This window comes from Melopsittacus undulatus, chromosome 4 (assembly GCF_012275295.1).
Source record: "Melopsittacus undulatus isolate bMelUnd1 chromosome 4, bMelUnd1.mat.Z, whole genome shotgun sequence".
NCBI classification, from domain to species: domain Eukaryota; kingdom Metazoa; phylum Chordata; class Aves; order Psittaciformes; family Psittaculidae; genus Melopsittacus; species Melopsittacus undulatus.
The window spans coordinates 94412313-94473260 of record NC_047530.1 but is presented as its reverse complement, the minus strand read 5'-3'; the positions used below and the strand labels follow the sequence as shown (position 1 = coordinate 94473260).

The following is a 60948-nucleotide window of genomic DNA, read 5'->3' as shown; positions in this document are numbered from 1 at the left end:
GCACAAACCCCAGAATTTCAGCTATCTGCATGTCAAAGGTGCTGATAGTATATTAACATGTAAATAATCTTACAAAACTTTTCAGTAGTCATACTCATTTGCCAACTTGGGATGGAAGGCAGAAAGTTGATGAAAAACACTTCACAACTTTGCCTTGCAGCTTCTCAAGCACAAAGTGAAGGACCTGACAAGTGTCTGCATTCAGAAGGTCCTCCAGCATAACTGGACATGAAGCATTAGACACCTCTAACATTAAAGCCAGTTAAATGCATGATATCCTTTACGGACTGAACTTCTCAGGTACCCAGCAGAGATGAATGGGACTGTTGGGCACCTTCCCAGTGGAAGGGAATATTTTATTCTGCTTCATGACCAGATTGAGAAATCTGTCCCTGAATGGTTCTTCAGCCACCAGTTTTTGTCTTTTATCCCATGCAGAGCTTGGCTTGCCCTGAACAAGAACAGGTAATTGAGGTCAGTCTATCTCCCTGTAGATGATGCTTGTTACCACGTTAAATATGGTTTTATGTGTAACAAGTAATCAGAAAACTGATAACACAAACAAGCAAGTTAAACACAGATACACTCATGCTGTATGTTTAGAACAACTTAGGTCTGCAAATCATCAATGTTATTTACACTACCCATGTATCTGAAAGGAACTTAATGACAGGTGGAAGACTGGCTACTTTCCTCTTGTAAAGCAAAACTATTCTTGCAGTAATTAACAACTGTTACTGCAATTTTGGGAGCTGGAATAAAATAAATATGTATTGTTCTTTACAGTGACTGGAACTTGCACAAAAACAAATTGTTAACTAAATTTTCAATATTTAAAACCATGAAGTCAAAGCCCTTACCCAGTTTCCCAAACAATACCTTCCATGGGGACAAAGTGGCCTATAAACAGAATTAAGGTTTTCTAGTTCAAATTTAACAGGTTAGTTTCATCATTGGCCAATGAAAACTGTGGTTAAAGCTATGGTATGAACTTCTGAAATGGAAAAACGCACAATAATGAAAATTGTTTCATATTCAGCTTGTGATTCACTGTAGACTTGCATGAACTTCTGCAGACATGTTACTTAGCATCCATCATCTTGCATTTGTACAGGTGTTTCAGACTATAATTTTCACTTCTTTTCACTGAACCTAATCTCGTGGTTTAGACTGTTCCTGCAAGTGTTCACATTGACTCTGAATTTGGTCTAAAACCTGTTTTGGAGTCCAAATTGCAATTTAACACAGTACATCTGTAACTCCTTCCAGTTTAGCCTTCTTGCAGGAGCCACATAGCAAGCACGCACTTTATCTGCTTAGACGGACAGGCCTGTTAACTCCTCAGAGATTTGTTTCAGGTTCTCTGCAGATAATCAGGCAGGTATCTTTGTCACAGTGCACGCTGATCATATTTTCAGAGGTATCTCCATAATCTGCTGACTTCTAGAACTATAAAGATTATATTCTAAGGCAAGTGGGACAGCACGGAAAAAGAAGTCAAAACCCAGCTACAGCAGCAACACAGACTAACTACGTTATTTTAACCACAAACACAGAACAGGATAGAGTGATTTTAGTATGTCTGTCCCCTCACATACCCATCAAAACCAAGAGCTAAAATTATAGCATGTGCAGGAAAATTAAAATAGAATAAATAAGTATCAAAGACTAACATCTGCTTTACTGCAAAAAATGAGTCACAGTCATGAAGGAAAGCGTGTGTGTAAATATAGGTACCAGGAGAACATGGCAAAGAAGTCTCAGGAGAATAAAATTACTCTATGGAGAGGCTGGGCAAGATTTCATTCTGTTTAATTTTCCTTCCCTAGCTCCTGAACAGGAATAACTTGTATGAGATTGAAAGTAAAAGGTAAAAAAAATACAACACCAAAACATTTGTTAAAACACATAGTAGTATTTCCCCCCAAACCTGATATACTTGAGATAACCTGCAATAAAAGTGATCTCAAACATACTGGGCAAGTCCATTTCACATTGCATAAATGATAGCAAGAATGTGAAAAATGGACAAGGATCTCAGTGTAATAATATATAGAAATTACAGGTGGTCAGAACCTAATCTGAAAGCAGCTCCAAGGTTTGCTGGCCTACTAAGCTAAGGCACATGATAAGCCTTATGCTCACTGGAGCCATAAAGGGTTATAAAAGTCACAATGCAGTTCTTTATGATGCCTCATAGTACCCATAGCCTTGAATTAGATGCCAAGATTTCTCCTATAGCCCACAGGAAGTCCTCATGGAAGGGATTTACGCAGTCCAACATGCCAGTCAATGAGCCATTCACAGCTTACAGTCAGTTAAACCTTGCCCTTCAGAGTCAGTTTATGTATGTAACTGCAGGACAGGAGGAGGTATCAGCTTCCACTTCAGATTCTTAGTTGTGAACCCTCTCCTATGGTTTGCTGTCTAAGCTATTTCATTTCCTTCATGTAACCCTCTCTCCCCTGCTGTTCCTCACTCTCCGCAAACAACCAACTGGGGAGAGCTAGGGAGAGCTCCAAGTATGAAATGCTGCTGGAAGTGGGACTTCCATCTAAAAATGTTTCTCCCACACCCATACTGGAGAAAGGACTCTACCTCCCACCTCATCTCAAGCAATCATTCTCTCAGTCTAAGCAGAAGTCTCTTCTTTTTAGGACTCATTGCACAGAAAGACAAATGAGTCATTACCAGCCTCTCTCTCCCCCGTTGAGTCCCACTGAATATCATGGAATGGTTTGGGCTGGAAGGGACCTTTAAATCTCATCTACTCCAACCCTCTACTGTAGGCAGGGACAAATTTGATTAGATCGGGCTGTTCAGAGCTCCATCCAATCTGGCCTTGAGCACTGCCAGGGATGGGGCATCAGCAGCTTCTCTGGACAACCTGTTCCAATGTCTCACCATCCTCATTGTAAAAAATTTCTTCGCTGTATCTAATGTAAATCTACCTCTTTTAATTTAAAACTATTACCCTTTGTCCTATCACAACAGGCCCTGATAAAAAGTCTGCCTCCACCTTTCTTACAAGGCCCCTTTAGGTACTGAAAGGCTGCAATAAGGTTTCCCTGGAGCCTTCTCTTCAGGCTGAACAAGCCCAATTCTCTCAGCCTGTCCTCATAGAAAAAGTGCTTTATGCCTTTGATCATTTCTGTGGCCCTCCTCTAGACTTGCTCCAACAGGTCCATGTCTTTCCTGTACTGAGAATTCCAGAGCTGAACACAGTACAGTATGTCATGCCCAGTATATAAACTTGAGGGAGTTGTCTGGGAGCTGTCAGTTGCTGCTTGGGGACAGGCTGGGTATAGGTCAGCAGCTGATGAGCAATAGTACTGTGCATCACTGTGGTTTTGGGTTTGGTTGTTTGGGTTGTTTTTTTGGTTGTTTGTTTTGTGTTTTTTTTTAAGTTTTATCTCACTTTGTTATTTCCCTTTTTGCTATTATTATCACCAGTACTATTATATTGCACTTTATTTCAGTTATTAAACTGTTCTTATCTCAACCCACAGGTTCTACTCTAGTTTCAAATTCTCCTCCCCATCCTACCGCGGGGAAGCGAGCGAGTGGCTGGCTGGGGTTAACCGCGACAGCAGCCTGGAGCAGACACCACTGTCCCTGCAGGTCACACCGTTACAGACATACGCACCTCGGAGGGCATGTGTCAGCTCTGCCGTGCCCGCAGCTCCCTGCCGACACCGCTTGTCCCCCGCGCCACCGGAGGGCGCTGTCCACTGCGTTACAACTGTGCTCCCGCAGGGTGTGAGCGGGCAGGGGGGCTGCAGTACCTGTGTGCACGCTCGGTGCTGTACAATCACCCGCACCACAGCAGGGTACGAGCGGGCAGGAGAGTGGCGGTACCTGTGTGCACGCTCGGTGCTGTACGGCCACTTGCGCTACAGCAACCGCTGCTCCCGGCTGCGCGGTCGCGGAGCGGCTGTACTAGCTGCTCCAACGCGGATGCTGGCTGAGGGAGAGGGGGGCGATAGAAACGCGGGGCTTGTCCTCGGGGTTGGCTTGAGGGGCAGAGCGGGAAGTAGTCTGAACAGATGTGCGAAGCAATCACCACCCACGAAACTGAAGAGAATGCGGATTTTGAGAGCTCAATTCCCACTGGAACTGGTGTCTGATCTCCCACCCCAGAGCGTGCGGGAACGCAAAGATCACGTCTGCATTCTCCTGAAATTCTGGCTTTTTTTCCTTTCCCTATATAGACACCTGTCTCCCCCTTGACACAAAATAACCGTCCTAGAATAATCCACACCAGCATCCTACTACCGAAATGAGAAACTCTCTTCGTGATGTGGTCTAACTCCAACTGCAAAAATAAAACAGGTGTATTCTCTTTCACCAGAACTTCCTTCGGAAGGCGGGAGGGTCCCGCACAGCCGCCGCTGCCTGACTCAGCACCCACACCCCTCCCAAAGGCTCCACAGCCCCGGGGTGGTTTTGAGGTACTGCCGTGGGGTTTCCTCGGACAAAAAGAGGATGTGCGTGTTCGGGGAACTTCCCGCGAGTCGGTGCCGTCGGGCCCCAGAGCCCCCGCGTGTCCCCTCGCTGTCCCCCCCGCCAGCGGCTGGCCGGGGAGGGGCGTCGCCGGGGGCAGCCCCCCGCCATTGATAACCCCCGTCCCCAGCCCCGTCGCCGCAGCCGGAGAGAGCCGACCGCCGCGCAGGGGTGTCCGCGGGCACCTGCACCCACACCGCAGAGCGCTGTGAGTGCCTCAGGGACAGAGCGGAGAACACCGGGTGCGTTGGGGGGGAGCACGGCTCAGGTGGGACACTGCGGGGCGTTAGGAGACCTGTCTGCTAGGAGCCGGGTCCGGCTGCCGAGCGGCCGCCTCTCGCTGCTTTGATGCCGCAGCCGGAGGGTGCGGGCTCTCGGCTCACGCTGTCCCGGGATTACGGCTTTCCGGCTGGGGTGGTCCCGGAGACCCGTCGCCACCGGTGGCCCGTCAGCGGAACTGGGGGGAACAGGTGTGGAACAAGCTAAATACCCCTGGGATAACGACCCTGGAGGGACAAGCCCATTCAGCGCCCCTCTGCCGAAACAACCTCCCTCGGGGGCTGCGCTCCGACGGGGCGCGAAGAGGGTTGGGAGCAGCGGGGACGCCGCCCGCCAGCGTCTGTCTCTCCGCAGGGTGTGGAAGATGCGGAGGGCCGGCTGGCTCCGCGCAGGAGAGCTCCGTCTCTGAGGCACCGGAGGAGGTTCCCTCGGCGCCGAGGAGATGAGGCTGCCTCTGGCCCTGCTGGCCCTAGTAGCGCTCGGGGCCGCCGCCGTCGGGGCGGTCGGTGAGGCGAAGGACGTGGCGCAGTCGGGGCGGTTCTCCACGCCGGAGAAGCACCGGTGCAACTGGGAGCTGCTGTCCGCGGCGGGGGCCAGCGAGCTGCGGCTGAGCTGCCGGCCTGCGGACGGCGGGGCTGAGCGGAGCTGCGCCTACCGCGGGGAGCCGAGGCGCTGCCCCTCATACGGCGCCCACAGCCGGCAGTACTGGCGGCAGATCCTGGGCAGGCTGCGGCGGCGGCGGCACCCCTGCGCCAGGGGAAGCCCGCTCAGCGCCCGCCTCTGCGGCCCGGGCCGGGCGCCGCCCGAGGCGCAGCTCCGCCTCATGCCGGGCCACGGCCACGGCCCCGCCACTACCCCGCCGGCCGCCACCGCGGAGCCCAGCCGGGACCCGGCGGAGACCTACTGCGCCGAGCGGTGGCACTCGCTGTGCAGCTTCTTCGTCGGCTTCTGGGAGGGCTGAGCCACGCCAGACCGATCCCCGCGGAGGCATCCCCGCCCTGCCTGCCCTCCCCGTACTTTGTCACCGTTCCGCTTTCCCTCTCCAATAAAGTGGTAACTACTTTCTGCCAAGAAGCTCACGTACTTTTTCCTCTTCAAAGCCCTGCAACACCGTGACACTGTTGAACAACACGCACGACATCTGTCAGCTGAGATGAGGGCGTCTAGGGACAGTTCATGTAATCTGAGTATATTAAAGTTTTTCAAAGGGACAAACACTGGGAGATGGTTATTTCTCCCCTAATCAATTTCTGTAAGCCTAAAGGTTTCACAGAAATTGCCCAGCTAGAAAGCCAGACATTTGTACCAAAATAAAGAACAGAGAGTTCACCAAGCTCTAAATCCTAGAAGAAACTCTCTTGCTTACAAAGACTTCACAGATTAAATGAGCCACTCCAGTCCTGCTTCCACAGGGCAGATGGTCACTGACTGTCTTCAAACAGGAACAGAAAGTTGGGTGAGAAACCAGCTATGAGAAGCCTGAGAAACTCTGAAGTAGGTAGATACACCTACTAGGTTTGGGAGATTAATGGTGTTTCAGCTAGCTAATGAGCTAAGGCCAATACCAGTCACATTTAGGGGGACATAGAGTTGAAGTAGGCAACTTGTTTTACCCAGGAGGAAGGGTTACAGAGGTTTAACACTACCCTCTCACTGAATCACACCTCTGTGATACGTTTTGGTAAGGGGAGCACAGGTTCTCAGTCTTGATTTCTCTCCTTTAGACATATCCCACTCAACTTCTCAAAAAAGGACTGATTTCTACAGCCTGTACTTGACTGCATGTCAGCAGCTTCTCTGCCCCCTGCCCAGCACAGCTATCACTCACTGCCTAACCAGCCCTCTGCCTCAGGAAAATACCCCTCTGTCAAAGCTCTAGCATTACAGGTGAGTGTTTAGCTGTGTCATATATATTCTTATGGCAGCATTATTTACTTGGCTGGATTACAGAATTTCACCATTTCATACAAGGAAAATGGGAACAATGTGTTACAAAAGTTTGAATTTCACAGCTAAACTGTTGACAAGCTTAGGACAAGGACTAAGCCTCACAGGTCCACACAGCAGCCTGCAGACATGATGTGACTGAGCTAAACTAGAATTTAAACTATTTTAAAATTATCTTAACCTGGATAAGAGAGAAATCATTTCTGACTTGCAGTCCTTTCAGTCTGAATGCTCAAAATCCGGTAAGATAACAAGTAGTGCTCACTTCCCTTAAGTTCATTACCTAGTTGTTCAATTAGAGCTGTTTGAGACTGAAGAAATACTTCCCAAGGACAAATTCAGTGTCAGTTCTGAAATAGTTTTATAAACCCTGAACTACAGGGTGTTTAGAAAGGTTATGCAATGAGAGCTTCTTATTGCTAGTCCTTATGTGGCCCCTTCAGAAATCCTCTAAATGCACCTAACCTACAACATAATGTGCTTGAAGAAAGCCACATGAAAATGGGAATGGCCAAAAGCACTGAGCCAGAACTGTTGCTTATGTAGCTCTGTAAATGTGTGTGTAGCTTTGCAACTGCCCTTGCAGTTACAATTAACACCATTAATCCCCACATTTAATAGAGAAGAAGTACAGGACATGAATGCCTAGCCAGCAGTCCCTGGACCTGGTTCATATATCACGTGCCATGGACAGACGTGGGTATGGTCCCAGGGGAGGGGTGGTGGGAGGGAAGCCACAAGCATGCCCAACTCCACAAACCAGCTCCTCTCTGCGGCCCTATGCACCTTCAGGTGCCTCTGACTGGGAGCACTTGCAGACTCTATATGGTTTTAAGGGTGGCTGTGAGGAGGCTACCAAGAGGCAGCAAGGATCTGCCCAGTGGCTCTGAAGAGGATCTGGACTGTTGCATACAGATGTTAGCACTAAGGCATTTTCCTTTACCACACGTAGTGGGGATAACCCTCAGCAGCACTATATAGATCTTGATTGTCAATGTATGTGACTTGTACAGTAGGTTTCTTTTAATGACAGCTCATTTTTCCTTCATGTGTGTGTCACACCAGTAGTCATACAGCAAGCTGCTGACCATAGCATTGCACAGTATCTTGCAATAAAGCCCAGCTTTGTTTTAATTCCATGGCACTGGCACAGCAGCTTTGTGCAGCACCATTAGAGCTTGCATTTCACACCACTGGATGCAAAGGTGGAACACCATGGCAGCTGAGCTGCTTACCCACATTGCCTACATTTGAAAACCCAACTAGGAATTCTGAACAAATTCATTGTTTTACCCAAGAGGGAGAAGAAAGAAAAGGATCCCTGGATCTGTTTTTCATGACATTACTCCCCTGACTCTCCAAAAGAGCTCAGCCTTTCTCATAGCACCACCAAGTAGGAAAACACAACAACCTGAGATATTGCATTCATTGCGTTTTACAGTGGTTGATAACATCATTGCCTGGTGGTGCACAGCATATTCAGATTTTTCACTGGGTATTGCAGATCACAAAGGCTGGAAAACCACTGTCAGATCCTCAAGTTCAGTTTTAAGGGGAAAGACCACAGCTTTTTGCTTCCTAACTCAACATTTTCATCCTCTCTGATGATTAGATGACATCTTACACCACCAGCTAAGCCAACCAAATACAGGAAAGTTTTGTAACCATGACCATCATCTCCAACAGAATCTGTTCCTTCCCAGCTCCACCATAACACAGACTTGTATGTCCCGTCCCGTCCCATCCCCTCCATTTAGTTCAGCCACCCAAATCTACCCACACACCCCTGTGTAGCCAGCCTTACCTCTGCTTTCCCACTGCAGCTATGATGGTCCTTCACCTCTTCTCTGATAACCCAACATCCTCAGAAAAAAGAGTTAGCATAGTCAGTCTGTTAGAAACAAACTCTACCTGCCTACCCCACAGGCCAGATAAACCCTCTCATCTCAGGCAGAAGCAGGGGGTCCTGAGCATAATTAGGTTGCCCCACAGGCAGGTGTAGGTTGGTTTATCATTATCAGGATGTTGCCAACTGAATGTATCAAGATGCTAGGGCTGCCTTGCAAGGAAAAGCATGAGCTACCTTGAAAAGAATAAAATAAAATTAACTGAATTTTTAGCTTCTAGGTTGTGATTTCTGGGAGCAATAACTCTCTGGAAGTTTTTAGGGGTAAAAATAAAATCAGCTTTATGCCATATTGCACACACAGTATTGTTTTCCGTCATTTAGCTGCTGAGTGGAGATGGTAGCCAGTTTGAATTCACAGTTCATCATGTATTCATGAGACCAGACAAACAGATATCTGTGTCTGGAAGTTCCAACAGAATCTCAAGAGATGGCAATCCCATGCTTTAATTTTTCGCTGGAGAGAAATCAGTGATGTTGAATCCGGGTATGTTGTTAGTGCAGCTGGCTTTAATTATTCTTTTTGTACATAGAAACCCCTTTATCTTATTACATAGCAAACTAATAATTTTTCACCACTTACTGAATCTGAAGGCACAATTACAGGATGCTCCTCTAATTTTAAAAAGCAGGCAGTAAGCTGTCTTGCTGTTTGCAACAATCTCTTCCTATGAAGTGACATCACACAATTAATAAACATACACCTTCACTAGCTGAGCAGAGCTGAACTAAGAACAAGAATCTCCAAAGGTTCATCAGAAGAGTGGTACTCACAGTGATGACAGCTTTAGGCAGACATGGCTGTGTCCGACACTGAACTGAGGCGGGATAAAAGCTCATATCCACACAAGGCCACTATGCTCAGCCCTGTCTGGACACAGGGACTTGCTTCTGTCCTCTGAAGGACCACCCATCCATTTATTCTTGGTCTGTATTATTACAGATATTTGTGACAAATTGTTTTTTTGGAAAAGGGGATGTGGCTACTGTTTTGGGCTACCAGAATTTATGCTTAGCCTGGGTCCCCATCCTCCCTGAGGCTGTATGTCCCACAGGCTGAATGAGAAATTTCAATGTTCTATGAAATAACAGGAGCTAAAGAGAGTCCAGCACACACTGGGCTTAACTGTCAGGTGTTTGACATAAACTGGGATCTAACCCACTTTCCTGTACTGCAGTAGGAACAGGAGAGCTCTATTTCCATCTTATTCATGCCTTCACAACTCCTCTGAACACCATTTCAACAGCCAAACTGAACAAGAAGTGAAAACTGGTCAGGCAGCCTCAGTTCAACTCTCAGCTCTATTGACTCTACACACCTATGTTTGTATATTTAATATTTCCACTTTTGATTGTTTGAAACTCAGTTTTCTACCTGAGTTTATGACTAACCTTTTCCTAGGGGAGCCCACAAAGGGATGCTATTGTTTTGGAGATTTGTGGTGCAACTTAAAAGCCACAAGACTACTAACAAATAAGAATAAGGCGGAGGCACAACAAACCCCCCATCAAAATAACCATTCAGGTGGGAGCTGGTTCAGTAATGGGACCCAAAATCTTTGGGAATTTCTCTTTAAATGCCCCTGACATGCTGTAGGCTCTCCCTTGCATTGTGAGCCCTGTCTGAGACTCACTGTAAAGCCAAGCAACACAAGAGGTGACTGAATGGCAGGCTTTGTCATTTTGCCAAGCACCAAACTCCTTCCTTTGTAATGATCTGGATTTTTAAGAATTCCAAGCTCAGTTCATGAACGCAGTTATATGAAAGAGGCCTTTAACGCACAGTATTATAGAGTTTAGATTAACTCTCCCAGCCCTCACACTCCTTCCTTACATGGAAGGGATCTGTTAAGCACAAGCAGGTATAAAATATCTACGGCTTTAGAAACAATTCAGCATTTTAGGGCTTAACCTTATTTGGTATGTGCCATGCTTTGTGCAGGGTGTACAGTCTGCGCTGGCCTTTCAGAAGGGAAATATTTTGCCAAGTTTGCTTCAAGCTCTCAGAAGGTTAATGATGCATCTTTCTCAGAGGGAATGTGAGGTACAGCCTGAGCTGAGCCCACAGTCCCACTGAACAGTGGCATGGCCTCATCACCGGCCTCTGATTTTATTGCTGGCTTCAGCCTTCCCATGGGAGAGCCCTGAGCTGCCCCTGCCTCCCCTGGGCTCCCACATTGACCTGGCTGGCAAGGACAAAGGCTGAAGGTCACCTGTGGGGTCTCAGCGCACCAGGGAAACACATAGAGGCTACAAATTGTATATGCTATAAATACATAGTATTATATCTCTCTATAGATGTATAGTATATCCATATATTATATATATATATAGGTAGATATTATATATATATATATAGGTATATATAGATATGTAACTCAGAGTTCCGTCCTTGCTGGTGGCCTTTGCAACCTGGATGGGTACATGCGTTTAATAACAGCTCACTGCTGGTGTGTGCCCTAGGCAGAGGGCTCTGCTGCCTGCTTGGGTAGTGCCTGACATACACAACATCATTGCCATGCTAGCATCTCACTCACCATTTTACACCCAATGTGGATCAGCTGGAGAAGTTTTATGTTCATCCCCCAGAGGAAATCTAGGAATAATTGCTCCTTATAAAATAAGGCATTTTAGGATAAAGTTTCAGACTAATTTCAGACTCTGACATGATTTGCTATTTAAACTGTCATAAATTGAGAAAATGTTTGATGAAAGTGTTAAGGTGAACACAGAATTAAATAATTTCTGATTACCCATTCACAAAGTACTGAAGTTAAAATATCTATTTAACAAAGGAAACAGAGGACAAAATCTGACCCTGTAAAAAAGATCGAAATCCTAAAATGCAAAATTGTGTGCATTGCCTACTTTAGAACACATTCTTAATGTAATAAAAAAGATCTTAAAGCATTTATTTCTGCTAATTATATCCAGAGCCTCTATTTTGTCAGACTGCTGGATTCAGTAGATTTTCTTGCATGATTAATTGAAGGCCTTAGGTCCCAAAGTGTCCGAAGGGTTTGAATTTTCATTTGAAAAAGAGCAAAAAATCCTACAGCGAGTTCTTTTTTTTTTTCTTTTCCAGACTGCACTTGTAACCAGAAAATACCCAAGATGGGTCATCCTCAGAGTTAGTTCAGTGAAAAGCTGAAGAAAATCCAGCAGCTGACTTTTTAAAGTTGTGCTTGTTTTCAATTAAGAAACCACTGTGCGCTTCCCAAAGTTAGCATCCTTAGCAGCAGCATGATTTGCACTAGGAGGAATAAAGATAGCTTCAACCCCATGTGTTTGCTGCTTCTTTTTTAATTTTAAGAGTAAACCCTTTCAAAATTATGAATAAATTTATCACCAGTATTCTTTTGATGGGGAAAGAGTAACAAGACAGCCACACAAGAGAGTATTCTTTCCAGTTAGTCGAGACAAGATGTTGAGGATTTAGGGCTGATCTTTTGTCTCTGCTCAAAGACAAATGGTATAAAATTTATATGCATGCTTCTGTCCTGACAGCAAAGGGCTTCGGCAGGGCTCTCGCTGAGAGCTAATGGCTCTCGGGGATGCTGCTCTCTGAAGTTCCTCGGCATGAAATGGTCTCTTGCAATTCATCTCCCGCTAACAGCAGCTCCAAGACGACAGTCTCTCTCCTTTTGTTTTTTGGGTTTTTTCAGTTCTTTTATCCCAGGCTGAAGCTGCCTGTGTTCTCATTGGAGCCGAGAGGGCGCACTGTGAAGGTTTTCTCCCCTCAGCTCTATTCTTTCAGCCCTCAGCAGACTTCGGGGCAAGCTGGAGGCCCTATGGAAAGCAGGGCCTGATGTCATCCCACCCAGTGCGGGGCCAATGAACGCCCTCCAGCACCCGGCTCCGCCACACACGTACACATCAATGGCATCTTAATAGCTTCTGGGGCTTTTTAAAGCTTTATTAGTCCATGGTAAATAGCAGCGGTAATGTGACAGTTTGTTTCAATGGGTGTCTCTGAGCCAGGAACTTTACGGTGCCAGAGCCATGTAGGAAAATGACCAGGAAACAAAAAATAGCTTGGTTTAAGAAGTTATTATAGCTCTAAGGGAGATAAAAGCTCCTGTTTTCATTTCTAGGGGTGAAGGCAGCCCTGGGTCGAGGGCCAGCCATGTGCAGGGGCCCCTCTGAGGACAACACTGGGCCACCAAGAGTCTCTGGACAAGTGACTTGTTCTGCCAGTAGCAGGATGGTGAGAAGAGCCCAAATTGCCTGGTGCCAGCTGCTTTTTCCCTTTCAATGGGCCCACATGGCAAATGTGGTTTAAGAACAAGGCATCACAGATTTAGGAATACACACCCAGTGCCATCAGCATAGGATCTGTCACAGTTTGCTCAGCCTTTTATGTGACTCCTCACCTGCCGTAGCTGTGCAGGTGTCTCATTGCTTTCTTTGTGCTCTTTACTGCCCCAGGACATTAGACTCAGATAGTCATGTACATTTCTGCCTCTGTAGCTCCTCTGCCCACAATTTGATGGCATGGTGGGACTCTCAGAGATGCTAAATTCTGTTAATCAGAAAATAAGGCTGGAAAATTTATCATTTCCTGAAGAAGAATAGTTTTGGTTGGGTTATTTTCCTTACGTAGTCTAGGTAAGCACTAAGTACTTATAAGTACTCTTTGTAAATCTGAAATAGTGATTTATTGGATACCTTCTCTTTTCTATGCATCTTGGAAATCCTGTTCACCACATGCTTTCGCAGTTAACCTGGTTAGCTGGCACAGCATCCCAAGGTTGTGGAACATTGCTTATGCCATCAACTTCAGTCAGCAGAAGGTGGCCTTGCAGCTGGAAGAAGTGGCCTTGTCCTTTTTTTTGCTGTTGCCCATGTTTTTATGTCAGTGCAAGTGTTTATGCAGCCACATCGCAAATGAGATCGGGGAGCCAGGCTGATATTCTGAGGCAGGAGAAGTTTTGGCTGGATCAGATTTCCCAGGTGGTTGTATCAGCAGCAGGGAAGGAACAGCATGGGAGCTGAAGTGAGTGTTCAAAGTCAGGCGAGCCTGGCTCTTTCAGTGACGGGACTGCTGAAATCTCACTGGAAATGGCTGTAAATCTACAGCGTAGGCTTTTTATTTCTTGAATGCAATTAGGGGTCCACAAAGATCCATTTATTTATGATTTACTATATCTGCTCTGAAGAAAGGGTGATTTCAAACTAACTACTGGCAGTGTTTCTCTTAACATAATGTACAATCAATGACACAGTGGAGTTGACCCAGTATAACTACCGAACTCCCCACATGCATTTGCTAGTTCATCTGGAGGGAGTCAGGCTGGCCTAGCAGCAGCATGAAAAGGCTGTGAATCTTTGGCTATAAATATCACCAATACCTTGAGATCTGTGTGGTTACACAGAATTAGCAGTAGTTCTGTTTGCCCTCAATCTGTAAGTGCTCTGAGTTGTATATTCTGGCCTTGGGTCAGCTCCTTGCTCTTGTTTCCAAGCCTGGCAGGCAGTGAGTGCCTGTGCAGCTGAATCCATCTCTGCAGTGCCCTGCCACAGCATGTCTCACTTAGACAGCTTATTTCTATCTGGAAAACAAAGCTGGAGGGCAAAAAAATGGCTGTTCAAAGGGGTAGATCACTCAGCGAAGCTCAACCACTGAGGAGAATGTGATAGTTTTTGCTGTGATGACAAATATCATGGCCTCACTGACAAGAGCTAAAAGCTTCCCTGCTACTATCTTGATCAGAAGCTGTATTAAACACAGTCCTTGGCATTGCATTTAATGGGGCTATAATGCTGCGCTTTACACCCTACATTATCACTCCTATTCACAACTGAAGGCTGACAGCCACACTAGGGCTTGAAGGGATGATGGTCACTCTTGGTGGCCTGTGCTCTTGCACAAATTTTGTTGACTCATAGAGAAGTGCATTAGTCATTCAAGTTCATGTGTGTGCGAGCTGATCCCCAGTGAAGAGCATCCCTCCCCAAGTGAAGGAGCTTCTTACAACTGCTGCTGCTATTGGTTTGCATCAAAATTGCAACTGGAAGAAGTCAGAGAAAGTATGATTTCTTCTAGCTCTGTTAAACCAACACAGCTATGGAAAAATGGTAGGATGTAAAGGGAGAAAGCCCCCCCTCAGTCTATTAAAATGAGCCATGAGCACAATACCAATGTGGTAAGTCAGGGCAATATGCAAATGGCTGCATGTCCCAGAAACCCTAATCCTATCAAGAATGCAGAAAATGTTAATTTGACCATCTTTCACAGCTCATAAATCTATCTGTAGCAAAGCCAAGCTGCCAGATGTCATCGAGTAGCACTTCTTTGAGGCTGGCAGCCTCAGCATAGATGCCTGATCATGCCTCAGTAAAGACCAATAAAGAGCATTGTTTGTGTGGCCTGAGAGCAGCTTCTCACATTTTGCTACAATAGAGGAAAACAGTGGGAAATGTGAATGACTGATTGGCAGAACTGGTGGTCCCACTTGTCCTGCTTTCCACATACAGAGCTATACATTTCACATGCATTTTACATCACTAGTATGCAGATTAATCTATGTTGTTCTTAACAATTAGTGGTGTATGTTCCTCAACTTAATTTCTTGAATCCTAAACTACAAATACAAGCTAGACATAGTTCTTTTTGCCTAAGGTAGATATTCTTTGTTTACTTAAAACTACTTAAAATGGCAAACAGCTTTTATTATGCTGCAATCTTACGAATTAAGATTGAGAATAGAAATGCTATTTCAAAGCAAACAAAGTTCTCTATATCAAAGACCTCTAGAAATACGTACTCAATTTTATCCTTCTTAAAGACAAGGTTTGAAATTACCAGTTGCAATTTAGGTTCTCTATTATCAACCAGAATTAATCTAATTTTTACAATAGGGGTGATGAAACCCTGGCACAGATTGCCAGGGAAGTTGTGGATGCCCCATCCCTGGATGTGTTCAAGGCCAGGTTGAATGGGGCTCTGAACAACCTGATCTAGCTGAAGTTCCCCTGCTCACCAAAAGGGGGTTAGACTAGATGACCTTAAAGGTCCCTTCCAACCCAAACCATTCTATGATTCTGATAAATTGCTTTTACAGTGTGTATATTAAAGCGCCACAGCAGCTGTTATTGTGTGAAGTTACCTGTGAGCAAGCTGGATAAACCTCACTTTTATCTAAACTGAAAGGCCTTTCAGCTTCTACGCGACTATCACAAACTCTGGGTTGAAGCATCTTAATACAGAGTTGGGCTGAAAAAAGAAATTGGGTAAAATTATAGCAGATGCTGCAGAGAAACATCTGTACAGAAACAGGATTTTCCAGCAATAAAAATTATACAGGCTGTCTGCTACCTATAGTACAGAGATCCCCATGGAAACTGCTTTTCATCTAGGATGTGTATTCCTGTCACATGGCATCCACATCAATCAAATATTTTAGATCATTAAGCTCCAGCCACACAGAACAGACTTCTAGCACTTCTTCAGATCAGATGCAGCCTATAGCAAGGCAGATTCTGAACCAAGAAGCTGAAGTCCTCAATGTCAGCAAGTCCCTGCTGTCTGTCAGGGTAGAGGGTGCACAAATGAGGGATGAGAGCCTGGGTCTTTCAGGTGAATGCAGGCTGTGATGCTGTTTGTTCAGTGTCATCTCTGACAGCGGGGTTTCTGGAGTCACCTACAGCAGTGATGGTGGAGAACGCAACAGGAACTCTTGGTATCACTCAGGGAAGAGGATCAGATCGTCTGGCCACTCCAACCTCCCTGAACTACCAGTGAGCACCTCCTCATGTGAACAAGTAAAAGCTTACTTCAGGGAGTAAATTTTAGAGACAAAATATGTGTACAGCCTCTTCCCATTAGTATTACAAGCCAAAACCCATTGCGATTGCAGTGTAAGGGAGAACTAGTGCTCGTGAAGTCAGGTTTCTTTTAGGTAGCTGCAGTTAGAATTCCATTTGGTCGAACAGACAAAATGCTGTCAAAAAGAAGAAACCAGAATAAAGAAAGTTTAAAATTAAAGGACATATTTAATGAATTTGCTTAGGAATTTGGTTATGTTTTACCTCCAGAATCAAATATAACAGAGGAGAATGAATTGTGTCTGAGTTTGAGAAGCCAGCTCTTCTGGTTAATAATCTTAAAATACCTGTATTGCTAAATTAGGGTATGTATAAATATAGTTCTATTTTTTTCTGAGAACAACAGAATCCTGAGGCAAATACATGAGATTCCATCATTGCTTACAGATAGGAGAAAATTCATTATGCTATAACTAGTAGGTCAGCAAGTCCAAACCCACTATTTTAACAGTATTTCAAGTAGATTAAAGATGCTGAACCACAGACTCCCCAAAATCTGTACTGCAAAATCGGTCCAGTAAAGGAGACATATTAAGCACTATTTTTAAAAGCTGGTTGTTTGGTTTTTCAAAGGAAAATATGTTATTTATTGATATTGTAAGAAAACTGCAATACACAACAACGCACCCTATTACACAATATTTAAGCCATTAACTGTACATTGCATCATTACTTTCTCTTCTTAAAAAAAAAAAACATAACCAAAACTTGATATATGAAATATTTAACTCATACATTTTGTTAAAACTCCTTTACTGAAAAGCTGGCATTTTCTGGGAATGGGGAGGGAAGTCTCAGGAGTCAGGAGGGAGGCATACCTAAATCTGTAACTATTTATTTATGGACCATTTTGTATGAATCCTCATCTATTAAAAGTTGCCACATGTACACGATTCTCCTATCTCTTGCAAATTATTTTCATTTCAGTATTTCTGCTGGACTGTCTCCCTACAGCAGACTTGTGGCACAAGTATACATATAAATCAATACAAAGCTGGTTATACAGTGATTACAGTAAGCGTGGAATATTCTTTCTAATTGTTCCAGGTCTGAAATTACTATTATTTCTTTAATGTATTTTACAAATCTGTGTTCTTTCATTAGGTGTTTCTAAAATTACAATTGATTAAGCTCACCTTTAATAGCAGGTGACATTTCACAAGTGCCTCAGAATATGGTTTTATGCACAATTACATAAAAGAACAGGCTTCTATATTTTTTGTCCAACCCTATCCATAACTCTCATAACTAATAATATCCATAATTCTAATGTGTTATTCCCATTAGAATTCCCCCCTGTGACTAGTGTGCTCTGTGCTATTGAAGATTCCTTGAAATGTGCTACCGCCAGCTCATTATTCTGCCACTCCATCTTATGTTGCCTTATTACACAAATGCAATATTATAAATGCTCAGAGGCTTTTAGATATATTTAAGGTGCTTATGTGACATACGTGAATAGAATGTTGGATAGAAACTTTACTTTGAAAGTCTGCTGAACTTCTGAAACGAAACTATCTGACCTCTTCACAGTGAAGAGCAGCACATTTCTTTATTTCTGTCTCCTTATCAGGACACTTAGTGCCCTTCATTCTAATTTTGCATAGGTCATTTCAGACTTTCTTGTATACCACTGGCCAGATTTTCCCTGTTAACGTCTCTGCCACCATTCTTGAGATGGTAAAATCTTCCCATCATTTTTAACCCCATTTTTTTTCTTCAAGGTCTGTTCTACACCTTTAGAAATACATCTTACTAGTGATGTAGTAACCTGCTCTCCATTCTTAGAGCTTTAGTTCTAATAGCAGAACATTTCCTTAAAACCTATGTTTTTGCAGTTTCTGGTGCGTTTTCACATTTCTAACATTTTAAATAAATGTATTCTGAAGTCAGTTTTACATCTTTGTGTCATTACTGATTTCAGAACCTTTGCATATAATAACCTTCTATGCTTGTGCTTCAGGGACTATACTGTCTGTGCAACTGCCCTTAGTTATATAGTTTTCTGATTGTTTATAAATCTTTAGGTTTTAATAACCTACCGGTAAGCTGGCTCTTTCCCTAAAGTGGTTCTTACCCTAAATCCTGAATTAAGAGTTTATGAATACAGGTGCTCTACTGAATATTTATTATTAAAAAATGAAGCTCTGTAATACCAACCCAAATCTAATTCATTCTACTGCATGTTTGCAATGTTTCAGTAGAATACTTCCATATAGGGAACCACTGTGTAGCAGGTACTGATCATCACACACAGATCTATGCATATTTTGGACTACTTGGTAGTTTGCCCTATCATTAATTAAAACAATACTTAATGTAACCACTGTCAGTTTCCACTGACTATTTCAATAATTAAAGACTACTAGAATATCCTCCTAAATTGTCATAAATCTTATATACAGTAATTGATTTTCTATTACTAATTTCTGCAACAATTTTTGCAACATGTAATTTCAGTTCTTTTTACATGTCAATCCTATTAATTTATTTACCTGCTTAATTTATTTAACCACTTCTGCATCAAGCTTGGAACAAGTTCTACATCTAGACATGTCTTTTGATCTATGATGCCCCATCTTGCAAAACTGAATATATTTCTTGTTGTGAAACACACTTCCAAATATATTACTAGAACATGTTACCTTTTTGAAGAGCAGCTGAACGAAATGAAATCACACACTAGTCCCAGAATAAGTGGCTACTTTCAAGTCTGTTTCTCAGGCTGTTTCTAGTATCTTCATCATTCAATATTAACCCTTTCCCACACATACCAACCTAGAGCTGTAAACAGTGTATCAGCTGGGATGAAGCTGCTTTCCAAACTGTAAAAAGTCTCAATCATATGTTCTTAGGCACTAGTGCATTTTATTTTGCTTCTTTACCAATCTACATGTAAAGTTGGAACTATTACTATTATGATCTTTTTTAAAACTTTTAATGGTCCCAACTGAAAAGGTTTGCAAGTAAGCTTTCCCTTAGCTATATCCCTGAACGTGCACCGTGCAAAGGCATTCTGTACACTGCAACCATGTAAGAAACCACCCCTTTGTTGCTGCCCATTAGGATCCAAGTTGAAACATAGTTGAGTTACAGCTGGATAAATTTAGAAGTTTTCTCAGATTATGTAAGAAGAGATGGCTCTGACCTCCACTTCCTTCTTTGAAGTTTCCTGTTGCATCAAATTCTGCCTCCTCCTCACCTGCCCTTCTCCCCAGGACAGAATCCAGATAGATCATCTAATGTGACATACTTTAATTTACTGGTATGCTACCTACTGTGTTTTTTCAGCTTGTGTCTGATAATCAATGCCTCAAAAGCAGTGTTTTGAAGAACTATTATTTAGGACATTTGCCTTCAGTTTTTAAAATCCTACCATCCTATTTCTTTTTCTTCCAGACATCATTTCCCAGGTTTGATGTTCATGTTTTGAACTGGCTATAACTTTCTTCACCTGAAGAAAGTTCTTCTTAAGAGAAGCTATTCTGAAATCCCTGTAATGTCTGTGCATCACCCATTTGTTGTTCTACCTCAAACACAAATTGGGAAGTTGATGTACCACTATTATCTCAGCCATTCCTAATAAGTACATTAGTTATTCCTAACAATTCTTTTTTGTGCTTGTAGAACTTGCCTGCCTTTCTTTACAGGTTATTATTATTTTTTTAAACTCTCTCCCTCCCCCCCCCCCCCCCCATCTTCTGTCAGTTACCAACCTTACTCCCTTTTAGGGTAGAACATGTTAGCTTCAAACCAGTCATCTACATGCTTCTTCTTTTCATGTTGCATTCTGTTCTGTCTGCCTGCAGCTGTTCCTCATCTAGTGAGCCACAAGCAGAGGGAAGAAACCCTTTGATACTCTTAGAGTACTGCTGCTTATAGTTGAGCAAAGGAAGGCACACACCTCCCTCTACACCTTCAACTATAGCACTTCTCTCACTGACACCACCTCCTACTGCAATCTCAGTGCGTTCAGGAAAAGCAGAGCTCCAAGAATCAGAGAGGGGCAGATCTCAGTCAGTCTGATTTTTCAGTTCACTGAAGGCAAGAAAGCAGTCTGCTGTACTGCTGCATCAGCTGTGTACAAATCAAGCCATTATCATTATTCAACTGGAAGGCAGAAAGCAAGCCAACCATGGGATTCTGTTGCTTCCAGCAAAAGAGAAAAACTGTTTTACTACATCATATTCAGGAGATGAGAAGGGAAATGGCTCCTGGGCTGCAGCTCCCTCACTGACAATGGTTGGCTGCTGGAAAATTCACTCTCTCAACTTTTTCTCCGCTTCTCGGTGAATGGAGTGAGAGTAAACAAGTATGTTCTTGTGTACTCATATATACATACACATATAGACACACAGCATAGTGTTTTACGAGCAAGTTCAGGGTAGAAAAGACACACCGTACTTTCCATTCTGTATTAGTGCCAACAATCTCTTGCATGTACATTGTACGGATATTATCTTTTTCAGTGTGACAGAAATGTTTCGCTTAATTATTTTTTAACTTCTAAGAACTGAGGTCTAAGTTCGGAGTAGTTTTTAGGAAAAACCCCTAACATTTTCAATTTACTTAGCGGCACCACTCGATTTCATACAAACTGCTTAGATTTTTTTGAAAAACTCTAACGCAGAACAGAAAGCTAATTTTAATTTTCTTACAACCTTGAGAGGTGGAATTTTCAGAAGAAATTTTATCAGAACTTGTATTCCCAAGATACTGTAAAGATTTTAATTACCCTTGATCTTACTAAACTTTTGCTCTCCTGCCCTCTAGTGCTCACATCTACTTAAATCATCTATGCAAGTCTGGTTTGGAAACCTCCTACCATGTAAGTGGTTCTACCAACATAAAGTACTCACTGCACTAAATGTGATCTAAGCAGCACTTTTGTTGTTGCTCATGTATGTATCATACTGCTACCTATGTAGTTATCTGTAAGCTAAGACTTTGCAGGCTACTTTTCATTTTACAAAACCAGAGTAAGGCAGCTTTCTTTTTAAGTTTTGGACCATACAATGGAGTTTTAAATGCATAAATTAAAGCTTATTTCTGGGTTTATTATGAAAACATTTTCACTGATAGCCAAAGGTGTTAGTTAGCCATATAACAAATGACAGTACAGTATGGTTTTTATCCACATTTAAAGCTTTTCTAGTTAATGCAATTCATTTCGCCTCTAATGATGCAGCTTGTTATTGTATTGTGCATGCTTCCATTTAAAACAATGGGTTGACATACTAACCCGTAATTACTCCCATACTACCAGAAAACCAGTGAATTAAATTTATTTAGTGTTAAATGGATATGGAATGTCATACAGTATATGTGAAGACACTTCAATATGAGTAAAGCAGAACTAATTGCACAAGAGATTAAAGGTTCACCTCAATAGTCAGTATTATCAAATCGTTACAGCTTCCATCTTCAGAGTGCAAGGTATGTCATGCAAAAAAAACAGCTCAAAAAATCCCCAGACAAAACCAACATTGTGGTACCACTTAAAATGCTATCATACCACAATATTTTACAAGACATTAAGCGATCATTCAGAGAGAATGAAGCATTTTAGCAATAACAAAAAAGTTTTAAACATACTTAACAGATTTTGCATGAACACCAATTCCAGCATTACTATACCTAAGGAACAGGCAACATGCTGGGAGAAAGTACCTAAAATCAAAGCCTTTTTTATTCATAGCCAATATTACTTTCTGCAAGTTATTCTTATTATTCAGATTCCCCACATAACTGGGTAAGGTTCAGTACATTTTTACATAGAGCATAATCACATAACCACCACATCAGCAAGACGATTTCATTATCTTGACCAGTTACTACATTTAAAACCATGGTATGATAACATGCCCTGCAAACAAATTGTCTTCTGGGATAGTGTCTTGTACATAAATATAAAACAGCTAAAATATACTCTTAACCACTTTAACCCCAAATGTACTATAATTTGTATTTACATATTTTTGAAATATGTAGGTAAACACTGCAGATGGAAGAGAAGCAGAATACACAAGAGAGCTACGACAGGGCTGACCAAACCAATCGGCACATTCAGTAACCCCGAATGAGTCTTGAGAAGGGGCCTGTACCTTTTGCACTCTTCCTCCATCCAAGCAGTCTTACCAGGGCTAACAAAGGCTCTGGTAACCAACCAAACACTGCTGCAAGAGCTGCTCATCCCACTTACACACACCTCGTCCAGCCGGCCGAGCACATGGAGCAGAACCTTGCACCCCAACCAGTTCCACTCAGCCAAAAGCACTGCAGATAAACACACTTCTACACACCTGCTTCAACTACAGCTTGAATGTTAACATGGAAGAAACACAGGAGATGACAAGATGGTTTTTAACATTTCCACCTCACAATACTCATATCCTGAGGGCACCAACAGGTAGATTAATTTACTAAAATAAGCATACAAAAAAGGCCAAGTTGTCTGCCCTCATGTTAGGAATAAACTATTTAACTTCCTGGCTTAAATGTAAGCAAGAAGAACTCAAGAAAGACCTCCTTGAGGTTAATTTTCCAACTACATTCAAAGAAAATAATTTACTAAAACTGTAACTTGCAAGGTTTACTTGCCTTGAAGTAAGGATACAGGTTGACTATACCTATAGTTAAATAAAAAACTTCAGAAGACATTTTACAGAAATAAAATATGCAACTCTAGGAAGTAGCTGGAAAAACACTTTCATATTCAGCTGGAACATTCTGTTTTCATAGACCATCATTCTCAGGAATGTGTTTTTCATAAATTAAAATACAGCACAAAAATTTGTGTATTTAATCTAAAGTTGCATATTTCTAAACCTCTTCAGATAAAATTTGCTTTCTCCCTCAGAAATAAGTGATAAATCCTGAAAAAAATTTGCTTTTCAAATTAAATGTGCATGAGGAAACACAGAGGAACAAACCAATATCTGGAAAAAACATTTTGTACAAGGTTGCAGTTCTAAAACACTTATATTACAAAGCAATGTAAATAAATACCAGGCTAGTACAAAAGCTCTTATTTACAGTTTTACAAATGAAAACGTTTTCAGTGTAAATGCAGTGTTTTAAAGAACACAATATTAGTAAAATGCATTCCTGTATTGAGCATTACAAGTTTTACTAAATTTCAATGCAGTTTTGTATAAAACCATTGCTTCAAGTTACCTTTTGTTTATAATTTAGTACAGCCAAACCCCAGTTTATGCCTGGAATGGTATCTGTTAAAGTGCTGAAAAAGAGGACATTTCTGAAATTTTAGAAAACATACTGTACATTATTAAAGCTTTATCAAGTCAAAAATGGTATATTTTGTTCACATTTGCTATCACACCACCTGTGGATGAAAGTTTTTCAACAACTTATAATTAATAGGATGGCAGCCATTGGCATCTTCATATCCAAAGTCTGATGGTTTTCCACAAGTAATTTGTCTTAAGCTTCAGTGGTGGTTTCAGGTTTCATAATCTGGTAAGTGATCAAGTATTCTGGATAAGCCTGAAAGAGCGACACACACATTCTTTATTACACTTCATTTCATTTACTGGATAAATTCAGAGTGTTTGCTAGAGAGAGGAAAAAAGTTATTCACGCCACAGAAAATAAGGCAAAATGTCACAGGTAAAATGCCTGGAGCATTCAGGAAACTAACCCTTTTACCTGCAACCACAGCTAGAGTTTGTTTTAAGACAAAAGCAAGTCCTAGCACCTCAAAAGAAAGAAAACCCCCGAACCTACCAAAACCCAAAAAACCTAAACCCCAACATGTTACACGCCTTAAAAAACAATATTTGAGAAATCAAATTCTATTTACCTGCTCCCCTCTGTAAATGACATATTCTGCCAATGCCAATCCATTTACACTGGGTCTTCCAGTAACCGAGTGATGTCCTGGAGGAGAATGAGCCATTTTCATAGCACTGAACTGCAGGAAAGACTTGCCCAGTGTTACACGACAAAACAGCAATTGCCTGTGTTAAAAGGGAAAAAGGACCATGGACATACAATGTTTGTGAAGCTCCAGAAAGACTTTCTTCAGAATTCGAAACATTTACTTGAGGAGAGGAACAGAAATTTAAAACCACTTCAGTCACTCTTTGTAATTCACAAAGTTCTGTTTTGAAGGACAGAAGTTATGCTCCCTAGTTTCCTGAGGGCGTCCCCTTTCTCTTCTTAGTTCACTTGTTGTTCTAACACTAGATTTGTATCCAACAGTTGTCTAACAGTCAAATTAACATCAAGGCCAAGTACGTCTGTATTTTAGTGTATGAAGCAGCAGTGAAGTGGAGGCTGGCTGTTACAAAGTACACCCTCATAGAAATACAACATCTGAATATCATGGAATTTCTCCTTTTTCTGTAACAGGGAATGGACTAAACCCTCATATTGCTGTATCTTTCACACAAGCATCTAGCAGATCTCTTCACTCTCTGGCTACCAAATTCTGATTTTAACAGTAAGTTATGGGCAAAAGTTAGGTTAAATGCATTGAAGATGGTTAGAGTTTCTTTAAGGCTTAAATATCAACATTTTCTGAAAGTATTACACCTGGCATATAGGGAGTGCCAAGAAGGTTTGATTTCCAAGCAAATCTTTCTTCACAGAAACTTGCAGACTTGATGGACTATAGCACAATACACAAAAGCAAAATCAGATTATTTTCGAGGACTTACCTGTGGCAAACATAACAAGATCTATCTTTGTGAATTGGACATCCTGTGCCACCTCCAATTCCATACACATATTGATTGCTTTTGGAAGAATTTTCAGCAAAATAAATCCCAGCTCCAAACATTCCACCTATGTAGGCGTGCCTCTCATCAAAGCCTTTGTGAATGATGGCATTCACAAATGGGGAGCCTAAAAGAAAGGAAGTAAAATATTGAAAATACAGTATAGAGATTTATATTTTTTTTGTACATTTTTTCTATACATACAAGGAAATCAATCTCCAGAAGTTCTGACCTCAGATTTACTCATCCAGTTTGCTAAATACAAAGGACTGTAGCTGATAAGTGGACATTTTTAACAATGATTTACATAGGATAATATCCAAGACAACTCTTGCTGCAAGAAGGCTCCATGAATCTGTACTCGCTTTGACAGTTTCATTCTAACCGAGATTCACTGAACACACTGCTACACAAATCCCTCCTTCCTTACATCAAGATTGCATCTAAAAACTATAAATGTAAATCACTATGTATTTGCTTGCAGTGGTGATAAAATTTAGCCTTAATGAATAATCTGTTCAAAATGGTAGTCTCTGAATCTCAGGACACCTGATAATCAATTTTCACAAAAAGTGCATTTTTTTTAAGTAAGTATTTTTATCGCAGGATATATAAATATGCAAGCACATTTAGAGAAAGGCTGTTCTAAAAGAGCACGGAATTTCAGAGCTATGTTGGGAATTACAGTGAAAATAATCCAAAATCTTATTCTCCACCCTAAAGATGATAAAACTGTATATGAAGCTCTTGAAGAACCTTCCAGATGAGAATGAGAGAAACTTATGACAACCGCTTTTTATTTTCTGCAACTGACATATGTGGTTAAAGACATGTGCTAATGAAAAAAAAAAACCAACAAAAAAACCCCAACAACAACCAAACAAAAAACCCTGAAGTCTTAAAAAAGTAGAACACTCAAAAGACATTAACTGCTTTATTCCAGGGATAATATTGTTATCTAACTAATTGCAGACGTTCCTTGAAAAACCAGTTCATTCCATTAGCAGATGGTTTCCTTTCACAGGGGTACAGACCACAGTCAAAAAACACGATTTAAATGTCTACAAGTTCAGGCAAGTAGTTAATTATTGTGTTACTGCGCTTCTAGTGCTGATGTATTACAACAGAATCTATGTAGCTTTCATTTGTAATGATGTACTGTGAGCTTGCTATATATTTGTGCATAGCTGAGCTTTCAGTTGGCTTTAACTTGCTAATTAATTTGCTAATTACCTTTCTGGAATGATGACCAAGAACTTATCGAGTTATAAAAACAAGAAAACAAAAAAATCCTATTCCAAAACAACCCGTAGCATAATAAAGTTTGACCCTTAATCACTTTGGTCATCCTAATAAAGCACTATCAGTAACTCAACCAAGGAAGAAGCACACTCCTGATTCTCCATTCATTATTTACTATGTTTTCATTTAGATCTTTGAAGTCTCCTTCAGGAAGAGACAAGTTGATGCAAATTTCAGCAGAATGATGCATTTTATTTTCCCACTGGGGCACACACACTTGACCATATAAAACTCATGCAGACCTAGAACCTATTTCAACTGAGAAAATTTGAGACAGGAGAAACCCTCCAATAAAGTGTTGATGGTGAAATGGGTTCATAATGTGCATTTCAGTGTCTCACCATGAAACAGCATCCTTTCATTAGCATGGTTATGATTCTCTTCAGAGACCTCTTTCCTTCTGTGAGTGTATCTTTCCCATAGTTTTTTGTTGCACACTTTCTGAATCTGAAACATTCAAAATGTAAGTTCCATCCTGAAACTGAAAACTTCCATTTACTTGACAGATGGTTAGCCTACAGCAGCTATATCACAGTAAAGTTACAATGTCACTGAAACAAGAATATCTTCCTTAGAACTCAATGAAACAAATTCTCTAATTTATACTGCAGAAGCTGATTGTTGTGGCATAACTTAAGGAAATCCTAATTATATGCTTAATTAAGAATTAATTTAAACCATCTGTTGAGCAATACTTCTTAAATTAAATTTAGCAGGCTTAGTCACAGTTGTACTTGAGTATTGCTCCAAACATAGCTTGGCACCCAACCATTAGTGAAAAGATCATCTAGTAAATAAAGAAGTGTCTTCTATGGAGACTTCTAGAATACTTCAAAAAGAAAGTAAATTATGCAGCAGAGGTATGCTGGATACTGGCAAAACCTTATGTTTGTAGATGCAGCATATCAGTTTTACCAGGGAAACTGTAACATCAGTTCAGGTTAAAACTTCATAGTACTTAAAAATGATAGATTTTGATTTGCAAGAAAATTACCATTTATTTAGGGAAAAAAAGAATATAAACCAAAATTCCACTAAATTATTTAATACAAGGTTGCCTGCTACCCGGTGTTTTAAGCTTCTCTGGTGCTAAATCAATCCAAAATAGGTACCCTTACTTTCATACTTCAAGAGCTTTGCTTTCACTTTTTGCTGTTTTTTCCCCACTGATATTCCCTCAACAGAAACCTTCTGGTTCCTATAAAACCTTCTGTCTTTTTTTTTTTTTTTCCCCAAACATTCTGCGGTTTTCTCTGAGGTCGTTCTATGTTAATTTCTGATAATATTTCTTAATGCCTATCAATTCATAAGCAGTTTTTCTATATAATCTTACTCTTTGAGTTTGCCTGGAAGATACTTTTCCTGTGCATGTCTCAGAACAGCACATGTTACTACATTATGGAACTCAACAAAAAAAATTAAGAACATTTTATGGGCATTTTATTTTCAGCCAAAACTCTAAGGGTGTAACCATTGACCATAAAGATGTATCAGCTACCTTTAAGATGTTGTATCTGTTGAAGACCCCGCCAGCATGTCCTCCATCCCTATGCTCTCGGACAGTACTCTGCATCTGAAGATTGAGAATTATAAGGAGAATCAATCTGCTTCAGAGCGCATTCAAAACATACACCCTTCACCCAATCAAATAACAGAACAGATTTTTTTTTTTTTAAATAATCATACAAAAAGTTTTTAGGCAATGCCTCTATATTAAGTAATTCCAGATTTTGTGGATGCACAGGAACACGTTTAAAAAAACATACCTTGAAGAGTCTATGGTCTAGTTTGCAAACTGAGAAAGACTGCCACTATTCTATTTAAAATATTGTTTCTTCAGAATTTTGTCCTTTGTGATGATGACACTTTGGAAGGAAATGACTTAAAACTGTACAAGAGATAGGCGATTTATACTTTATATCAAAGAATTTATACTTCATATCAAAGAGCTTTTCTATATAGTACAGGTTTTAAAAATACTGCAAGCAGTACTAAAAAAAAGTTACAGACATCATGAGCACAGATTATAAGTGGTGCAGTCAAAGCTGGAAATTTGAAGTATCCTTACACAAGTTTTTCTCAGTCTTAGCAATGTTCATTGCATTGCTAAGTTGTCTAGCGATACTTCTTTATCTACTTGAATAGAAATAACAAAAAACAGTGAAAGGCTACAAAGAAGGGCATACCTCCTCTTCTACTGATTGAAATTCCTTGTCTTCAGTGGAAAGATCTATGAGAATAGTTCCGCTACCAGAAGTATTTAGAGTCAGGTATGGGTTTAGCCCTGTGAATGTAACAAAACATTACAACAGTTTCAGAAACTGCTTGAACCCTGTTGATTTTGAATGATACCAGTAAGAAATCTTTCTTTTTAAACAGACCATTTTCTCAAAACTCAGTTTACAAAATGAAGAGGTTAGCTGCTAAGGAAGGTAGAGATTATCAATGACTTCAAATGCTTTCCATCAGCCATGTACATTTTTGTGGATGTCAAAAGGTGATCACTCAATTTCATTAGTTTCAAGCAAATGTTTTCAGCATCTCTGTTTATAACAATAATGATGCATACACTACAAACGTAATGAGAAGCACAGCAGCTGGGTCTGGATGCAGATCAACTGCAATCATTTTCATTGATCTGTGGATACAGATAATTGTTTCAGTAAGAAACACCCATTTATCTATGCTTACATGACAGGGAAACTGTATAAGCAGCTGCTTACTTAAGAGTTCATTTAAGCTCTAGGCAGTGAAACAGTGAGCAACCTGTACCTGTATCCATATCTACTGACGGCAGTTGCATCATGAACAAGAGAACTGACTTGAAGTGCTAATTCAGTAGGAATATTTTTTCCAATGTATTGTGCAGAAAGAGCTAACAAAAGAACTAGGATGGTCTGTGAACATAAAAAGCCTAAGCCTGATATTAAATGCTTAAACGAAATTTCTGTCATTCCAAATACACCCAAACAAACACAAAAGACATTTTATGTGGAATCAATTGTCAATTTGCATACAGACTTCAATCACAGCTGGCAAGTAATGGAAATGTAATTTCTGCATGTAAGAATACAAAGACAGTGTGTATCATGTCCTTTTGCCCATGGGCTTCCCAGACAACCAGCAGGTAACCAGAGTTAGATAATCTCTCTAGAAAGCAGTAATGTGTGGAAAAGGGAAATGACAGATTCATAGAGTCAGAAGCCTCATGTTAGCAGCATGGAACTGGAATAATGTGTTCAGGAACAAAAAACTGGCAAGAACGAACAAAAAAAAAAACCCCGCTCTTTCAGAAAAGCCCTACTAACCTTGAAATAATAGCAGTAACTGTGCTCAGGAAGAGATGCCAAAATATTAATGAAAACATACCTGAGTGCAAGAGCCCAAGGGCAACATACAGAAAACTGACAGAACAACCTAATGGCAACAATCCTTCCCACCCCAGAAACACACCCTAGAGAAAAACTCAAGGGCTGTTGAAATATTCAGTTTAAGTATTTACGCCTGTGGTTAAAGTTACAAATGAAAATGCCAGGCCTCTTACAGTCAGACAGCAAGGGTCTAGAAAGAATGGGGGTGGAAGCAGCAAAAAATGTTGAAGTTTGACGCTGTCTATATTCAAACATACTAAAATATGCACAAACACACACATGCTCAAAAATGTATCATGTCTACTTGGAAGGCAAAACCGGCACATGATTACCAGTTGGGTAAACTAAAAACTCAAGACAATGAAATGACACCTTGAAAGTAACTTTAATCCAAAATACCACTGAATCTGTCAAAAAATCATTTGACAATTAAGACAAAATTATGAAGATTTGTTTAAATACTTCATTACTAGGAAAAGGATTCTCTCAAGGCTTGGTTAATATTGTTTTAAGGAGGAAAAAGTAATTTCGAGCTTGGGACAGTGACTCATTACTATGGTGTGCAGATTTTAGAACGAGAATTCACAAATGGTGTCTCAAGAGGGGAAAAATATCTTCTGATTTCTAACTAATTTATTCAATTTCTATGCAACACAACAGAACAATAGTAAGTGATGCTTCAGTGAGACAAGTGAGAAAAAAGGTTTGTCTTGTATGCAGCCAGACTGCTCTCATAAAGATAAATTATCACAAAGCTGCAGTGAGTAGGTAAGAGAGAACTAAAAGGCAAGATTTACAGCACAAGTAAAAGTGCTCATATTTCAAGTCAGGAGACATCATCTGAAGTGCCATTTAAACTACAGCATTTACAGAAATGGATTCTTTAAAGGCTTTAAGGTGTTACACAGCAATTTAAAACAGCTACATACCTTGTTGTCCAGAAATGAGTCTTTCAACTCCTTTAATGATTTTATGCCTATGGCCATAAGCATTAATTCCAATTTCCTTCAATTCTTTGTGTCCCATTTCAACCAATACATCCAGTGTTATCTATAATGAAAGCAACACAGTTTTTCTTGTGCAACACAATAAACGGATTAGGACAGCTGTGAATGACAGTGAAAATACTTCACTGTAGTTGAGACAAAAAGCAAGTGTGAAAAGAACACAAACATTGGAAACTTTACTTTTACTTTTTTCTCCAAACTTTTCTTTAACTAAATATACTACATGCTACATTTATGTAATTCATACTGTTTGCAAGGATCACATTTCTGATTGAGAAATACAATTTAGCCAATAGAAACAAACCCAGAAACGACTAAGCAACACTGACTACTTATTTACCATTTATACCACTGAAAGGAAACTTGCCTACACTCTAAAACTGATACAGAGATTATTGCTCCCAGGTTTTTTTACATATACAAGTATTTTAATCTCTATTCATATTGGGTATCAATTTAAGAACTCCACGTACACTTCTTTCCTTCATTCCACTCATTTTGACACTCATTCATTTTAAATGTCTCATGATTTTATTTTTAATCAGTCAGTATTTATTCCACTGCTTTCTAACTGAGTATTTGGAAATAAACATAGCTACATACCTGCTCTCTCTCAAATATGTCAATCAGATGTTCAAGGCCAAGGTTCCGCACAAACTGATTTATGCTAAAATCCACACCTGAAACTGTGTAAGAAGAAAAACTCACAATGAACATTCATACACCTATTGTAAAATAAAGAAAGTGCACCTTGCTGTCTGTGGCAACAAGACGTACAAAATTCCTGGTCTTTTGCAGATGGTACCTAACTAACCAGTGCTAACTACTACCTAATCTACTCTAACACTCTAAGATTTCTACCCCCACCCCAACAGCAGTCTTTGTGCTTCCACAAAGTAAGAAACTGATGTTCAGAAAGGCACGTGCAAACAGCAAATATTTTCAGACATAAAACATTACAGAAGTAAGCTTTTTGAGATACCTGATCCAAGAACAGGCTCCTGGAAACTAGATAAAGTTTGTAGTAAAATACTGGTTGGTATGGAGCCAGGTTTCATTTGATGTCTTTTTTAAAAGATATTTTGGTTTTGTACAGCAAAAAAAAAAAAGAACATTTTAAAGATTCTATAATGGGAAAGTACTGAAATCATATACAAGACTTTCATTCATTGTTAATGAGACATCACAAGGAATACGGATACCATATGAATGTGTTGGAACTTGTGTATTCTTTTTACCATAGAGTAGAAAACATTATTCATTCCTGAGAAAGCCTCACCTTCTTTCTTCTCCAGAACAGTACCTCCTTCTGTGCTGTTTGTAGCAACAACAGAAGGAAGTTCAGAAAAACTACCAGACAAGTTGTCCAGACTACTTGCAGCAGACAGACTGGATGGACTGGATGGAACAGAAGACAGGGAATCAGCTGCAGAACCTGTAGTCTGAGACACACTTATAACCTGAGGTTTGTAGCAAGTCGGTAAGGCAGAAGGAGGCATTGCCGCTGTCAATAACGCACTGACATCATCTGCCTAAATAACAGAAAGCAGCTTATTAAAACAGAGGAACACTTTCATCAAGTGTTTTTTTCTAAAATGCACTATCATTATTCCAGACTTCTTTACAAATGGCCTTTTGTGCCAACAGCACACATAAAACTGTAAAATGTTTATAAGTAAAAACTGCAATAAGATAGAAAGTTGAGACTTCGATACCTCTAAAAACCTTTAGGGATGTTTAAACAGAATTCATTTACTAGGAAAACCAAGTAAAAGCTTCTAATGGCAACCAGAATTCACAAAACAGAACAGTTACTCTGAGTGTGGCCTGGAATTGTATTGTGATACTTAGGAAAAAAAAAATCCAAAACTTAACAGCAGATAGCTTCTTAAAGTTATGCTGCTACAAAGTTTGCTTACATTGTATTGCCACAACTTTTGTTATAGTCAAAATATAAACACATAATTAAAAGTATCAAATTATAAGCAAGCATGAATTCCTTTTGTGGGTGTGTGGGTTTTGTCTGTTTGTGTTGTCCCTCCACCCCATCTTGAAATATGAAGTCTAGCACAAGAAAATATTTCAGGCAGGTTTATAAAGGCTCTACTGATTTTTTTACCAGGTACACATAACACACCAGAGAAATAGCGGTATTTAAGATTTTACAGAAGTTGATGTATTACAGTTTTTAGGACATTTTTATATGAGCTGCCCCAAATAGCAGGTAAGTACAGATTTCCCAGGAAGAGCCCATCACTTACAGTGACCAGGTCCAATGGCGTTTGTCCTTCTTGATTTTTCAGAGTAGGATCAGCCCCATGTGCCAATAACAAGGCACAAAGCTGTGTCCTTCCTTTTTGGGCTGCTTCATGCAGAGGTGTGAAAGCCCACTTGTCCGTAGCATTCACACATGCATTATACTTTATAAGTAAAGCTGCTACATCAACATGCTGGAAAATAAGAACATCCGTTAAATTCCAAGGTACCACAGTGTATTAAAGTAACTCAGAACTATTACTGATACTTTTCTGTAATCCTCATTCTGAATTTTCTTAAAATACATTTACTTTCTCATTATGATTAACAAGTGTATTAAACAAAGTATTTTCTTCCTCACCAGAAACATACCAGTAAAAAGTTAAGATTTCTTCTCTTGTGAAAAAAGGACAGACTACAACAGAATCCCAAATCCAGGGGAATCTGAAGGAAAAAAGCATGAATTTGAACTTCTAGTTTGGAAAGTACTCCTAACTGTTTTGAATAAAAACTTATCTGAACACAAAGATCCAGGAAGTACACAAAAACAGTTAGTGACTCAACACCAGCCAAGTAAGTGAAAATGAGATCTTGCTGATAAAATCTGACTAACACAGGTAAGAAAATGTATTTTATGGAACACCTTCCAGGCTGCTGGTTTTCTAAGTGTTAATTCCGTAAACTCCAACCATAATTTTACAAATTCAGAAGAGTCTCCACCTTTACAATCAGCTGCCTATGATCAAATATTTTGTGTTTTACAAGTAGGATTACATTACAACTCAATGGCAAAAGCTTTCAAGAAAACATTGGCTCACAATGCTGTCACTGAAAAGTATCACCTCAGTTATTTATATAAAGATAAATAAAGCCTCAGAAAGTCTGAAATATTTACCCCATAAGATGCAGCATTATGCAGAGGAATCAAACCTCCTTTATCCTGTGCATTCACATCTGCTCCATGCTGTAACAGGTATTCTGCAACCTCCAAATTGTTGTAACCAGCTGGAAGGTTGCAAAAGCCAGAGTAAATAAAACATATTAAAACAACATCCTCAACAGACTATATAGAAGTAGCAGTTCACTTAAATTACTTAAAAGTTGTCAACAGCAGTGAAGACAGTGTATTTATTATCTACTAGTAAGGCCAGTTTCACCCTATTTTAAGAGTATTTGGGTTTAAAACCTCTGCTAGTTAACAAGAAAAGGTTCTCTTTGTCTAGAGATAATAGGAAATTGAAGTCATTAAGTAGTTTAGAAGAGCAATATAAGTAACTCTTAAAGAGAAAATAAAAAATCCTCTAGCTTGAGGCTACACTTCAAACTTACTTAGACACAGAAAGTTCAGACACAGTAACTAGTAACTCTGATCAAACCACTTAATTAAAACACTGACCTGCTAAATGTAGTGGTGTTGAATGTCGTCCTTGTGTGTCCCGACAGTTGACGTTGTCAGGTGAACACAGCTTTTTCACTCGGGCCAAGCAACCTTTCTTGGCAGCATCTAGTAGAGCTGCATCTCCTCTAAGTAGGTCTTGAATATCAGTATCACCATCTTTAACGAGGTCTAGTGGAGTATTTCCATCTCTGTTTTTCTTTGTAGGGTCAGCTCCATGCTATGCACATCAAAACCAGGTGGTAAGTATGTAAGTAGAATAAACATGTTGCATCTTAGGTATCCTATGCATCATTGACCAAATAGTCTGACACATATTCAGTCCTTCATAGTCTTCCACTTACTGTATGAAAAAGGACAATGCAGTTGCCAATAATACCCGTTTTACTGAAAATATATATTTAGCTCAATTTAGAAACCACAAAATACAAATCAATTTCTCAAGAAGTCCAATCACATTTCAGATTGAACAAGAAAGAAAAGAAAGTAAACTCTCTCCAACATATGTAATACCTGTAACAGGAGTTTGCAAATCTCATATTTTCCTTTTGCTGCAGCTTCATGCAAGGGAGTGAATTTCCACAAATCAGCTACATTGACAACTGCACCATGTTTAACCAGTAGTTCTGCAACTTCATAGTGACCATATGAGCAAGCATTATGTAAAGGGACAAGTCCTCTGGAAGCAATTAAAAAAGGGAGAAATTATCTTTAAAATTGGGTCTTTTTTTCACAAAGTGATACAAACTTAAAATACAATGCACCTTCAACAATCAAACCATAACAATTTCTTTTTTTTTTTTTTAATTTTTCACAATAGTCTAATACAGTAGGATTATCTTCTGCCAAAGCAGTAAGCAAGCAACAAGCAGTGGCACTGAACAGATATAAAAACACAGGGCTAGAGAAATTCTTGACACTCTAGTCTCAAGTACTGACAAATGCATTCATGGATACTCTGAACATCTAACAGAACTTTACATGAAAATAAAAAAGTTGAAAGATGAGATGTTTACCAGCTAGCAATATTCAAGAGCTGAAAGTTATCAGCAATTACAGTTGCAAGAAAATACACATTTGAGTATTTACCCCTTATCTTTTGCATGCACATCAGCTCCATGCTGAAGAAGATATTCGACAACGGATACTCTGTTATACCCAGCTGCAAAATGAAGTGGTGTAGACTGACGTCCTTCAATGTCTCTACAGTTCACACTTTGAACTGTACATAGTTTCTGTGAAATGACCAAAACAAAACATGCATCACTATATACAGTGTTGTCACACCTTAATTTAGTCATGTTATACACATTTAATTTAAAAAAATTGTTTGCATTAAGAAGTTTATTTCTTTTTTTTTTTTTTTGCATAAAATGATTACTATTCATCGATTGTGTGCAAAGAAAAAAAAAATCCCTCCTCCCAAATTCACATGATTTCTATACAAACTTTTGGAGGTAGCAAATACTACATTTTGTCATCTGTAATATTTGTGCAATACAAAGGTTTTAGCGCAGGGATCACAACTCTAAAGCAGTCAATGAAGGGTTTCTGAAATGATAATTTGGGATATAATTCCCTCTTGTTCTTAGGACAGGATTAAGCTTACTTTTACAGTATCCACATCTCCAGCCTTTGCAGCCTCCAGCAACTGTCGATCTGCATCAGAATTACCTAATGGGATACCTTCTGCAAAATAAATGAGATTGCAAGAAAGGTAAGTGTATGCACTTGAAAGAATTTGTTAAGACAGGAAATCATTTGAGTATTTCAACTATTTCCCTTTTTTAAAAAAAGTTAACCAATTATAGACAGGTTATGTCTTTTCTTACTATCTACAACTGCAGGTATTATCTCTAACACTGCTTCGCAAGTTGCCTTTAGCAACATGCTTCCGATACATTTTGAAGTTCTGTGGAACCAAACAAACATTCTTATTTCAGTTTCGGAATTAGACTGTATCAAGAAGCTTAGCTATGTGCATAACATCCAAACGTTAATCTTGAAAATTCATGTACCCCTCACATGCTCACAAATATAAAGCAGCCATTTTTTTGCTTCTGAAACTAATTCTCTATATAAAAGATTCCCCCCTCCCTATGTCTGGATTTTTCTATAATTATTCCAGGTGGCTATGAAACCATTAAATCAGTCTGTGCACCTCTAACAATCTGTGGAACTGAATCCCAGAGAGTGTATGGTACTTCAACTACACAGAGTAGGCAGTCTCCCTGTGAACTTGGTTACTGAATAAGATCTGTACAAACCAGTACTGTCTTTTGTAGAAAGCCTTTTTTTTGACATTTATTCACTATTATTTCTTGACAGCACTTGAAATGGCAAGTAAAACAAAGCACCACATTACTTCAGAAATAGATCTTGACTAAATCAGTTATACCTTGTAGTAGCTGTTGCACACTTTCAGTCCCCATTTGCAAGGCTGTAAAGCCCTGCAGAGACACAATGGAAGGATCACATCCAGAACTCAACAGCAACTTGCATGTCTGAAGATGACCACAGTGTGCTGCTCTATGAAGAGAGGTCTGGCCAAGGTTATCTAACGCATTAACCTAAAAACAACAGACAAGAAATATCACCACTGAAACTTAAAGGTATTTGCATTGCTGACTGGGAGCATTTCACAGGTATTTTTCTGACTAAAATAACATATGAAGCACATTTCCAAAGGGCATGACATTTCAAGAAACATTTTTTTTTTAAGAAAAGCAGTTCATAAAGTTTTAATTGCATTTACTGAGGAAGAATAGCCCGCCTTTAGAGGCATGTGGATAATCCAGCAGAAACAGTTACAGAATTTAACTGCATACAGAAGTTATTACTTTACTGCCATTATTCTACTCATGGCAGCACAAACCCTCAATCCCAACACTGCAGAACAGCTTTTACATGCATTGGTTTATTGTGTTTTTTCAGACTGAGAACTTTCTGTGCGTTTCAGTTAAGGTGTACTTAACAGTTTAAAACTCCGCACCCAAAGGTTACTTGTATTCCCTACTGTTTCTGCAGTTTGATCTAGGAAACTTCACTGCAGTCCAGCTGTAATTAAATTCCAGTGACAGAATCAGTTCCAGTTCTGGAGGACTCAAGCATTAGATAATGCCTCCTTTCCATTTTCTCTTTTTGTGGAAATTTGAACTAAGCATTGTGCTGATTTAACATTTGCCTTCATTGTAATTTTTACTGCACACAATATCACAAAGTCTACCTGTTACACAATTTTGTCTAGCTTCTTGTTGTTCATATATATCCCCTACATTTTTCTTCCTTAAGCATTCCACTATTACTGAATCAGACACTCTACAAGCTTTCAGTTAACAGTGAGGACTACATCCACACTTCTTACAAAATAAGACCAAAGCAACAAGATGCCTCCATGTATAGGGTTCCAATGTAAAGGGTACCATTCTCATGGTATGAAAACCTACGTAGTATGCAAACCTAAAAAGAAGGAAGTATGAATAGTAACTCATACCTTAGCTTCATGTTTCACAACTACTTCAACAACATCATTATGAGCCTTTTCTGATGCCACATGCAAAGGAGTCAAGAAGCTTTTTAAAAAAAAAAAAAAAAAGAAAAAGAATAACTCAATATGTATTTTGCAAAATCTTCTAAACAAGAAGTTTATAGTAATCATTTGTAACCACTCACTCTTTCGTTTTTTCATTGATGTTAGCTCCTTTCCTCAGTAGCAATTCACATACTTGTTTTCTCTTGGGATATGGAGATGCAGCAGCACAGTGCTGAGAACATTAAAAAGTATTACAGCTAGCTAGCAATATACAGGTTTTACTGCTTGCTGATGAGTTGACAGTTAAGAGCTGCCTATATGCACACTCAACAGCATAAAAACCCCAACAAAACAAAACATGCATAAGCTTATTAATTTGGGAGATTCCACACAAGCTTTTGTATTTATACCAGTATTTTCCAGAGCTCCCTCTCGAATAACTGCTAGAACCCTTCATGCTTTACAAAGCTCACATATGTAGCTTGCTGCTGCTTAAAACTAGACTACAGAAAACCAGTCATTTAGACAAATTAAACAGGCAATTTAGTCTTAACATTAACAACAAAATATTAATATTGCTTAACTAGACACTGGATATTCCAGGTTGGTTTGAATTACACTGCTTGACACTGAAATTTTCAGTTCTGAACTATTACCGAGTAAGTTTAGGTCAGCCACAATATATGCAAAATAATTAATAAATCCTGAAATATTACCAATGCTGTCTCATGTGTTTGAGGATGTTTGAAGTTCACTGTTTCCAAAGAAAGATGTTTCTTTATACGAGCTACATCTGATTCTCTTGCAGCCTGTAGCAGTGAGTGACCTTTGAATTCGTCTTTAAAAAGAAATATATACCAGAGGTTATACTCCTCAATTTGAGAAGCATCAAGAATAATGTTTCTTTCACTCAGATAAAAATATTCATTTGATTCAGCAGACCACACTGCAGACATTTCCAACTCAGACTTAACCTTTTATATCACTTGACAGAACTTCTTAGCTAAGTTAAAACACTACATGAATGTGCTTTGTTTCTAAACTAAAGCCAGAGACATCCACGCTGGCTGAACAAGATCTATTTTACTTGCCACTGTTCTAGTTTCTGCTCTTCACATATGTACCAATTCTAGCATATGCAAAACTCTACTCCTGACCTGCCTTTGACAAACCATTTCTAGATGCTAACATGAAGTCTAACATAGTATTTACTGGGATTTTTTGTGCATATCCCAGAAGTTATTGTTTGGCCACTCAAGGACAGGATTTGAGGGCATTCTTTCCAACTCCTTAAGTCTGCTGGACAACAGGCAATGTCTTTTATCAATTTATCTGAACTTCCAGCAATTGTGGCACATTCAAACATACTGAGCATTCTAAAGAGTTATGCTTTTTCTTTTCTTCAAACAAAACAGTGGAATAAACACGAATATTTCAACAGTCTTGATGCAATGAAAGAACCAAGTATGGAAAATGAAAGTGCACTGGCAAGGTCCTTCAGGGAAGGAAAGTTACAAACCCCATCATAACTACATGACTATAAAACTGACCATAAAATTATTTTAAAGGCCTACATTCAGAAAAACGTAGCTATCCCAAATTATAAACAATGTAATGTACTGTCTAACATTGCACAATTGCTTGGAAAGTGTAAGCATTTTTGTTAATCTGATTGCTGGCAGGTCACTTATCTAGGGAACATAAGTACATATTACAGTCAATAATTGATCTCACTTTATACTCACATGCTAATCGTTCTTTTAATTGGGGTGTTGGAGCCAAATCAATGGTGCTTTTGTTGTGACAGTTCAACAGTGTTGGGTCAGCACCATAACTTAACAAAAGAGAACATACTTCCACCCTGTTCTTAGAAGCTGCTTCATGCAGAGGGGTGAACTGCCACAGATCCATTGCATTCACACATGCTCCATGCTTGAAAGGGGTAAAAAAGTTACAATATCAAAACCATATAATTAGAAAGACTTCTATCATTAATTTCAATGCAGTAGATTGTTATAATAAAAATCAATGCTTCTAAGCAAACTGTATCCAAGACATTCTCCAGACACTAATTTCCAACATAATACATTTCAGCACATTGCAGTTGCTAATCTTCTAGTGTCTCACATGTGCATTCAAAGAATTCAAAGGCAGGGTAGTCTCTTCAGGCTTTCTCCAGAATTTCAAAGGGTAACTCTGCTACAGGTCTGTTAAAGAGCCTAATTCATATACTCTAAATCACCTTTGAACAAGCTCTAGAAAAAGTCTAAGTTGCACTAAAATACATTCATGTTCTGTGAATACTCCCCAACATACGAATGCTGAGGTATCTAGAAGGTGATAGGTACTCCAAGTTGACTTCAATAGTTTGACAGAACATGCTCTTTCCCATTGCTCCAGTTAAAACCTTAGTGCTTTGCAAAAAATAATACAAGATTCACTGGAGCTGAAATCCAAGAGGGAATACAACTCTAACTTGACAGCTAAGACACACAGCAGTGTTTAGGCAAAAGGGTTTCTCTGTCCAGTACTACAACTGTAAAGATTCACTTTACATTTGGCCTCTGAATTAAAAAAAAAAAATCAGTTTTTTTTTTTTATTTACAGTTTTTCCTAAACCAATAGAAAGACACACAGAATTAGTGGGGACTGACACATAGATAAAAGGACAACAACAGCCATTCCCTGAGCATCCAGACTTGCAGACCTATCTAACAGAACACCCCAGGTATCACAATGATAATGATTTATTGTAGCAGCAGAGAATAGGCACAAGGTCCTTTGGTGGACACCACTCACAGACTTTGCAGGCCACATCTTTGAGTCAGTAGTTTAATGCACATCATACTTTATCTTCAAGATTAACATAACCCAGATAAGCCACTTCAGTTCCAAGGGTTCACTTACATTAGGAAAATTTACACATTTCCCCTTCTTTAGTGTGAATGCTACAATTTAGAGCCAGAATTAATTTTATAAAGTTCATTCTCTTCAGAGGCTGATTACTCCTTAATTTTAAAACATTTATGACCTTCATCAGTATTTTCAAAAACCTCTGTCTTCTGAAATACTTTTCTATAGTCAACATTGGTTTGGTTTTGGTTTTTTTGTTTGTTTGTTTTATGGGTTTTTTTTTTTTGAGTGAGGGTGGAAAGGTTGATATAAGAATTTTTTACTTGGTGGCACAAAAGCATTAAGCTTTGGAGCAGTGAGAGTTACAAATAGAAAGCACATTTATAAGAAAAAAAGCTTCCTTGCAAGCAGAAGATTCTGTAGCTACAGCTTAGCAAACACTAACATGTCAAGCAAAAGCAGCCTACCGTTCTTTAAGTTTTGTAACTCAAGGTACAAAATATAAAATATATGCAACTTGCAGTAGTCTATTATAAACTGTTCTTATTTAATAATTTGCAATTTAATCTCTTCAAAGACTAACCTTTACTAGAAGCTCTGTTACTTCATAATGACCATAGGAACAGGCATTGTGAAGTGGCACCAAATCTCTATATAGGAGAGAAAGGGGCAGGATGATTATCTTAGTATGCATATTTCAATTTCAAATGCATCTGTAACATTGCAAATGGCACTGTGCTGCACCTTGATCACGTTATAAAAATATCATAGATGTTCAAAGGAAGTTGAGGGGAAATATGAAGCTGGAGAAGAACCCAAAGAATAACTTCAGCATTTTTCAAAACAATAAATGTTTAAAATAATCAAAAGATGAGCAATGTCTTACTGTAAATGAAGTCAGTCTGCTCAGACTCACAACCCTAAGCAAGAAGAACTATCTGCAGTGGATTTTCAGGAGTGCCAGTAATTATTTCCTTTTTCAAAGGAACTTTGCTGTAAAATTATCTTCTCCCTTAGAAACTAGCCAATTATTACTGGCTAAGATTTAAGGAACAATATTTAAAATAACAGCAGAACCACAGAGGTTTTAGAGCCAGCTTCATAAGCTCTCAAACCCCATGGTCTTAGGAGCAAGTGAGAAATTGCCCGAAGTGAATTCTTTCACTGTGGGCTAGTGTGGGAGAAATTACAGAATTGAATTACAACCCCAAGGGGACAATTAAAGCTGTCTGATTAGGGAGCTATTTATGTAGCAGTGAAGTGATCCTAGCAAAAAAAAAAAGGAATAAGAGTTCGTTTTCCACAATCTTCAATGTACACAAATACACATTTTAAAAATAGGTTTTCCATTATATTTTACATAACTAAACTTAGCATGCCTGTATTTCACTACACTTCCTGACATAGCAACCAAATGCTTGAAAAATGTAGCCCAAATAAAAGCTCTACGAAACAGATCTTCAATTTTTAACATATTCTTTTGCAAAAAAAAAGAAGTGCAGAAACTTAAAAGTAAGAAGAAAATTAAGACTGATTCAGTCATTGAAATATTTGATTACTTCATTCACGTGTTCAATTCATTCATATATGAATGCATTTTATTAAACAAGACATAAGAATTTGGCTAGTGATACCTAAAAGGCAGCACGTTCTATAGTTAGCTCAATTTGGATTCTACTGATTCACAGGTCTCAAGCCTGTACATTTTGCAGTTTTGTCATAACAGAAAGGTTAAAAATGACATAATGGTCTCAAGTCAGAAATTCTTCATGGCTAAAATAGTATTACTCTTCTTTACTTCTTCTCAATTTTAAACAAATTCTGTTTATTCTGAACAAATGAAAAAGGAACCTACCCTTTATCCTTAGCATGTACGTCAGCCCCATGTTGCAATAAGAGCTGTACTATTTTTACACGGTTATACCCAGCTGCTAAATGTAAAGGAGTAGACTGAAATGACAGAATATAGAATTAATCAGTAATACAAAATCAAAGTGTTGATTTTATATCTATTTTTTTCAAAACTTAACAGTACTAGTTACTGAAATCTTTAAAATAATTGCAACATAAAAAAAAGCCCAAAACCCAGAGTGCTTGAATCAGACACTTGAAAACTATGCTCATTGTTTACTGACCACTCTCAGAGTCATCAGAAACACAAATCCTGAATTTCCTCCATCACTAATACATTCTGGCAATGAAGACCTTAAAGGATTTTTGAGTCCTGCAGTTTGTCTTTTAGCCTATGCACTTTGCTGGGACAAACTACGTCCCTTTTGAAAAGGGAAATAAGATGGCCATTAGAAATTATGACTGCTAAATTATAAAGAGGACTCCCTGCCAATCAACAGATGAAGTGTAAAAATTATCAACAGAGATTGTAATCCGCATCTGTGAGTACAGTAACTTAACCATCTCTCCTGAATTCTCACCCTCCACACAGCACTTAGGTAACTGCTCTATGATCTTTCACGGCAAACCCACTCAAGCATTCCCATCAGCAGCACCAGAGGCAAAGCTACAAATTAGTGAAGAGAAATCTTATCCTCTTCATTTACAAACCCATCAACTGAACTGGGTTTGCATGGTTCCTAGAAGATGAGTCTCATGAGTAGAAGATGGGAAAATATAGATGCATAAGTGTTTTGGAGATCCCAAAATCTTACCACAAAGCCTTAAACAGGGAAACTAATTCAAACAAAACTTAAGTGAATGAGTACACATACTGAATGAGAACAATGAGGATGCCAAAAATTGATACTCAATAATCTGAACCTTCAGTAGGGCAGGGGCTGAACCCAGGGGATTATCAGGATTTTTTAGAATGCAGATTTTTAATATTTTTCATGTAGTTCCTTACCAATACTTGTAGCAATAAATGGCTTGTTCCTGAAACAGTAGCAATAATTTGCCTAGGCTGTATGGCAAGGTAAATAAGGAACCTGTGTGTATCTCTCTGTGATAGCAATAACGATTTATGAAAGGCCTCCCTTTTTTATCACTGCAGATATGAAGGTCAAGCAGAAGTTCCAATTGAAAAGGTGTTTATTGCTCCCAGATGGAAATACCTACACAGTCCTTTTAAGGTTAAAAAACAAACAAACAAAAAAATCAGCTACACTGCTAGAGAGGTACAATCATATTTTCCCACATATATTAAAGGAAATAGATAGAATCTAAGTTTACCATTCTTAAAATCTGGTCAAATAATAATTGTGAAACATATGAGAGTGAGCTGATTTTAAATCAGGTTTTAAATAAAAGTACCTTTCTGCCATCACTTGCATGACAGTTAACATTTAATGGTGTAAGTAGAGACATCATCTTTTCTTCATTTCCACTCCTGAAAAACAACATACAAAATAGCAGAAATATTTGTATTACAATTTTTAGGAGCTTGTAATGTATTACATTTTTCCTCACTATGTTTGCTAGATCTGTTTTGAACTAATACATTCGCTGATGTGTTGTCAGCATTAAAAGGAAACAAAAAAATGCATTTATGTAACTATTTTTGTAGCTCTTTTCACAGATAACAGTCAAAGCTTAGCATCTAGATGGAATGCCAGCTCAAAAGCCAACATATATATTCTTTACATGCAATTCTAAAAATACAACTAAATTACAGTTATCTTCCAAACGTTCATACCTGGCACTTTCTAAGAGCTCATCTTTCTTATATTCACCTGGAAGACAAAAAAGAGTTTCTTTAGTTGTTAAATATATATGTGAAGTCCACTACTTATCCTCCTCTTCCAAAACTTTAGAGAATGTAAGTGCTAAAAATCTGGCAGTCCATTACTGAATTAGCACAATAAATTATGTATTCAGAACACATCCCATGACTGAGACGATGAAGGCCATATGGGAATTTCTATTTAGAACTATAAAAGAGAGAAGTTAAAGTAATATCAGAAAGACAAAAACCAAAATACCGTATTATATTCATTTGCCTGTTATTAGTCATAATGTTATCTAAAGATTATCCCTTACCAGTCAGCACTGCTTTTGCAGACGGGTCTGCTAAGTCCAAAGCTGTTCTTCCATCTGTGTTCCGGATGGTTGGTTCAGCACCATGCTGCAGCAGTACTAAAAAAATGCCAAAGTTTTCCATGAGAAAACAATTCTACAAGACAAAGCCTGTTAGATGTTATCATTACTCTAAGCCACAAGCAACAAAAGAAACATCCAGTTACTGATCCTAATTTCCCCTCTCAAGTTTTTAGCATCAGAATTCCTTGATGTCACCTGTGAACAGTTTAGCTAGTGAAAAATGCCTAGACACATTTTATGAGAAAAAAGCAAAGCAGAAATGGAACAATCACAGACAGGCAGAAGGAAATCTCAGCTGACTGTGATTGACAACCACAAAAAAAGAGTAGCTATTTCACATCAGCTCCAACTCACTTCTTACAAAATTGGCATTTGAATTTAAGTTTATGAAAGATTTTTAATCTTTATACCAGTCCTAGCTTCATGGACTAAAAATGGTCTTATAAGGTTGTCAGCTTTTCACAGTGAAAAGAAATGATTCAGTCACGGGAAGTATGGGAGAAAATTACCAATGCAGACATCTGTCTTGCCCTTAATGGCAGCTTCATGAAGGGGAGTGTAATTCCAATTATCCCGAGCATTAGGATCTGCACCATGCCGCAAGAGAAGATTGACAACTTCAGCATGACCAAAAGAGCAAGCGTTGTGAAGAGGAATAAGGCCTCCATCATCTCGTGCGTGGACATTGGCACCACTTTGAAGTAAATATTCAACTACATCTTTCCGACCAAAACCTGGAAGAGATAACAGAAGGAAAGGTGTCAAGTGTGAAAGAATTCCCTGTCCCACATACACACATTAAAACAACCATCTTAAATAACAGTAACCATTCCAAGTAACAATCACAACTGGCATTCTTTATTAAAAATGCATATACACACTAAAGGTGTTCAAACCAACCCAAAATTAGATTAAAATAAATACGAAAAAACTATACTCAAGATTACTGGAAAAATAAGTATCTTGATAGGGCTCCAATGAGTCAACAGCTTCTTGAAAACACAGCAAAAAGAACACAACAGTGACAAAAATACCCTCCTTTAGTTATTTTATATTGCCATTAAACCAAACAGTATTTTGAATCATATTCTGCCAAACCACAGCCCGTTTGTGGATGGACTGACCTGGAAGCAATAAGAATGGTTACAAGTCAATGTACGTACAATTTGTATTCCAAGTTTTTTTAAAAAGATCCCAAAACATGGAAAGTATTTTATAGAAACACACAGATAGTATTTTTTAAAAAGCAAGTAAGCAGCACTGCTCCCAGGTTCAGACTTGAAGTACGGCTGTTTGCTTTCTAAGGAATAATTAACATAATGCACACATAGTTTCCATCTTAGAAATGATCACTTAAGCAAATCCTTAGGGACACAGAAGGTTTATCTGAAACCATGCTCTGTTGAAGAAATTTATTATAAGAGTATGCACAACTGTAATTTAAATATATTCATAATGCCTATTTTCAGCGATGCCTAAAATTATTAGAAATATTTGATCTTGACTGAAGCACAAAAGTGCTGTTATACATTGAAGCTTTTTTTTTATTATTATTTTTACAAATCTGTCATTCAAGTTAAGGGACAGCAAAAAAATATTCCCACTTTTACACTTGGAGGTAGAAACATATCACAAGGTAAATGCTCTTATAAAACAATTTTACAGCTACAAGTGTTTAATTTCAGCTGTACCTTGTGCATTTATATATCAGCAGATAAATGAGGACATCAAACTGCATCAACATTTTCTTGAACATCTTCACAAGAGGCCAGAATGACCTAGGACTTCTGCTTGCAAAAATTAGGTCCATCTGGTTACATTCTAAAGGCCACTGCCTACAGAAATCCCTCAAAGGTTTCAAGAAGGTCACTTTGGGTCTTAGGGATTATTAGGGCACGTAAGAGCCATATTTGGGTATGTCTCAACTTGTGCCAAGTACCTCCTGGGAAATAACCCCCACGTGCAGGACCTGGCTGACATTCCTTGCTTCAAATACCTGAGTTGCAAATCTGAAGAACTGGGGGAAAATCAAGTCTTGAGCTTTTTCCTCAGAGGGAATCACCACACTGTTGCCAAAATCAGTGATACTCAAATTGCAGCAAGTTTAACTTTGTTACAAATCATTTATGGAAGGTCAGGAGCCAGGTATAAATCCCTGCAACCACAAGCTAGAAATAGTTTATTCCAGTAGCTACACAGTATTTCAGTAACAAAGTCACAGAAACATGAGAGAAGTGTCAGGATTTTAGTTACAACTGAAGTTTTCATTTTCAGTTAAGTTCCAACTGACCTTTGTCATAACATGCTCTTCACTAAACTCAGCTATTTCCAAACTGTCAGCAACCGAAATCCTGGAGCAAGAAGCACTTTCACCTTCACTATTCGAATGGCAAAAAAAAAAAAAACCATTGCCATTACTAGGCAATTTCTGGATCCTACCTTCTGAGAGATCTTTCATGCAAGCTGTATATGCCACAGGTAAAGAGGCCTGGAAAGGTATTCAGAAAAGCCTTTCTAAAATTCTGTCTTTCCTTCTTTTCCCTCAAAAGCCTGGCAAGCAGACCACATTCCCCACAGATTTCTGATTATTATAAAAATAATTTTATGCGAAAATTTTTAATCTCAGGATGAACTCCAAGGTGTTCTCAAGTAACAGTCACAAGACTATACTGGCAACATGCTTCAAGTTTTCAAAGTAAATTACCAACAATACAAATCTTAGCTTGCTAGTACCTTGACTACAATAGAACCACATACTGTACAGCAAATTCTGTTTTGAGTCTCAAGATTGCAGTTACCCATCTTTTAACAAACAGAAGGCACTTTACCTATCCTAACAAAAAACAGGAGCTCAGCATACTTCAGATGAAAACTGTATTAGATATATGGTATGTGTAGAAACAATTTATCTGTCCAGGCACAGTAAACCACATTCACTGCACATGCATGCATATTTCTGCTGCCAAAAAAAAAAAGTAATCAGTGCCTATACAACATATACCTATGCAGCCATACTGTCTAGACAGTAAATTATATGCAGCGTATTTCTCATTCTTAAATTTAGCTTTCATAACTAAGACATTTAAATATTGTTATTTTTATAAATGTGTCCAGATTTTTTTCTTATGTCTTCAAAACATAAAAAAATCTGTTTCTAGTTTGTATACTCAAAATTGTCTACATTATTTAAAGATCTACATAGATGTGACTTTTCACAAGTGCCAGAGCCCTGCAAACACATCAAAGCTGTTACTTGATGACAGACTGCTTGGTATCTTATCTTCTTTCAGTATCAAAAAATGTTTTCCAGAACTGCTTTGGCCATATTAGAAAAGCCTCTGATCAAATTCTCTCTCCAGATCTCTGCTAGATAAACCACTCATTCCTGTACAGAAGGTGTTCTTGTCCCCAGAGTTTTGCTGTATAGCCATGTTTTTGAAAGTGAAATGTCCACCTTAGCAGGAATTAACACCATAACTGAAAATCAGCTGTGGAGAGTTCACCTGAATGCCCTCTATTTAGTACACAGGTTCAAACAGGTAGAGCTCATGAGCAACCCATAGCTTCTCTCTCTGCTCAAAGCCTGCGTCCACTTGGAAAACACCCTAAGCATAGCAACATCCCTAAACTACCTGTAGTTACTTTAATGTTGAGACAGGAACATTTGCATCATACTGATCTTTGTAACTTCGTTTCAGCACTGAGTGCACAGCAGGGATTCCTTACTTCCTTGTGGAAGCATTTGCGTAACAGGGCACCATATATGGGAAGAGAAGTATTTCCTCATTATTTTCTAAAGGGTGTATGTGTACAGAGGGGATGGCCAAACTCTTTGCGATAGTCCCTGTTTCCTCTCATTTTCACTGAGAGTGGAAAGGGGACAGCCTTTCACACAGGAAAGTGAGCCACTGTCTAGTGCAACAATTCCTCTTTGCCATTAGTTCATTGAGAAAAGAAAAAACAACAAAACCCCAAAAAAATCCCAAGAGCAAACGCTGTCACTTTTAAGGGGTGGAGGTTTTATAGGATTTTGTTTGGCTCTTAAGCTTCTACCAAAAGACCAACTAAACAGTATCACAGCTTACAAATGCACAGGATAACTGAACATCATGAATGCTTTATTTCTTGCTGCAAAGCAGAAAGGCTACTCAGGGCCTCCAGCTGACATTCTTCTACCACAGCAGAGTAGCTCACTGCACTTGTCAGCTAAAAGTCTGTAACTTTCTGGAGAACAAATCCTCACTATTAATCACAGTAGAAACTTGTAGCAGCATATGAACAATAATAATAATTAAAAAAAATTACAGTCACTGTTGTCATAATTGACATTCACTTAATTTTGACAGGATGAAAAGCTAACAGAAACAACTGAGCTCCAATTCTTCTCCCCTGCCTAAGGCATTCATATTTTCAATAAATTTTAGTTTGAGGGAAAAGCATTTTGGTTCCTGCCAAATTCCTAAACCCTTGTGATACTTTTCCAGTTTGACAGACACTGCGATGAAAAGGGTTGACTTCAGTAAGTATATGCAGCTTATAGTGAGAGAGGACTGTGCCTATTATGTTGTGAAGGGTGGTAGGCCCTTGACTTAAGTGTCAGTACAACCTATCTCCACATACAATTCTGCAGTACAAAATCCAAAGAGCAGCCTTCACCAAGATGCCAGTATGTATTACATCTAATAATGACACACACCCAGGGAGAGCTTGCAGTATTTTTTAAGTATATTTTAAAAATATTTTAAAATCCATCTTTCCAGAATGACACATAGAAAAAGAGGAATTTGTTTTATTTCTTTAAATTGCTACACAAGATCTGGGAAAAGACTTAAAAACTGGAACCCAAGTTCAAACCCCACAATGCCACTAAAAAAGACCAAAACGTCAACAGAAAAGCCTCTCTGCATACTTCAGCTCCACCTCTTCCACAAAACAAGTCTTGAAGCTGAATGAAACTAGTCAGAGAAGTTTTGTAATGCACCTTCTGAGAACACCTAGTCATCTAGGCTAAACAAAGCAAGAATACAACACACTTTTGCTTTTACTTCCTGGAATGTAATTCCTTTAGAGCCAGAAGACAAAAGAAGCTACTATTATTCCACCTATGAATAATGGTGGAAAAGCAAAACAAAAAAAAAAAACCCAAACCCAAAATCCAAGAGTTACTCATGTCCATCTTTCTCACTGACTCTATTGCAGGTAGGCTGACACCAGCTAAGTTTAACGTGAAGCACGGGAAAACAATTAAATTGAGAAATTACACAAGTATTTTATGTCACAAGTGAACCAGGAACTTTTGACGTCTCCTACAGTCACCTGAGAAGAGGAATTAGTTTCTCTGTATCAAGTCTGAAGCAGACACAAGCATGACAATTGCCTCTAACATACCAGTCTGTTATACAACACTGGAAGTTTAAAAACTACATTAACTTATTGCTATGCCCTTTTTAAAGAAAAGGCTCTCTATAGACCAGGAGTCTTTTAAAGTCAAGACAGGTCAACTCCTGTCCAGAGAAACTAGATCACTATATTACATGAAGAACTCCTTAAACACAGCCTGCTGTAAAATGTACTCATGTGTCTAGAAGTTCAGCATTTACTATTGCAGCACTGCTGGATATAAAAAGATAGCTGCAGATTTTTTTTCCCTGTGACAGGATATTTTGTCTCCTGGGCCCTCTTGTTGACCAAGTTTCTTAAATCTTTGAAAGCAGCTGTCCTGATGAGGTTTTCAAGAACTTAGACCTGTCAGAGCTACTGGAAAGGACACCTGAAGTAGAAAACTCTTCTAAAACCACTCAGTAAAGAAACAAAGTTCTTTATTACTATCCATATAGTTTAGTTGAAAGAAGCTGCTCTGTTCTGCAGCCTGCCAGCCTTGGGGCTCGACATCTAATGCTGTAATCAAATCAAAACAAACATGAAAACAACAGTCACAGTCAGGTCTTTGTCTGAAAAGGTGGGATACAATCCTCTGGCCTGTTGCCCGCAGAAGCAGTTGTTCTGTGATGTCAGTTGTTTGCGCATCTAAGACCCGAATTAACAAAGTCTATTTGTTAAAGACACAAATGCAGTTACTCTTCATGGGTGACATTTTAAAGATTAGCAGTCCTGCTAAAATCAATGGAAAAGGCACCTGGGGCATATGTTACCTGTCAGAGCTCACATGCCACAATACGAAGAGTCTAAACCCCAGTCCAGATATCCCCAGCACCAGCTAAGGTTCATTTAAACACACAAATTATGAAACAGAAGGGCAGAAACAAGACGCCACCCCTACCACTCTGCAACCACTACCGCGCGGGTGACACCGAGCCAGCCACGCGGTTGTCGGGCGGACATCGCACCTACAGACACCCACAGGCCGCACACGGGGGCTAGCGAAGCGCCCCCACGGCGGGGCCCTCTAAGATACAGCGCACCCAGGGCCCCTCGGCGGGCCAGGCCCCACGCAGACAGGGAAGCGGAGGTGGGTGACCCAGCAGCACTCCTGGCCCCGGCGGGGCTGCCCCCCCGTGTTCCCCTTTCCCCCACAGAAGCGGTAACGGCGGCCTCGGGCCGGTACCTGCAGCGAAGTGCAGCGGGCTGGACTTCCTTCCCGCTGTGTCCCGGCTGTTCACATTCTCGGGCCGCACCAGCCGCTTGACCCGCTCCACATCCCCGTTCCTGCAGGCCTCGAAGAGCTCTCGAGCCGGCTCCGCCGCCGCGCCGCAGCCCGGCGACTCAGACAAGGCGGCCGCTCCTCCGGCGCACCGCCGCCCCGCCATGCCGGGCCCGCCAGAGGCGGCCGAGCAGACCCGGCCACCCCGCTCCCAGGCCACGACCCTGCGCGGCAGCAACCCTCAGCAAGCTCCGCTGGGCGGGGCGCTAGGGCCACCGCACCTCGGCGGAGGGATCCGGGAGGACCTTCCACGGCACCACTGCCGGCCTAGCTGCGCAGGCGCCCCGGGTGGCTAGGCACGGGAGGCAGATCGTAGCGGGCATGCGCAGCAGGGCTGCGGCCTGCGGGCGGTTAGGAGTGGTGGTTGGGGTCCGGCAGGGTTTACCTCTGGTGGTGGTGTGTTTTTTGTGCTCTGGGAGGTGCTGCCGTGGCGGATGTGCCCCGCCGGGGCCGGGCTGCAGGAGTTGGGATTGAACCGAAGGGGTAGTGATCTGCTGGCTTTTTCCACATCACGGAACTCGTCTTGTTTCAACAAGTGCTGTTCTTGTCCCCGTCTGCTCTTCGCTCTCCCACTTACTGCTGCTGAAGCAGTCTGAAACTGGATTCCTGTTAATGCAAAACAGTTTTGCAGTACACTTTTTAAATGACGGGGAGGAAGCAAGATAAAAGACACCACTCCTCACATAGTGTGTCGTTAACTTGCTGCCCGCTCCTTTTTAAGGAAAGACCTGTAGGACAGAAAGTCAAATACAGCGCTAGCAGTTTGTCCCAGAACAGAAATGTTCCTTTGCTGCTTACAGCAATTAAATACAGATTACAAGTTAACTATTAAGGGATTTTTTTCTATGAAATGTGTAAGACTCGTGCTAATAACATCATATGTTGCTCAAAAGGAAATTAAGTGCTTGCATAGTGACTATGAAATCATATAAAATAGAATTTACATACTGTTAGTTGACTTTGCCAGTTCAAGGTTTTGGAAGAGAGCAGAAAGCATCTCTCTTCCTTATGTAAGCCACGCAACTGTGATAGGGAAGCTTGAGCCTAGATGGGACTAACTAGAAGAGGATTCAGTTGGTAATTTTGAAATGTAGTTTTCCACTCATGCCATAATAAAACACATTTGAAAAGGTAGTTGAATGGGGTCAGTAGCATGCTGTTCCAAAGGCAGGAAACATAAGTTCCTCCAGACTCAACTGAACTTGCAGACTATTGTTACACTAGTAAATTAAATGGCTTAAGAACCAGGAAAGTGATCCAGCTACTAATTTGTACAGTTTAGTCATTTCCATTCTGATAAACATCCTTGTCTGAAACAAGGCAGCTACATCTAAGGTGACTGTCACTGGTGCATACTAATGCCTAAACTGTACCCAGGAATTTTTCTGGGGAGACTACTAGCTGTAGCAGGCCAAACCCATGCTACAGGAACAAGCTGAGGTCCAGTGCCTGTATCTATTGCCTGGCTCTGCTCAGTTTGCTAATTTACACATAGCCACAGTTGAAGTGTGACAGAAGAACGCAGCCAGCACAGGGACAAAACCTGTGTGCTTTGAAAAACAGATGATGCCTTGGTCATGTATTTTCTGTAATCCCACTGGCTTTTCTGTCAATGACCTCTTGTCATTGTGCTTGGCAGGCAGGGAGGAGTCAGGCTATGACCAGAACCCCTCTATCAGCTTTGTCACACATACATAATTCATCTGCTGCTTTGCATATAGCCATAATGTTCCAGCATAAACTGTCATCAAATGTGGCTCACAGGCCTGCAGCCATCTCCAACATTCCCAACTTCTCCAAAGTATGCCTGTTGAAAACTTCCCTTTCTACATGCAGGCTCCACAGACTGAAAGCAAGACCTGCATTTGTATCTTTTATTAGCCCCATTAGCATAGCTGAAAAAATATATGAGCTTTTGAGTTCATAAACCCTTCTTCAGACAATCAGCAGAAGTAGCAAATGCACTAAGTTGGCGGCTTCCATTTCAAAACTGAAGAACGGACCATGTATCTGATAGTCTGCGGAAGTGTAAAGACAAACACATACTGCTCTCCAGCTTTTCTAAAGAAGTTTAGAGCAGTATTTCACAAGTTCAGTATAAAAATCAATGTTTCTTCTCTTGGCAAAAGCATACATCAAGTGCTAATGGAAAAAAATATCTGGGTTAGAAAAAGGGCAGGATTATAAAGAACATGATCTAAAATAAGCAAACTACCTATTCTTTCCACATCATTTTACCAAAAAGATACTATTATTCTATATTGCCTATTGCTTGACTTCCTTTTCCAGTATGGCTTCCTGATAGCTTGAGTATAAAACTTTGGCAGATGTCTGTGAATGGAAAACAATTTTAGAAAAATATTATACTGTAGGAGCAGGATTCAATTAGCCTTCAGTTCAGTGAATCAAAGACTCTTGGCATATTTTAGGATTGGTGTATTAATAGACTTCACACTAACTTTTGAGATTCACATAATAAAATAAATCTACTTTTATCTATCTGTTAGGTTGTTGTTTTTCTTTTTGAGAAAATACCCTGTATAATCCAGTCCTTTTCTTCAGCCTTCTGTATAACAATATGGTTACACAACCACAGCTGAGATATAGTGCCAAATCCCACCCATTATATGTGGTAGGAGTTTGTCTAGAGGAAGCAGGGGCGTCTTAACCCACCTGTTATTACCACCACCAGAGACGTTCAGCCATTACCTCTGCCTTTGCAGCTCACCTATGATAGTGGCATGACCTGGCCTAGTAGATATATATGAAAGTGTTTTTGAAGTGTGCTTAACTAGTTTAGTTAGAAACATGCTTGATTGGTCGCTAGAGGGCAGAAAAGAAGGAGGAGGAGAAGAGGGACTGTTCTGGTTAGAAAGTTAGCCTTAAAAATAAACTCTTTTTCTTTCTGTTTAGGAGATTAAAGTTTGCTTATAGGCAGAGACATTGGCCATGTCAGTCTGCAAGACAGTCCATCAGATTTAGAATCTTTAGCTGTCAGCCCTTCATTTTATGAGCATTTCTCAGCTCTTTCTAATTGGCTTCTGCAATGGTTTGCTTTGGTCTTGGAAGCAAAGTGAAATGCTAGAATTACTGTGACATTTCAAGTGTTCAGAAATTTAGCTTATTCTAAAAGGAGAATGATTTAAAATTTATTCAATTTGAAGCATTTTCAGATGAGACTTGGGGAAAAAAATCCAGCTGGTAATAATTAATGCTGTACATACATGCCTATAAAGAAAAGAGTTAATTGTGGAGAGAAGCAGAATGGTCTATTGTTTAGTTACTAAATTTTTAAAATTATGAATGGAAACTTTCTCAGTGCAAGCTACTTTTTCTAAATGAGGAGAGGGTGATCAATTTAAGAAAGAGCTCACTGCAAAATCAAAGCAGTACAGGCTGTACAACTAGATCTATAAAGGAAATTGCTTTCTCCCTTTCCTATTCCTTTCCCTTTCCCATCCCATCTATCAAGTACTTTGGTGACTCATATTAAACAAGCAGGAGCCAGTTCCTTTCCTCTGCCAGTCACTCGTCTGTAGTTAGTGGTATATTACATGTGCTAACTTTGTTTTACCAGTAGATGGGGGTAAAGTGGAATAAATATAAAATGTTTTGGAATTATAAGGGATTAAAAAAAAAAAGGTAAATGAAGAAAGACTTGGAGAGGAAACACAGAGAGACTGAGCATTACAAAGAGGAGCAAACAGAGCCAAGTGGTCCCTCTTGGAGAAGGGGATACCCTCTGAGTTGTTGAAAAGCTGTAATGGTAGGTGATTTAGTTACCAAAAGTCTATATCCTTGTATGCAGCAACCCAGATACCTGTTCAGCAGCTTGGTGACCAGCTGTGGAGACAGCAGTTCACATGATAGATTAGAGTAGGTTCTTTTCAGTGGTAGGTAGAAGCTTGTGATCCTGACACCAGGACCACAGATAAGTGTATGAGATTATCCAGGAAAAAAAGCCTTTAAAAAGCTTTTAGGACCCTTGTGATTTCTTTAAAATTAAAAAAAAGCTAGGACCCTTGTGATTTCTTTAAAATTATTCCAGTTTTGCTGTCAAAGAATGACAGATAAAAACATGTCTAGAGGGCTTAAAGAGAACTTTTTTGTTTTCCTGTAGTGCCTGGAACATGTTGAGGACAGAGAGCTGTTTCAAAAGCACAGACTCCACATATACAAAATGGAATGATGTGGGCTGCCAGCACGGGAACATGGCAGAGACCTGAGAAGTTATTTGTTATTAAGAAGAAAGCCACAAGCAGCAGAGGCACAGTAGGGCCAAAGACTAGGCCATTGACTAAAGATGCCAGAAGAGTGGATTAATTTGCATCTCAGATAGGAACAATTACATGAAAAAGCTAAAAGCAAATAAAGGTAAACTGGAATGTCTGTCCAACCATGACATACTAATCTGTTCTGAAGCTGATCAAAAGAAAAAATCGTGGGCTACTTAGGTTATAATCTATCTATAACCGACTGAGATGGGAAATCATAATTTTCTTGGAAAAATCATCTTAGAGGGAGAAAATTTCAGGGGAACAAGAAATAATGAGAGCTTCTGAATGCATTTAAATTGCAGTTCCAGTGACATTATTTTAACAAATTTCAGTATTAGTTTCCCATCCCAACTGAAAATAAACGAACACAAAACCCAGGCTTTGGGGAGATTCAGGCATCTTCACCATCTGTCCTGGGTATTTATCAGAAGCATCCTGATCCTTCAAGTAATTAACAAAGCAGGCAGGTTTCTCACTGATGTACTCTTAATTGCCTTCTGAAGTACTTTATCTCTCCATTGATGGTATAAGAAGCCTATACTTTTAATCTGGATACCTAAATTGCTGCCTATAGTATATTATGTAAGTACCATACAGAGTATGCAGTGTGAAGGAAGACAAAGAAACAAGTAAATGTAATGACTTTTAAGTGGCAGTGTACTACTACAACTACTTGCACATTGATTGGCAAGATGTTTTTGAGAGGCAATTTCTCAACAATTCCAATGATGGCTTCTTGGAACAGTGAGTTCCATAGTCTGGGGAAAAAAAAAATAAAAGAGCCTGAATTTGACTTAAGCCTGAGCAATGCAGTTACTTGGTTCAAGAAGTAATTACAGTTTTGCCATGAAATAGTAATGATCAAATCCAATGACTTTCAGTATTTCTAATGGAAGGTTTCTACTGAAAAGCAATCTGTGGCACTGATTCAGAAGAGGAATTGTGATTAAAAGAAGGAATGTTATTCCAGCAGTATCAAAATCAGATATGAAAACATTAAAATCCTAAGACCATGAATTCTTATGTAGATTTTAACTAAGTGACAGAAAGTAGGAAATGGGTTCAAAAGGTTAATGGAATCATACTCTAATGGTCACAAATTGTTGGTAAAAACCAATAAAAATATAGATGGGATTTTTAAAGGAGGATTTTAAGGAGTGAGCACAGTTGTGTCTTGCTAACGTAAGTTATCACAGAGATAAACCAACACATGACAACTAGAAACTTCTCCTTTGGGGTGGTTTTTCCAACATCTCATAATTCACTGTAACAAGTAGTACTGTCTCAAGAGGGTTTTAGTACATTTTGCAAGAAATATTCTTGGAGAAAAAACATTTTGTGATTCATTAAAACAGTTCTTACATTCCTGCAAGCAATGTTTAAAATAGCCATCCAAAGACATTTTTGCCTGTAGCATATAAATCTCAAAAGACTCAGACATTTACCAGGTAAACATATTTGCATTCCTACCTGAATGCAGAGTGGACAGTCACACTGCATTTAAGTGGCTAATTCATGAGTAAATTGAAAACAGAATCTATTTATCAGACCTCTCAGATCAAAGTGAAGCACCACAACAGCTTCTAGAATTAGCTTCTAGAACAGTTTGTAGAATTAGGCCTAACAAAACAGAAAACCTTGGGTAGCCAAAATTTTCTAAAATAATTTTATGATTGAACTGTCTTAAGAGCAAACTAAATTGCAAAACTAAATTAAAAGTCATTAACTAGGCTTAATTTTGAGACTCTGCCATGAAGGTCTCTATTTTTGTATATAGTACCTGGCTAAGTATGTGCAAGATAAAAATCTTAACCAGTTTCACAGATGCTATACAAAGGATGTGCTGGATTTTACACTATAGTGTATCACTGCAAAGGTTCAGTGAGCATTTAGAGCAAGGATGGACACTGAAATATGATAGCAGACTAAATCCTTATCTACAACAGGGTGGGTTTTTTTTGGTAATTTGTCTACATAGGCTGCAAGAAAAGAATCATCTTTATTTTGCATTCATTCACTGACAGATTATTAATATTATGTTCAAAGAGACCTTACCAGCTACAAATGCTGATACATTACCAAAGTGCAAACTGTTTAACTGTTGTGATTTTTGTATTTTCACTTGGATTACAGCCAGCATGGCTTCACTAGGGGAAAATCCTGCCTGACCAATTTGGTGGCCTTCTATGATGGGGCTACAAAAATGATGGACAGGGGTGGAGCAGTTGACGTCATCTACCTGGACTTGTGCAAAGCGTTCGACACTGTCCCACATGACATCCTTGTCTCTCAATTGGAGTGTCCTCAATTTGATAGGTGGACCACTCGGTGGATAAAGAACTGGCTGGATGGTTGCACTCAAAGAGTTGTGGTCAACGGTTCAATGTCTGGCTGGAGACCAGTAATGAGTGGTGTCCCTCAGGGATCGGTGTTGGGACCGGTCTTGTTTAATATCTTTGTCGCTGACATGGACAATGGAATCGAATGGGCCCTCAGCAAGTTTGCCGATGACACCAAGCTGTGTGGTTCTGTTGATAAGCTAGAGGGAAGGAATGCCATTCAGAGGGACCTTGACACACTTGTGAGGTGGGCTGATGCCAACCTCATGAAGTTTAACCATGACAAGTGCAAGGTCCTACAACTGGGTCAGAGCAATCCCAGGCACAGCTCCAGGTTGGGCAGAGAACAGATTCAGAGCAGCCCTGCAGAGAAGGACTTGGGGGTGTTGGTCAATGAGAAAATGAACATGAGCCAGCTTCAGTGTGCACTCACAGCCCAGAAAGCCAACTGTATCCTGGGCTGCATCAAAAGGAGCGTGACCAGCAAGTCGAAGGAGGTGATCCTGCCCCTCTACTATGCTCTCGTGAGACCTCACTTGGAGTATTGTGTGCAGTTCTGGTGTCCTCAACATAGAAAGGACATGGAACTTTTGGAACAAGTCCAGAGGAGGGCCACGAGGATGATCAGGGGACTGGAGCACCTCCCATATGAAGACAGGCTGAGAAAGTTGGGGCTGTTCAGCCTCATAAAGAGAAGGCTGCATGGAGACCTCATAGCAGCCTTCCAGTATTTGAAGGGGGCCTACAGGGATGCTGGGGAGGGACTATTCATTAGGGACTGTAGTGGATAGGACAAGGGGTAACAGGTTGAAACTTAAACAGCAGAGGTTTAGATTGGATATAAGGAAGAAATTCTTTACTGTGAGGGTGGTGAGGTACTGGAAAGGGTTGCCCAGGGAGGTTGTGAATGCTCCATCCCTGGCAGTGTTCAAGACCAGGTTGGATGAAGCCTTGGGTGATAAGGTTTAGTGTGAGGTGTCCCTGCCCATGGCAGGGGGGTTGGAACTAGATGACCTTGAGGTCCTTTCCAATCCTAACTATTCTATGATTCTATGATTACCTTTTACATATAGGTTCACAGAATTATCAAATAGACAAGTGAATCACTTCCCTTTCAACTATTACTAAAAATAGTGATTAAAATATTTTAAAAGTAGAATCTCATGGTCATCAGTGCCACACATAAAAATATGTGTAATGCAATTTTTAAATTGACTTCCTAATTGAAAGAAGAGTTAGTATATTGGTAGACTTTGCTTATTGCCAATGCTACATATTTAAAGGATGAGAAAATATTAGAAAATTGAGTATGGTTCCTTTTATCACAGTTGAGTGATGTAAAAAAATGGACCACGTACCACTCATTTGCATACATACAAAAACTTCCGGATTTTGTATTTTCTAGTAATAAGCACTTTATTCAAACAGTTAATTCTAGGGTTACTTCTGTGATCCACTTCTTTCTGCAATTCTTTATAAGTAACTTCTGGGATGCTTTTCTCCATAGGTTATAGATGTTTTTTCTCCATAGGTTATAGAAAACCTTACAACATTAACGTACATCTTTCTTGATCCATGGAAAATAATTTTTCCATTAGTTCCAGAAAAGTACTGTTTTTCTTCTTGTACCTAACATACCTTGATTGTTGAAATGTTGCCTTATGGTCAGTCTCAAGATCATGGTTACACAGTGATATAATGCAGCTGCTTAAAAATAGTGAATAGTAATGCTTTTATTTCACATGGAACTGTGATTATTTTGCATAGCATGTACCCGCTTTGCACTTGGCCAGTACAGCCAGTGCCTAACACCTGATAAATTTCAATTTAGATGGCAACATTTCTGAGTCTACAGGGCAATCCTGTGTCACTGGGGGCTTTTAGCTATTCAGGAAATGTATTTAAAAGTTATCCTTTTTGTATTTTAGTGGTGACCGAATACATTTCTATGAAATTAAAAAATTGGCACTTTTTACTTTTCAGAATGATGTAAGTGCTAACTATTGCTGTTAAGATTAAATTACACAGGATGTCATTTCAACAGCAAGGTTATTTGGGGTTAAAACTAAATATATCTCAGGTTATATCACTCTGGAGTCCCTCCAGGAGAGCAAGTGATTTTCCTTCACCCTTTCCTTTTCAGTTCTTTGCATCAAGTAGCCAGGCCCTTTGGTCTTCGAGATGGGATCTCAGAGTACTTAGCTGGAGGAGTCTCCTACCTTACTTCACCAGGGGTAGTCTATTTTAATTTCCAGATCTACCTCATAACTAGAACAATTTCAAACCTGGAAACAGAACAGCTGAATGGAAGATCAGATGAGTGTGGAGGCAGCAGGTATGATTAAGATCTTGAAGCCTCAAGGTCATCTGAAATGCTGTCACTGCACACAATACATGGGCACACAAAATAAATACCTTATAGGCATGAAACAGGGAAATAGCTTTCTCCCAGAAGGTTACAAACTGTTTTTCTTCAGAAATCATTTCCATGTTCATAGAATCATAGAATTATAGAATAGTTAGGGTTGGAAAGGACCTTAAGATCATCTAGTTTCAGCCCCCTACCATGGGCATAGACACATCCCACTAAATCATGCCACCCAAGGCTCTGTCCAGCCTGGCCTTCAACACTGCCAGGGATGGAGCATTCACAACATCCCTGGGCAAAGGATCCTGTTGATCCTTTTTTTTTTTTTTT

General features: G+C 39.6%; 2 protein-coding genes across 3 annotated transcripts; one reads left to right on the top strand and one right to left on the bottom strand.

Moving 5' to 3' along the window:
- Positions 1-5224: 5224 nt before the first annotated feature.
- FGFBP3 (fibroblast growth factor binding protein 3) lies at positions 5225-5788 on the top strand. Its single transcript, XM_031044623.2, has one exon. The coding sequence runs from the start codon at positions 5225-5227 to the stop codon at positions 5741-5743; it is 519 nt and encodes a 172-aa protein (XP_030900483.2). The 3' UTR covers positions 5744-5788.
- Positions 5789-21498: 15710 nt separating this feature from the next.
- On the bottom strand, positions 21499-51910 carry TNKS2 (tankyrase 2). Of its 2 annotated transcripts, XM_031044636.2 has the most exons (28): positions 51539-51909; positions 45483-45707; positions 44914-45009; positions 44570-44606; positions 44188-44263; positions 42776-42870; positions 41504-41570; positions 39813-39999; positions 38784-38905; positions 38208-38299; positions 38029-38107; positions 36934-37105; positions 36145-36224; positions 35625-35770; positions 35049-35214; positions 34536-34755; positions 34035-34144; positions 33512-33583; positions 33145-33333; positions 32163-32415; positions 31487-31569; positions 30806-30926; positions 28692-28789; positions 28004-28078; positions 26847-26952; positions 25144-25330; positions 24285-24441; positions 21499-23968 (listed from the first exon to the last, which is right to left on the bottom strand). In XM_031044636.2, exons 1-28 carry the CDS (start codon positions 51738-51740, stop codon positions 23906-23908), a joined length of 3576 nt encoding a protein of 1191 aa, XP_030900496.2. In that variant the 5' UTR covers positions 51741-51909; the 3' UTR covers positions 21499-23905. The 2 variants fall into 2 exon arrangements, with proteins under 2 accessions (XP_030900496.2, XP_033917699.1); XM_034061808.1 differs by lacking the exon at positions 33512-33583 and having other exon boundaries at positions 51539-51910.
- Positions 51911-60948: the final 9038 nt, after the last annotated feature.

Coding starts and splice junctions, on each gene's coding strand:
- FGFBP3 (XM_031044623.2), top strand. CDS start 5,225: ATGAGGCTGCCTCTGGCCCTGCTGGCCCTAGTAGCGCTCGGGGCCGCC.
- TNKS2 (XM_031044636.2), bottom strand. CDS start 51,740: ATGGCGGGGCGGCGGTGCGCCGGAGGAGCGGCCGCCTTGTCTGAGTCG. Junction 38,108..38,207: donor ATCAATGAAAAAACGAAAGA/GTGAGTGGTTAC, acceptor TTTTTTAAAAAG/CTTCTTGACTCCTTTGCATG. Junction 36,225..36,933: donor TGTGCAACAGCTACTACAAG/GTATAACTGATT, acceptor TTTATTTTGCAG/AAGGTATCCCATTAGGTAAT.